Source organism: Crocuta crocuta, unplaced genomic scaffold (genome assembly GCF_008692635.1).
Source record: "Crocuta crocuta isolate KB4526 unplaced genomic scaffold, BGI_CrCroc_1.0 scaffold229, whole genome shotgun sequence".
In the NCBI taxonomy this organism is placed as follows: domain Eukaryota; kingdom Metazoa; phylum Chordata; class Mammalia; order Carnivora; family Hyaenidae; genus Crocuta; species Crocuta crocuta.
The window spans coordinates 4,883,119-4,953,477 of NW_027536464.1; the positions used below are offsets into that span (position 1 = coordinate 4,883,119).

The following is a 70,359-nucleotide window of genomic DNA, read 5'->3' on the forward strand; positions in this document are numbered from 1 at the left end:
TATGGCTAGAGGGTCGTGGTGAGATGAACTTGTGGCGTGTGCTGGGGCTGGGGGAGGGTACTAGCACATTTAAGAGCTTCTTCTCAAACACCAGGAAAGTGAGCCCCTCCACCTTCCAACCCTTGTCCACACTTCGGGGGGCAAGGCCTTCCTAGGGCCAAGACCAGACTGCAGGCCCACCACGGACATCGTGATTCTCCAGCTGAAGATTATGTCAGCTCCACCCCCTACAGTATCCCCACTGCCCACCTAGTGCCTGGCAGAGATCAGGTTGTCAGTGGACATTAATTAAATGTATGAATGACTTTCAGGACAAATTAACAAATGCATGGATAGTTAGGAAGGAGATCCCCCAAACGCAGCACCCACAGGAAGGGAATGGATGCTGAGAACTCTGTTACCTGGCTGCTCTGCCGGAGAAGGAGGCTTCTCCCTGTGGCCTTCTAGCCCTTCTTCCCCATAGCCCTCTGAGGAATCCTTTGGCCGGCTGCTGCCCCCTTGCTCTGGCAGCCTCGGTGCCCTGGCCCTGCTGGGCACCGGCAGCTCCTGGGCCAGGTAGAAAAGCCCTGTCTCCTGGAAAAGCTGGCCAGGTGAAGGCCCTGGAGGGTCCCCATAGGCGTGGTCAGAGTGAGCCCCAAACATGCCCTTGGCAGCAGTTGTGCTGAAGAGGGCAGAAGGTTCTGCCTTGCGTAGGGGGCCGACATTGACCATCCCCGGCGAGCTCTCTGAGCCCCGGGAACCATCGCGGGAGCCAAACTGTGGGGGAAATCGGAGATCCAGGTAAGAGCAGACGTCAGGGGCTCGGGGACAGGTGTTGGGGTGGGGCCGCTGTTTAAGGCTCACCTGATGAAACAGGTAGGGCTGCAGCAGGGCAGGTTCATAGCTCAAGGCAGGGTGGGGGGCCTGCGGGGGCAGCAGCAGATGCTCCAAGAGAGGGGGCAGCAGTTCAGCCTGCAGAGAGGACAGCGGAGAGCCCACCCCAGCTCCACCCCCACCCACTGGAGGTTGGGGAAGCCGGTGCTGGGCAGCAGGCGTGGAGCCAGTAGGGATGCCCTGTAAAAGCAGCTCCCCAGCAGGACCGGGTCTCCGGGGCACCAAGCCAGATCTAGGGAAGAAAGCAAAGTGTATGTGTGTGTGTTGGTTGCATGGGCAAGGGGGGACAGAGCCTACGGGAGACAGAGATGGTGGGACTGGGCCAGAAATGCTCAGCAGTTTACAGTAAGCCTGACCTCTTAAAAAAAATGAGTAGCCTCAGGGAAAGAGAGAGTGGCATGGGGAAGGACCAGAGGGCCAAGCCTGGGCACAGGTCATTGCCTCCCTGGTAAGCATGTCTGCGTCGCTGAAACACAGTGGCAGAGATTAGGGACGAGTGAGGCTAGGGATGGAGAAGGAGAGAACGGGTAAAGGGGAAGGCAGCCAGGTACCTCTCTAGATAAACTGGGGCTACAGTTTGCCTTGTTTCCCCTCTATTCATATCCCCACATCTGGCTTTCAAACACTCAGTACTGGGTCCCCCGACTCTGCCCCCCACTCCCACCCCACTCTGCCCTTTTCATCCTGGTGTCATCACTTGAGCCCCGTGGCCCATTTACTTTCCTCTGCTTTGCAGGGTCTGAACAATGCCTTCAGAGGCCCTAGCCACAAAAAGATGATGGTCTCTCCACATATAATCCCACATAGTAATGAAATAGAACATTAAACAACTTCAGTATGTGATAAAACTCTTATTTGTCTTATGCTGGCTCCTTTGAGGCTTCTTTTAAATTATGAAATGTCCAAGTTTTTCAAAATACATTTTGCTGTCTTACTGGATCCCTGGGGATGAGCTCAGCTCCTGTGGAGCATGTAACCATGCCAGGTGACCACTCCTGAACCTCTCTGACCTGTGCCTTAGGCTGCTGACCTTGGTGGTCACTTCCCTCCCCCTTCCCTCCATCCATCAGGAAGACCACAGGCCCACCAGCCTTCCTGTGCTAGAGCTGTTGCGAAAGGATGCCTACCTGTCCCTTGGACGGGGCTCTGGGAGGCGAAGCCTGGGGATGCGCTCCATCTCCTGGGAGATCACATACTGGGTGAGGTCATCGTGCCAGGACAATCCTGCCAGGGGACACGATAGGGTGAGGTTGGCTCAGGACAGTCTGAGGGCCCAGTAACAGTAGAAAACAAAACCACACTCCCTACCCTGCAGCGCACTGAGTTTGGTAGAGCAGTGGGGCGGTGGTGGTGGCCAGGAGATCTGCTGGGTGACCTGAGCTGCCCTCTTCCCAGTCTCAGGTACAGATTTTGGAGTCAGACTGCCTCCAGTGAAACTAAGTTTAAATCCTCTGCCATTTACTCATTGTGTGACTTGGGGCAAACTGCCGAGCCTGTCTGAGTCTCAATTCTCTCTTCTGTAAAATGGGGGTTTATACCTCCTAAGATTGTGATAATTAAAATAACCCAGTGTAAAATGGTAAGAACAGTACCTGTCACATAGTGAACTTTAAACAGCTGCTCTTATTATTGTCATCATTATTATTTCTATTCTTATTTTTGTTGACCCTGAACCTTGCTTTTCTTTATTTGTAAGGTGGGAATAATACAAATTTCATGGGGGCTGTTGTGAAAATCAGGTGCAATCAGGGAAATGAACGTGCTTAGAAAACTCTAAAGCACTATACACATTTTAAACTTTCACCACCACCCCCACCTGCACCCCTACCCCCACCCCATCAATTATCTTGTGCTGATGCAGAACTCCTGTCTGACTCTTTCCTTTTATGAAACTGCTCTCAGGAAAGGTCTGTCACCTATTCTAAAGGTATAAACTCCCACCCTCCACCCCCATTCCTTCTTCCTTGCTTCCAAATTAATAGTCTGCTCTTAACTCATATTCTAGGATCTACTAGCATCCATACCTGCCTTCTTGCCTATGAACATTAGATAGCTTATCCTATTTAGGGCTAATTCCTCCATTTGAGCACTAGATTTCATCCCCTACTATCTACTCAAGAACATCTTCTCCTCATTTCCCCCCATTTCCTGTATGATCATTTTTCTGTTCTCTATTGGATTATTCACTTTCATATACAAACATGATGCAATTCCTTGCATCTTAAAAAGTTACTGCATGACCCCACATTCTTCTTCACCTGTCACTCCATTTCTTTCCTTTTCTTTGCATCAAGACTCCTTGAAAGTGTTATCTATGATGGCTGTATCCAATTCTTTTCCTCTCATTCCTTCTTAATCCACTCTATTCAGGATTTTATTACCACCTATTCTACCAAAACTATTTTCATCAAAATCACCAATGACTTCTGCATATCTAAAGCCAGTGGCCAGTTCTCATATCTCATCTTATTTAATCAGTTATCATTATCTGATACCATTGATCACTCCTCCCTCTGCAATACACTTCCACTTGGCTTCTAGGACACTAAACATTCTTGTTTTTCTTCCTACCTCATTGGTTCCCCTTTCTCTGTCTCCTTTGTTGGTTCCTCTCCTTGTCCTGGTCCTCGTAACATTATAATTCTCTAGGCCTCTTCTTCATATATGCTAAAGCCTTTAGTTATCTCATCTACCTCATGGGTTTAATTGTAACTTAGATCTCCACTCCAGAATCCTCCATCTCTCTTTCAAAATCCAATCTCATACTCTCAACATCCTACTGTACTTGAATGAACATCTTTTTTTTTTATTTTTTATTTATTTAAGAGAGAGAGAGAGCGAGAGTGGGGGGAAAGGGACAGAGGGAGACAGAGGGAGGGAGGGAGAGAGAGAGAGACAGACAGACAAAGAGAGAGAGAGACAGAGAGAGAGAATCCTTAGCATGCCCCACATGCAGCACAGAGCCTGACTTGGGGCTTGATCCCACAACCCTGGGATCATCACCGAGCCTAAATTAAGAGTCAGATGATCAACTGACTGAGCCCCCCAGGCGTCCCTTGAACGAACATCTTAAATTTCTCCCTGCAACACCTGATCCATGCCACATTCATCTCTTACATGAGTTATTGTGGTAGCTTTTAATGATCCCTCTGCTTCTACCTTAGACTCCCTTCCATCTATTCTCAACAGCAGCAAGCATGATCCTTTTAAAGTAGAGGTGAGATTATGTCTCCCTATACTCAAAACCTTGTGATAGGTTCTTCTTTCACTCAGAGTAAAGACAACATCTATACATTCTCTTCTAAGGCCCTGCAATGATCTGCATCCCTTCCCCCAATACCTATCTGACAGCATCTTTGACTTTCCCTTTCTATCACTCCTCTACAGCCACACCATAGAGATGTTTTCCATGATGCTCCTCAAACTCATGCTCCTGCTTTAGTAAATGCTTTTGTTCTAGCTGTCTGTACAGCTTGAAACACTGCTCCCAGATAACCTTCTGGAAAACACGTCCACTGCCTTGATGTCTTTGTCCAAATTTCATAGTCTCAATAAAGTCTACCTTGACCACCCAATTTGATACTGAAGCTTCCTACCCCACCATTTCTGACCTCTTTATGATACTGTAGAATCTGTAATTTTTTTTCATGGCACTTATCACCTTAAAACATACTATATGTGTTATAATTTATATATTGTATTCCCCCCTCACTTCCAAAATTTAAGCCCCAATAGACAGAGATCTTTGTCTGTTTTATTCCCTGATACATCATCCCAAGCACCTAAAACTAAGCTTATATAGTAAATCCTCAATAAATAGTTGTTGAATGAGTAAATTTTATGAGTGGAGTGTTCTCCTGGCTGAGGACTCCAGAATTCATGGTTCTGGAGCACTCAGAGAGTTCCAGGGAGTGGGCTGGCCCTAGAGAGATGGATGCCGGTCTTCCAGTGGCTCCTTCTAGAAGCCTCCTCTAGACTCCTCCAAAGAGTCTGAGTGTGAACAGCCCATCTCTATGGCTCCACCCCTACTCCTGTCTTGCTCCCTTCTCCAGCAAGATCTGGGAAGGTGAGGCTCCAGAAGTAAGTGTGGTAAGAATGTTTCATAAAGAGAAATCCTTGAGTCAGATGGACCCTCACTTCCCCACCCTTATATAACCAACTTCCAAGGTCTCTCCTTCAGTGCAGCTAGACCTCACCTTGGGACATGAGCTGTCGGAGCACACTTTGTAAGCGCTGGAGAACTGGGGAGGTGACTTGCAAAAGGGGCCGGGCTTGCCCCACTCCCACCTGGCATTGTCCAAACAAGCCATCTAAGAGCACAAAAGTGGTGTCAGCAGGGGGCTTGGACAAGAGGCCTTCCAAAGCCCAGGTTGCAAATGGGCATCGTCCTCTCCATCCCCTCTCTTGGCTTCAGAGAACTCTGCTCCTTCAGGCCATTCCCCCTTCTCCCCAAGACTCGTACTGCTTCCCCCCTCCAAATCCCCCCCATGCTTCTTTCTTGTTGTGTCCCCCATCTTGTAAATCCTATGCCTGAGCCTCACTCACCCTGAATACAGACTTCAAGGTGAGAGCAGAGTCTGCGGTCAAACAGACAGCCTGTAGAGGGAAAGGTGAGCTGCTCAGACACCCACACACATAGAATGGGAAGAGGATGAACAGGCTGGGAAAGGGGGAAGCAGACGGGGTCCATTCTTTCATTCTATGAAAGGATTTAAGCTGGGAGGAGAGTACGGGAAGAGGCCTAGAATTCTTAAGAGAAGGAAGCACAGGCTCTGGCTTTGGATTTTATGGATCTGAGAGTCTGGATACTTTCTCTAAAAACCTCAGTTTGCTTAACTGAGTGATGGGGAGAAGAAGCCTTCCAGGTGCATGGGGGTAGTAGAGGACCATATACTTCTCTCACAGAATTACTCTGGGGACATTTTTGGCCAAATTCTGAGAAGAAAGGGACTCTCCTCCTCAAATCTCCAAAAGCATCCTAACTCTAAGTTGGGACTCAGAAGTGATGGAAACCCTAGCACACCTTCCCCTCGTGTGGGAAATGGGAAAGGATGGGGTGTCTCTAGGGCAATGCTCCCCACACTGCTCCTGAGGTCAGCCGCCTCAGAGCCGCTGGCGCTGTCCACGGTGCTGAAGCCCTGAGCCTGGGGCCGCCGAGGGCTAGCCTGGAAGCAGTTATGGGGGAAGGAGGGGTGCTAGGGTCAGGAGTCTCCACAGACCTGACCCCTCCACAGTTCTAGACTTCATTTACCACCCTACCAACCCACAGTGCCACGGGAAGTACCTTGCACTGGCCTCCAAACCAGGTGGGGAAGGAGGGCGTCAGTGAGGCTGCGCCCCTTCCCCCACTCGCCCCACCACCCCACCCTCCCCCGGCCCATGAGTCAGCGCTGACTGTCTCTGTCCGCTCAGATGTGAGTCAGCATCGCCCTGGCTGTGGGGAGGGGGACAGGAAAGGACCCCTCTCTCTTCACCCTCTGTTGCCGCCTCCCCTAGCTGTCTTCCTCTTATTAGAGATCAGATGGCAGCAATCTGCCTCTCTGGACTTAAAGAGAAACCCTGGCCCCTCCTTCGGTCTGATCCTCTCCTGGGAGCTGGGACCCCGATGCTCTTGGCCCGGACTCCTACTGCCCGGACATCAGCGCTGCCTCTTCCTTCCCCTGTCCCCTACTCCCAATCCCTCAGCGCTAGTCACCACTTCTTTGGCGCCTCAGCGCGACTTGCTTCTCTCATGGTCTTGTAGCCCGTCTCTAAACCCTTCTGTCCATATGCACCCCCATTCCCCCTCCCAAACCTGCAATCTCTCCCTGAGCCTGCTTCTCTTAGGTCCCGCCCCCGTATTCCCAGCCCCACCTCCAGGCCTACGCCCCTTTCCTCTCAGACGCCCTCTCATCTTCCTCATCTCACAGCGCTTCCCCCTACCCTACCCAGACACCACATATTCTACCTGAGCTTCCTACCTTCTCCCCACCCCCCACCGAGTTNTGCTCAGCAGCAGGAGGCAGACGAGCACCCGGAGACCCCCGGATCCCCCGGGACCCCCAGGCCGCCGCGGGCGCCGCATCCTTCCGGGCTCCGCGCGCTCGCTCCCCCGCCACAACCGCAGCAAAGCTGGCCGGAGCCAGCCAGCCGGGCCGAGGCGGGGCTTGCCACTCCCCACCCACCTATGAGGCGGGGTCTATACGCCCCTCTCGCGGCAATTCCGCCAACCCTGGGCGGGTGGTGACGACATCTCCACCCCCGGCTCTTACGCTTAACTGCGTCAGACGTGGCGTAAGAGCTCTGCCTTAGAGGGGTGCCTACCCCATCCTGTGCCGGATAGTAGAAGCTTCACTAGAATTCCCACTTGGCCCCACCCCCTTTTGACCCATGCTTCTCCCCAAGGACTACCACCTCTATCACCCAGTCCCAGGGTTGGAGAAAAGGGTGAAGTTAGGTGGGGGCCAGGAAATACATATGAGTCGGTTAGTATAAATTCTAAAATGCGCATAAAAGTGAGTAGAATAGGTACTGTTATGCATCTTGATTAATGGAACTGATGTCATCCTTTAAAATTTTTTTTTAAATTTGTTTCTGGGAGAGAGAGGGAGAGAGATAGCGTGAGCGGGGGAGGGGCAGAGAGAGAGGGAGACAGAATCTGAAGCAGGCTCCAGGCTTTGGGCTAGTTGTCAGCACAGAGCCCGACGCGGGGCTCGAACCCACGAACCGTGAGGTCATGACCTGAGCCAAAGTCGGACGCTTAGCCGACTGAGCCACCCAGGTGCCCTTACTGATGTCATGATGTCCTCCTTAACAGCAGAGCTGGTTAAACGTGTGTGCCTGCATTCTAGTTCTAGCAATGGCATCTACTAGGAGTATAACTTTGGACAAGTTGTTTAACCTCTCTGCGCCCAAGTTTCCTGATCTGTAAAAAAGAGGTGCTAATAATTCCTACCTCACAAGGTGGTTGTGAGGATTACAAGAGTTAAACTCATGTGGATCGCTTAGAACAATGACTATACCGGCATCTACTAAAAACGTGATACATATTCGCTTTTGTTGTTAACCTTGACTGTCCTTTCTTTCTCCTTTCTTCTTTTCTTTCTCTACTTGCATAATATATCTCCCATCTGTCTACTTCTCCTTTCCTCCATAACTCACTACTTTATCTAAGTCACCATGCTGTTTCATCATGAATATTATTGTAATCATCTAACTAGCCTGTTGCTTTCACTCTTCTCGCCCAATAAGCTGGGGAGTGAGCTTTCTAAAGTTCAGATTTGATCACTTTATTCTCTTGCTTTTCAGGGAAAATTTTCCAAAATACAAGAAAATATAGTGGCGCATAGTAAATACTCATACACACATCATAACTAGACTTAACAGTTATTGCTATTTTGCCAAATGTGTTTCTTTTTAGTATTTGAGTCAATGATAGACATCATATTTCTCAGCATAAATAATTCATTATGCATCTCCAAGAAATAAGTATATTTCCTCACATAATCCAAATGCCTTTATGACATCTAACAGAACTTACGGTAATTCTCGAATATCATTTAATGCTCAATTTATATTCAATTCTCAAATTGTTTCCAAAAATGCCTTTTTCGATCTGTTTTGTTCAAATTAGGAGTCAAAGATGACCATTGCATTTGGATGTGTCTTTTAATTCTCTTTAAATTAACATAGACACGCTTCTCCCATTTTTGACATTGTTTTGTTGAACAGAGCAGGTTAATTTTTCTTTAAACTTCCAACCTTCTGAATTTGTCCAATTGTTTCCTCATGATAGATTTCCCTGTATTTCCCCTGTGTCTATCCTTTATATCCCCTGTATTTACTGTAAATGAGAAGTTATAGCTAATGTCTTGATTGGATAGGGTTAATTTTTAAAATGTTTTTTTGAATTTGTTTTGAGAGAGAAGCTGCGTGCAGGAAAGGGGCAGAGAGAGAGAAGGAGAGAGAGAATCCCAAGTAGACTTCATGCTGTCAGCATGGAGCCCTATTCGATGGTTCAAAATCATGAGATCATGACCTGAGCCAAAACCAAGACTGTATCACTTAACCAACTGAGCCACCCCAGGGGCCCCTACCCTGAAATACAATTCCACTGGAAATACAATTCCAAATGGAAATGGAGCATACATTCTTAATTTTGTTTTGGTTTACCAATTTGTAGCATAATGAATTTGAGTATAGCAGCTACCTCCAACAGTGACAAATTTTTAGGAAACATCCTGGGGTGCCTGGGTGGCTCAGTCAGTTAAGCATCCAACTTCGGCTCAGTTCATGATCTCACGATTTGTGGGTTTGAGCCCCGCATCGGGCTCTGTGCTGACAGCTAGTTCAGAGTCTGGAGCCTGTTTTGAATTCTGTGTCTCCCTCTCTTTCTGACCCTCCCCTGTTCATACTGTCTCTCTCTCTCAGAAATAAATAAAACATTTAAAAAATTAAAAAAAGGAAACATCCTAATGACTTTTCTTGTTTGAGCATTACTATGGGAAATATGGATTTTCATATATTCAGTGAACATTAATTAATTGCAGTAATTGTTCTTTTTTTATATTCAAATTGCCCCAGAATAAGTCAGTGAAAGCTTCTTTAAACTGGCTCTGCTGTCCTGTTGAAGCATCCCACTAATAACTTAAAGTTCTCTTGCTTTCTCTCATTCCAAGATGTACCAGGTTCATCTTTATTATTCCCTGCCCTAAACATGGAAGCAGTCATTCTTCAAAAGAGACTTGTTACCTTTTAGTAAGGACTGATTTTAGAGACCACAATCTGGGTGGGTTTTTTATGTTTGTTTGTTTAAAGATTAGGGGAGGGGCAGAGAGTGAGAGAGAGGGAGAGAGAGAATCCCAACCAAGCTCCATGCTGGGCGTGGACTCAGGGCTCAATATCACAACTGCAAGATCATGACCTGAGACGAAATCGAGAGTTGGACACTTAACCGACTGAGCCACCCAGGGTGGCTGGAGCTTGGAAGCCACCCAGGCTCCCCCACAACGTGGGTTTCAAGGGTGATAATGGAGGGGTGCCTGGGTGGCTCAGTCAATTAAGAGTCCAACTTCGGCTCAGGTCATGATCTCATGGTTTATGCTGACAGCTCAGAGCTTGGAGCCTGCTCAGATTCTGTGTCTCTGTCTCTCTCTCTGCCCCTCCCCTGCTTGCACTCTGTCTCTCTCAAAAATAAACAAACACTGAAAAAAAGGGTGATAATGGAAACTGAAGTGATATTGCTTTTAGGCCCTTTCAGTGCAAAGAACTAGAATATTAAGATACACACACACACACAAACACACACACACTGATATTTCCAATTTAAAAAAGTTTTTTTGAGAGAGAGAGAGAGAGAGAGAGAGAGAGAGAATCTCAAGGAGGCTCCACACTCTTCTCGGAGCCTGATGCAGGGCTCCATCCAATGACCCGGGGATCACGACCTGACCCAAAAGCCTCTCAACTGACTGAGCCACCCAGGCACCCAACCACTTAAAATTTAACTGTGATTTTTACCGCACTCTTGATTTTGTACTTGTATCTCTTTATTCGTACACTGAAAAGTTTGGTTTCTTATGACATTAATATAATCACTTATATGTGTCATCCTACAATATGCATACAATAATTTATAAGTAATAATATAAATATTACTTTGCTAACAAAACAATAAGAGCACCTAAGATATGTGGTAGTTTATTTTGTCCTTGGACTATAATCCCTCAGGGTAGACCATCAAAATACTGCTTCCTAAACTCATTTGAAATAGTTCTTTTGTTTGTGTAGTCATTTTTACCAATTTGGTATATAATTTGGTTTGTTTCAGTTTGTTTTCAATTTTAGGGTTTTTTAAAATTTATATGTAATTTTATTTTTTGAATATGTAAAATATTTACATTTTTCAACAATCAAAACTATATAATAAAACATACTCAGGGAATTCCCCACAACTTCCACAAATTCCTCCTCCCATCTTTATCACTTGACTCATTTATTTCTTTTTTAAAAACTTTGTAAATTGTGAAATAAAACAAACAGAAAAGTGCACAAAACCAAAATGAACAACTCAACAAATAATCACAAAGTGAACACTCATGTAACCCAGGTCAAGATGTAGAACATTTCTAGCACCCTGAAAACCTTATTGTGTTTCCCAGTCATTACATCTTCCAAAGGTAGCCATTATTTATTCGCCTTTTAACCATGTTTCTTTGCTTTTCCTTACAATTTTAACCTAAGAATCCATAGTTAGGTCATGAAACCGTAAAGAAAAGTAAAGATACATAGATTTTGGATTATCTTTGGTCTTGGGTTATCATTAATAGTGTGACTATGTATATCATTGTACATGTTTCCTGTTGCATATATGTGCCAGGGGGAGCAGACAGCCTGTAACAACCTCACAGGGAGGAAGCTGGGGAAAAAGAACCCTTATTCTCTCTCTCTCCTCATTCCCTCCCTCTGATCTCTCTGGGTATTCCCATTGTCCTAACCTAACCAGAATTCAGGGAAAGAGGGAGCTCATTGAAGTAGTCTCGATACAGGTTAGCCTCCTGAGACAGAAAATAGGGTGAAGCCAGGTAGAGAGTAGATCCTAGCAGCAAACTTTAGGTATCTGCTCACTTGATCCCCCTTTCTCTCTCTCCCTCCCCCTCTCTCTTTTTGAGAAATCATCTGTCAGTATAATTGTTACCCATTTTTGATTGTCAGTGGTTTTAATAGGCTGTGATTAGAGAGACATTTCTTTCCATTTATTCACCTCTAGATTCAAAGAGCTTCTTGAATACATGGCTTGATGTCTTTCATCAATTTTGAGGCATTCTCAGACATTATCATCTTAAATATTGATTCTACCCCATTTCCTTGTTCCCTTCCTTTTGGAACCCCAAATAAATGTATGTTAGACTGTCATGTAGTATCTTTTATGGTTCTACCATATCTTTTGTTTTTTTCCATTCTTTTGTCTCTCTATACTTTATTCTGGATATTTTCTTTTGAACTACAGTCCAGTTTATTAATTTTCTTTTTACATATGTACAGTCTGATTCTTTGAACCTGTCCAGAAACCACGGTACACTCAATCAAAGTAAATCTGAAGAGTTTAATGAAAGAACTACTTACAAAGGTATGGACAGGTAAAGAAATATAGACCTTTGTCAATTCACAGCCAGCCAGGGTGGGAGTCAGAAGAATGCATACCCTGAACTTTTTCCCTTTATGGCCTCTGATCTCTTGCCAATACCTTCTATTGGCCAAATCCAACCATAAGCCAGTGAGCAAGGACTTACTGTTGATGCAGTTCCACAACATAGACATCAACCTGGGGCCATACATCAAGGTGAAGAAAGATCATACATAAATCTGATGGGAAAATGAGGACTATCTAGCTTAATCCTAGCCTCCTGTCCTCCACTCTTGTCTTTTGTTTGATGAAAACCCTGTACTTTTATGACAAGTGACACACATCCCTTAATTCAGATGCACTTTCATATGAAACCTAAAACATAGTGCAATACCAGTGTTCCCAATACAAAGGAACAGGGAAGAGAAATGGGAAGAAAAAAGGAAACTTCTGTGTCAAGTTACCCTAAACACAGCTGCTACAATCCCTTCTTCTGTAGCTGACCCTGAGGTCTAAACTGACAGTTACAACTTTCTCATTCTCCCACCCATTTCATGGCTTTCTTACTGTGGTCAGCACCTTCACTGGATCAGATTTCACTGGCAGATTGAGCCAAATCTGTATTTCTGCAGGATCTGAGTCTCTGATGCTCCTGGCTTTGTTTGGTTTCTGCAGTTTTCTATTTAACCAGTACTACTGGGAAGAAGAATACAAAGAGCCCAAGTTAATTTCTTTGGCTCCAGTAATCACCTTGTTTTGCCCTCATCTTATAGCAGCAACTCAATTTCTCCCTTGCAATTGGAGTCAATCACTGTGCTAATCTAGTGATACCCATATCTGTCTATTGATTCAGTGGCATGAGGAACCCAAAGTGACTGGGTGGCATTCTCCAGTTCCAATTCAACTATGAGCATGACTATGGGAAAGTGCCTCTCTTGGGCACTAGGACCTGAAAACCCATCATTCAGGAGATGGTAAGCAAAGTTTCCTTCAGATATTTTGAGGTATAATAGTGAGGGGGCCATGCTTTTACCCACTAGTCCCAAAACTCTTGGGGATGGATAAAACAATCATTCCATAAGTTCACTAATGGTGAGTGAGTATTGTCAGAAGTATTGAGGACAGAAAGGGCAAATCCATATCCAGAATATAATTCACTGCCTTTTTTCTTTTTAAAAAATGTTTATTTTTGAGAGAGAGAGTATGTGTGCAAACAGGGGTGGGGAAAAGGGAGGAGGAGAGAGAGAGAGGGAGGGAGAGAATCCTAAGCAGGCTCCTCACTGTAAGCTCTGGGCCTGATGTGGGGCTCAAACCGATGAACCACGAGATCATGACCTGAGCTGAAATCAAGAGATGGACACTTAACCGACTGAGCACTCCACTCTTTCTTTCTTTCTTTCTTTCTTTCTTTCTTTCTTTCTTTCTTTCTTTCTTTCTTTCTTTCTTTCTTTCTCTCTCTTTCTCTTTCTCTCTTTCTCTTTCTTTCTTTCTTTCTTTCTTTCTTTTTCTTTCTTTCTTTCTTTCTTTCTTTCTCTCTTTCTCTCTTTCTCTCTTTCTCTCTTTCTCTCTTTCTCTTTCTTTCTTTCTTTCTTTCTTTCTTTCTTTCTTTCTTTCTTTCTTTCTCTCTTTCTCTCTTTCTCTCTTTCTCTCTTTCTCTCTTTCTCTTTCTTTCTTTCTTTCTTTCTTTCTTTCTTTCTTTCTTTCTTTCTTTCTTGACAGAAAGAGAGTGCAAATGGGGGAGAGGGGCAGAGGGAGGGAGAAAGAGAGAGAGGAGAGAGAGAGAGAGAGAATCTTAAGCATGCTTTACAACCCTGAGATCATCACCTGAGCTGAAATCAAGAGTCAAATACTCAACCGACTGAGCCACACAGGTGCCCTTTCACTGCCATTTTTCATGGTGAAAGTGATTCAAAATAAAAAGTTACCACCATATGTGCCATATTGGGGACTTAACATTATCCTTTGCTGTGAGCAAATTGGTATTCAGGAGTGGCTGTAACCATACCAGTCATGAGGAGGGAAATTCATGTCAGCAAGCCCATGCATAACCTCATTTCCTGCCCCTACATCCATTGATAATTGATATGTGGGCCCATTAAGAAAGCAACAGGGGGTCTGCGGAAAGAGAATGACTGATATGCACAGAATTGGTCATTTCATAACCTGTTTACTGACCAGCTTTTCTATAGTCTACGTCTTCTCATGGTTATTTACACAGGAAACCACGACAGTCTTCACACTGTTCCTCCCAAGTGAACCCTCTCAGACTTTCTTGTCACAGATTTTCATATCTTGTTCTATTCAAATCCCAGATCAGCCAACCAAACTGTTATTCACGAACACTGTTATAAGTATATATGAATACTTCAATTTTTTTCTTCTTCAGTTCCAAGTGGACCACCGGATCTCCCAACAAAACTTCCCGCAGGAAGGATTGCTCTTAACCAATGTAATTCACAGACGCTTCTGACTTGTGCTGTAATGTAGCACCCTTCCACTTCTAACTGTTGCCTCCATTTTTTGCAAATATCTATAAATTCGCTCCGTGGCTTCCTCCCACTCTGTTTGCCAGTCATAGAAAATTCCCCAGAAGGCTGTAATAAGGTTGTGGAAAAGGCAGTGAAGCAAGGAATCTGGGCTACCTTTTCATGTAACTTGTTTAATCCAGATCTTCTTGGGCCCAGTCATGTATAAATCCATTTCCATTTAACAGTAGAACACCATGATGAACCTCCAATTTTCTGGTTTACTGGATCAGATAATACCCAATGCATAATTACTGGTTGTCCCATGGCCAGGTGTTCAGTATTCCAGGGCCTGGTAGGAAACTAAGCTGCTTTTCAAATGGAGAATAGCTGATGACCTAAAAGAGCACAGCTTTCCTTTAAAATCCTAGGGATCTACACTATAATAATCTTACTGGGGCTTGCCAGAGGATTCATATGACATCTTCGTCTTCTGCAGATACTTCCAATGCTCCTGAGGCCACTGGTCGTAATTATCAAGTGAAAGGACTACTTGCATTGCCACTTGGAACTCCTGCAGAACATTCCCTTGCTTCAGACCATACAAAAGCCTGCTGGGTTAGAGTTGAAATGTGTTTTACGTTGCCTCAGATGCCAAAGAGGCCCATTCTTCCACAGAGTATTGTCTCTTTTTTATTGCAGTAGGTGTCCACTAATTTGTTTCACTTTAGAGAGGGCATCTCGACATGCCACAGACAACTGGACCCTAGAAACTTCACTAATGTGGCAGGACTCTGAACTTTCTTGAGGTTCTTCTTCCATGCATATGTCTTACGACATCTAGGGTTCATGCTACCTTCTGCTCATCATATCCGGTTACCACAATATCACCGAAATAATGGACCAGTATGATCTCCTGTTTCCTCTGACAGAGGGCTCCTCATGCTTTTTGTGTGGATTCATGGTTTTGAGGTTTTGAGGTTTTGAGGATGTTTGTAACCTGTAATGAGCACTGGCTTCAAGTCAGAATTAAGCGACAATCTTGTTTACATGACCAGCAACCCCAGCATTATGAAATATATTTGGGAACCAGTTGTCCTACAACTGGAGGGCTGTTGGATTTCTTTGAGTTTCTTTACCCAGTCTCTTCTTGTGGAATCAAAGCCGAAGAGTGTCCATGGAGTATTCTCACTGATCGTTCAATCACTTATGAGCTGGCATATTTAAACATCACTGGTTAACTCCCAATATCATGCTATAATCAAAGAAAATTTTAATTCACTTTTCTGCAGAATGAGGTAAAGAATAATAGTAGTACATATAGGGAAATATCCCAAGGGCTAGTGGGACTGGAAAAGTCAAGATTGCCTCAAATGAAAAGTGTGGGAACTCATCCACAAGTGTCTTTTGGGTATAGTTTTCCCCTTTTGGATCACATAAATTTTATCTTCTCTGTTAAGGGTGGGAATTAAGCTATAAATTCTAGATAGTGAGGAAACCTTACTGACCTTGGAATGGTGACTGTCTGAGAATTGCTCTGCCTATTAGAAGTTGCACCCTTGCCCATGGATATAATCTTTTACCAACTCATAAATGATATCATTAAATGAAGAACTTCCTCTGATTTCTGTATTTATGAACTCATTGGGTAGGGGGAGAAGGAACTTCTCTAGATTTTAAATTTATAATAAAGGCCTATTTAAATGGAACAACAACAACAACAAATAATAGACTGGCGTGATATTCTATGGGCTAACAAAGTAAAAAATATCTCTCCAAGCCACACTTTTGAAGAGAACAGACTTGGTATCGCCTTGTTTCTTCTTTCTTTCTTTTTTTTTAGAACATGTGACTACTAGAAAACTATATTTTTTTTGAAAAATTTAAATTACATATATAAATTCTATTTCTACTGGACAACACTGACTTAGGAAATTCTTACTTTTCCATTCTTATCAGAGAGAACAGCTGGAAGAAGTTGGCATTCACATGGCAGAGATAACAGTATATCCTAAAATGGTCTTACTTCAGCTGTAAGAGTTTATAGATATTCTTATTTTAATATATCAAATGTGCCATCTTTTGTTTTTTGCACTTTTGTTTCCTCCTTAAGAAATCTTTTTCAACCATTAGGGCATGAAGTTATTCTTGTACCATCTTCTAAATGCTTCATCTATAAAGTTTTGCAGAATAAGAATTCAGAGAAGTGAAATAAAACCACCAAAGGGCTTTAAGCTATGGAATAAATTTCATCATTTAATTATTCACAGGTGGCCTATAATCCACCTGGATTCTATTTGTGTTTACATTTTATGTAAAGTGATAAAGGTGAATTTTTCTTCTCTAAGGGTACTCAGTTGTTTCTGAACTATTTATTGAAAAGGTTACTTTCTCTCTGCAAGGCCACTTATTATAAATAAAGTGTCCACATTGTTGTGGACCTATTTCTGGGCTCTTTGTTTCACAGATCTACCCTGTCTATCCTCACATCAATACCGCACTTTCTTAATTACTATAGCTTCATACTGAGTATTGATAGCAGGGAGAGCAAATAATCCCATCTTCTTTTCAGAAACATATTTTCTCCTATTCAGTTTTTACATTTTTAACTTTGAGAGGTTCATAGTTATTATTTTTTATTATTGAAGTATAACATATCCAATAAAGCATATAAACTTATGTTTATATCTTTATGATTATCAGCATATGTACACATATTCTTAGATAAATTAAATCCTGATACCTGCCCATTTTCTTACACCTGTGAGTATCTAGTGAGTGTGAGAATATTTGAGAAGGATAAAGCTCTGCAAATAGGATATTTTGGTGTTCAGTTGGGCTGAACCTAGTTGGTCAGATTACCCACTCCCTTTTAAGGTTTTCAGGTATCAGGAGGAAACTGGCAGGAACCATCAAAATATTTTATGTGTGCACACTTTGGTTATACATTTCTCTGTTGATTCTTGGTAGCAGGGTGAGTGGGAGATGGTTGGCAAGGGTGGCAATGCTGGAGAGGGAGACCCTCATAAAAGAGCAGGGTTTAGGCCTGTCTGACATGGAAGGGTATGCAGCTAGACCACACAGAGCAGGCAGGTGTGGGTGGGGAAGGCTGCATTCCAGCTCTGGTCCACCCTCACTTTCTCCACTTCAGGAATGGTCATTGGAGGGAAGACAAGACAGTATTCCACCAGCACCAAGGAGCTGTCCTCTTTTTCACTGCCCCCTTCTTCTGGTCCACCCCTACTCTTCCATTTCAGGGGCTCTGGCCATGTCCAAACTCCACCCACCTTGCTCAAGACAAATCACAGAAAGAGTTTGCATGAAAGTCCACGTTAATGATCCAGATTTGGGTCATCCTAGAACTGCCGCTCTGGAGGGCAGAGGGCACTGGGGCAGATAGGCTTCGCATGAGGTCTCAATTAGCAACAAGGTTGTGGCACACAGTGGGGGGGTGGTCAAAGAAGCCCTAAAACAAGAACAAACAAAGGAATTGAATCAATATGTGGGAAGGTGGCCTCTTCCTCACCTACTCTCCCTCACAAAATGCTTCAATAACAGCCTGATTTGAGTAAGCTACAATGACTCAGCCCACCCATTGTCTGTCCTTTTGGCTCCCACAAAGAGTTCACTAGCTCTCTCATGCTTTTCCCCGGGGCTCTGGGCTTGGGAAGAATGGCAGCACCTTGTTTGCATTCACAGAAGCACCATGGCAACCATCCTTTGCAAGTGGATCTGTCACTTAGCTCTGGATGCCTTGACCCAGCAACCAATCCAGACTTAGGAAGACCAGCTGCTATCTGATGGNATTGTCTGTCCTTTTGGCTCCCACAGAGTTCACTAGCTCTCTCATGCTTTTCCCCCGGGGCTCTGGGCTTGGGAAGAATGGCAGCACCTTGTTTGCATTCACAGAAGCACCATGGCAACCATCCTTTGCAAGTGGATCTGTCACTTAGCTCTGGATGCCTTGACCCAGCAACCAATCCAGACTTAGGAAGACCAGCTGCTATCTGATGGAGTGGGGACTGGTTTCCTAGGAGAGCGTGAGGGGCTGGAAGCTCCCTGTGGTGCAGGCTCCTTGCAGGCTCTCAGTTTCTATGCTTGCTCTTCTCACGGTCTATACCCCAACATCACAAGAGTGTCCTTTTGAAATCATGTATCACATTATGATTGTTTAGGGCTTCCTTAAAACTTCCCAGTTCACTTGCCACTACATTTAGAGTAAAATCCAAATGGTTTACCATGATCCATGAGCCTCTGGATGGCCATTCTTGGGCCTACTTCTCCAACCTAATCTTCTGCCACTGACTTTTCCACCTGCTCCTTTAATGTGAATGGTATACTTGCCTCAGGGCATTTGTTAGTGCCCTCTGCCTGGGATCCTTTATAACTTCTTCTGGCTGCCACCTTCTTGTAATTTAGGTCTTAGTCAAAAAAAAAAAAAAAAAAAAAAAAAAAAAAACTTCNAAAAAAAAAAAAAAAAAAAAGACTTGTCAATGTAAAGGAGTTGGATGTTAAGAACAGCTCAATTCTCACTGCAGTCCCTGAGAGGAAGGGCAGGGGCTGGGCCCCTGTGAAAGGTCTGGGCATCAGGAGACCTGGGTCCAGTCTTGGCTTTGCCATGAACCTGCTATGTAGCTTTGAGTAAATCCCTTGACCAGCCTGGGCCTCAATGTCTCATCTATAAAGATATCTTGCTAGATGGGTGTTTTTAATCTGGGTTCTGAAGAGTTCAAGGATCTCAAGGAGATTAACTCAGAGCCTTGCCAAGGTGACTTGTCCAGGCCATAGGGTAGAGCAAGGAGGGGAAGTAGTGCTGAATGTGAAGGCCTCTGGGCTACCTCTCCCATTTATCCAAAGGAGTTTTGCTATCCCTTGATGTATGTAAAGAAGTATATGGAGAAAAAAAGGACTTTTTATTTATTTATTTTTAATTTGACAATTTTCGGGGTGCCTTCCTGGCTTAGTCAGTAGAGCATGCAACTCTTGATCTCATGTTCATGAGTTTGAGCTCTGCCTTGGGCATAGAACTCACTCTAAATAGATATATAGATAGATATAGATAGATAGATAGATAAACTTGGCAATTTTCAATGCCTATTTTATTATATTTATTTATTTTTGAGAGATGAGAGAGAGAGAGGAGAGAGAGAGGATCTGAAGCAGGTTCTGCGCTGACAGCAGTGAGCCCTACATGGGGCTTGAACTCATGAACTGTGNACAATTTTCGGGGTGCCTTCCTGGCTTAGTCAGTAGAGCATGCAACTCTTGATCTCATGTTCATGAGTTTGAGCTCTGCCTTGGGCATAGAACTCACTCTAAATAGATATATAGATAGATATAGATAGATAGATAGATAAACTTGGCAATTTTCAATGCCTATTTTATTATATTTATTTATTTTTGAGAGATGAGAGAGAGAGGAGAGAGAGAGGATCTGAAGCAGGTTCTGTGCTGACAGCAGTGAGCCCTACATGGGGCTTGAACTCATGAACTGTGAGATATGAGCTGAGTCAAATTCAGGCATCTAACTGACTAAGCCATTCAGGTGCCTCTCAATGCCTAGACTCAATGCCTATGCACAGTCCTATAGATCATTTTCTTCTTAGAGGCTTCCAGCATCTGCCTTCCCAACCTCTCATGCTGATACCCACAGATATTTTTGTGAGAGAGAAGGAGGCTGGGGGTACCTTTCAACTGGGAAAGGAAAGAACTTTTCTTCAGCTTATCTGTTCATACCTCAATATCCATTCTCTACTTCATAACTGCCTCCCTCATTTCAGCAGGTTCTTGGTGATTCCAAACTCCTGGGAAAAAGTCAATCCCTTACCTTGACAGGGTTGGCCACCTCTCGTTTCAGGGTATTCAAATCCTCTTTGGAGACGAAGCATTGATCCCTGTTCACTTTGGTCCTTGGGCTCTGGGAGAGGGGAAGCCAGAAGTCAAAAAGAAGGCAGAAAAGAATGACAGGGCTCCAGAAGGGAAAGGGTAGGATCCAAAGTCAGGGATTTAAAATGCTTGAGAAGACACATATGTCTTACTTTAGGGAGTAGGAGTCAAAATTTCTCCTCTTGCTTGCCCCTAGAAGAGACAGGGCTGACAGATGGAAGGTGGGTCTGCTAACATCCATCTCTCCATTTGCAGATACCACTAATGGCTAATGGAGCTGTTTTTTGTGGAGCCCAGACAAAACCTCCAGATCATTCTCATAGTCCTTCCAGCAGCTCTTACCTGCAACTTTAATAATATCTGTTCCCTCCCTCCTGTTTGTCTGCTAGACAGCATGGATCAACCACAGGCCTTTCATACCTTATCCCAATGGTTTTGGTGGGAAAGGTTGCCTGTCCATGCCTCAGACATGCATCTTGGGGTCAGAATCTGCTGATGTTCTCCATCTTCTGGGTCATCACATCCTGGGTGATGTCATTCTTCCAGAACAAACTTGCAGGGTGAAAGGAGGTGGCGAATTGACACCCAGGACACTGACTGGTCCACTCTAGGAACAAGAGTGAGATCAACAATCCCCCTCTCCCTCAAGTAGATAAATAATTACAGTTTGTGCAGAGAACTAAGTGAGCTGGTGTATGAAAGTTGCCTAGGGGTGCCTGGGTGGCTCAATTGCTTAAGTGGCCAACTTAGGCTCAGGTCATGATTTCACCAGTTTGTGAGTTCGAGCCCTACATCAGGCTCTTTGCTGCTAGTTCAGAGCTTGGAGCATGCTTCAGATTCTGTGTCTCCCTCACTCTCTGTCCCTCTCCCACTCACCCTCTGTCTCTCTCAAAAAAATAAATAAACATTAAAAAAAAATTTAAAGTTGCTTAGCATAGTGCCTGGTGTGCAATAAATTTTCAACTAGGATTATATACTGTTTGCTGGTTCATTTGATGCTATTTTGAGGATTAAAAGAGACTATGGATGTAAAGAGTGCTTAGAAAACTCTTAGGAAGTGATTCCCAAACTTTAGTGTGCATCGGAACTTCCTTGTTAAAACACTGCTGTTTCCCACCCCTAGAGTTTTTGATTCAGTAGATCTGGGGTGAAGCTCAAGAATTAGCATTTCTAACAAGTTATTTGGTGATGTTGATGGTCCTGGTCCTGGGATGCACTTTGAGAATCACTGCTCTAAGGCATTACACACATATTAGACAACAGCAGTAGTAGCAATAATATGAATTCAAGGAAGATTTCCTATCTGACTCCNCTGACCCAAAATCAAGAGCCAGATGCTTAACCAACTGAGCCACCCAGGTGCCCTATATTGTATTAGTTTTAAGAGGCTGCTCTAGAAATTATAGCAATCATCCTTAATTTATCACAACCACTTTAAGTTAATATTACTCCACATCACTTCTTACAACAATATAATTCATCTGTCCCTCCCACTGTATATTGTGATATATTTTATTTCTACGTATTTTGTAAACCACATGATACTTCTTAAATTTATTTTTTGCCTTAGTAAGTCAGTAGACTTTTTTTTTTAATGTTTATTTATTTTTGAGAGAGTGAGAGCGTGAGCAGGGGAGGGGCAGAGACAGAAGGAGACACAGAAACCGAAGCAGACTGCAGGCTCAGAGCTGTCAGCACAGAGCCCTATGCAGGGCTCAAACTCACACACCGTGAGATCATGACCTGAGCCAAAGTCAGACGCTCAACCCACTGACCCAGCCAGGCGCCCCAGTAAGTCAGTAGACTTTTAAAGTCATTAAGAAAAAAAGTAGCCTTATATTTATTCACATATTTACCATTTCTGGTTTGTCCTTTATTCCTTCTTTCAGANTGCAGAGAACTAAGTGAGCTGGTGTATGAAAGTTGCCTAGGGGTGCCTGGGTGGCTCAATTGCTTAAGTGGCCAACTTAGGCTCAGGTCATGATTTCACCAGTTTGTGAGTTCGAGCCCTACATCAGGCTCTTTGCTGCTAGTTCAGAGCTTGGAGCATGCTTCAGATTCTGTGTCTCCCTCACTCTCTGTCCCTCTCCCACTCACCCTCTGTCTCTCTCAAAAAAATAAATAAACATTAAAAAAAAATTTAAAGTTGCTTAGCATAGTGCCTGGTGTGCAATAAATTTTCAACTAGGATTATATACTGTTTGCTGGTTCATTTGATGCTATTTTGAGGATTAAAAGAGACTATGGATGTAAAGAGTGCTTAGAAAACTCTTAGGAAGTGATTCCCAAACTTTAGTGTGCATCGGAACTTCCTTGTTAAAACACTGCTGTTTCCCACCCCTAGAGTTTTTGATTCAGTAGATCTGGGGTGAAGCTCAAGAATTAGCATTTCTAACAAGTTATTTGGTGATGTTGATGGTCCTGGTCCTGGGATGCACTTTGAGAATCACTGCTCTAAGGCATTACACACATATTAGACAACAGCAGTAGTAGCAATAATATGAATTCAAGGAAGATTTCCTATCTGACTCTCCCCCATTCGTGAGATTCTGCTCTAAGGAAGCATCAGCCATCTGTCTCCAAGGGACTTTCCACTCCCTTTCATTCCTCCTCTCTACTTGTCATCCATTTGCTCTGCTTCCCACTCAGTCTGAGGGGTGTGTGTGTGTGTGTGCGCGCGTGCATGCGTGCGCACGCTTCTGGCTGAGAACTTAAGGATTCCTGGCTATGGAAAAACTCAGATAGCACTAGGGATTTGAATTCATCAGAAGGTGTTGGATGCTGGCTTCTTCTAGGGGCTTCTTCTAGAAGCCTCTGCTGGGTTTTTCCAGGGTGATCAAGGGCAAACAGTCCACCCATTCAATTTCACCCCCATTCTAGTCATACTCCCTTCTCCATGAGGTGAGCATAACAGGAAAGTTTCAAGTAGAGACATCTCGGAAAGAAACCCCATCCTCAGATCAAAGAGCCCCTCACTCCCCCCTCCCTCTTCTGATCAGGTCCCAGCCTCTCTTCCCAGCCTGTACTCACTTTGGGACACAAACTGCTGGAGTATAACTTGCAAGTGCTGGAAGACTGGAGAGGCAAATCCTTAGAGGGGCCAGAGCTGCCCCACTCCCACTTGGCCCTGACCATCTAAAGCAGAATGGTGGAATCAGCAAGGAGCTTGGCCAGAAGCCTTTCAAATCCCAGTTGATTAAAAGCAGCTTTCTTCCACTATCACCCCTGGGTTCCCTGGTCTCTGTCCCTCTCACCAGACCCCTTACTCCTTTCAAGTCCTCCTTCGTTTTTCCCTTTCCCTATTGCCACCTGCCCTGCTCTTCAGCACCTGCACATTATTCTCCCTTGATGCCATTTTCCAGGTAAGAACAAAGCTTACAAGCAAAGCAGCCTGTGGAGGATGAACTAAGAAGAGACTCAGAAAGCTACACACCTGGAATGGATAATCAGGTGAATAAGTGCTGCATGAGAAGGAGGTGAGCCGCATCTCAAAGAAGCCTTGAAATCCTGGTGGGGGTTAGAAGGGAGGCCTGGAATCCTTAGAGGAAGGAAGTCTTGGTATGTATAGGATTTCCTTGTCCAGAAAACCAGTTTATCTAACTGCTTAAGGGAAGGACAGGGTGTGGGGTGAGAACAATCCTTAATGCTTTAACACTTCTATTATTCCAGGTAGATGGGATAGAATTGGCAGAGAGTCCATTTTTTTATAAAATGGAATTACCATGAGTCATTATGGACAGGCATTAAGAAAAGGGGATTATTCTCCGGAATCAAATGGATCCTCATGCCAATTTCCTGGCTTTAGGAAGGAGTAGAACCTCCAGCAGCCTACTGAGAAAGAAAAAAGCTTCTTCTGGAAGGGGAGAGCCTTGTCTGAGGAATTGATCCCAGGGCTAATAAGAAAAGTGGTGACCTTGACACCCTCCGCCGGACCCACAGGGCCCGTGGTGCTGTCCGTGGTGCTGAGTGGGTGACCGAAGCCTGGCTTGGAAGAGGCGTCTCGGCGGCAAAGAGGGAGGGGGCAACCCTACAGCAACGTCCCCCTCCCCTCCCCCACTCCTGTCAACTTCCACCAGGCCTCCTCCCACAGTTCTTCACGGGTCCTCTGCATTGGCCTCTAAACCCAAGAATCGGGCGGGGAAAGTTGGCGTCAGACTAGGAGTTTGCGCCCTCTTCCCCACGCTCTTGGAGCTGGAATCTTCGAGTCTGCGCAGTCAGTCCCTGGCTGCTCAGACGTGAGTCGGCGGGGGTCTCCCTCCCCCTCCTCCCCGATGCCGCAGAGTGGAGGGAGAGGAAGGATGGACCCTTTCCCCCTCCATTCTCCTTTACCCCAGACTAGCCTTCTCCTTATCAGGAATCAGATCGCAGACGCCAGGCTCTGAGGGCTTATGATGGAACCCTGGCTCGTTCCTCGGCCCAGCTTTCTCTCTGGAGTCAGGACGCCGTGCCCGTGGGTCCGGGCTCCGATTGTCCAGAGATCCTTCCTATTCCTCAGCCCTGGGCATCTCTCTCCCTTGGTCCCTTGGTGCGGCTTGCTTACCCTGCGCCGGCATAGGCGGGGCTTACTTCCCTCTGCCCACTTGTTTCCCCTTCTCCTTCACAATCTTCCCCTGAGTTCGCTTCTCTTCGCTCCAGGTCCCACATGCGGAGCCCCACCCCAAGGCTGCGTCTCTTTCTGCGAGACGCTCTCTACGTTGATCTCTTTTCACGTCTCCAAACACATACTTCTCCTCCTAAGTTCCTAACCTTGAGACCCCTTGACCCGCTTCTCTCAGGATCGCTCTCTGGCCTGCCCTCCCCCAGCCCCTCCCCCAGGTTTCCTCCTGACCGTGGCCACTAATGTCGCAGCCCCCTGGGCGGCTGTTCAGCAGCAGGAAGCAGAGGAGCAGCGGGAGCCCCCTGGAACCCCTAGGCCACAGTTGGTGCTGCATCCTCCCGGGCTCAGCGCGATCGCTCCCCTCCTAAGTCGCAGAGAAAGTAGAGATAGCAGCAGGAGGGGCTAAATTGGACTGCAGCGTCCCACCCGCAGCGAGGGCTGGGTCTGCACAACCCTCCCTTGGCAGCATGGCCAATCGCGGGCCGGCCCCGTCCCTGCGGACGCGTGGCCAACTCCTCCTTTATTTTACCGCCGCCAGACCCAGCCTAACTCACCCCTAGCCTTTTTATATTAACCAGGTGCCAAGAACTATTGCTTCTACGTCTACTCCCAGCCCCAAAGTTGTAGAAACAAATTGCACGTTAAGATGTGGGTGGAAGTGTACCTTCCCCATAAGTTTGTTATGATGTTTAAATACGAACATCGAGTGGACAGTAAACACTCAATGTAATTAGTCTATTTTTATTATCCTTGGTGCTTACTTTATCCTCACCTCCTAAAAATCTTCAACATACTTGGGTTCAACCCGCAAAATATACAGCACATCCATCCACTTCTCTCCACATTCGCTGCCATTGCCTTGGTTCAAACCTCTGTACTCTAATAATTAACACGCGAACGGATCTCTGTTTTCCATTCTTTTAAAACATTTCTTTAAAATGTTTATTTTGGGGTCGCCTGGGTGGCTCAGTCGGTTAAGCCTCTGACTTGGGTTCAGGTCATGATCTCACGGTTGATTGGTGGGTTCCAGCCCTGTGTCGGGCTCTGTGCTGACAGCTCAGAGCCTGGAGCCTGTTTCAGATTCTGTGTCTCCCTCTCTCTCTGACCCTCCCTTGTTCACGCTGTCTCTGTCTCAGAAATAAAAAAAAAAAATTTTTTTAATTAAAATGTTTATTTGCTTTTGAAAGAGAGAGTTAGCAGAAGAGGGGAGGGGAATGGGCAGAGAGAAAGGGAGACACAGAATCTAAAGCAAGCTCGAGGCTCCTAGCTGTCAGTATAGAGCCTGAGGTGAGGCTCAAACTCAGGAACCATGAGATNGAAATAATAAAAAAAAATTTTTTTAATTAAAATGTTTATTTGCTTTTGAAAGAGAGAGTTAGCAGAAGAGGGGAGGGGAATGGGCAGAGAGAAAGGGAGACACAGAATCTAAAGCAAGCTCGAGGCTCCTAGCTGTCAGTATAGAGCCTGAGGTGAGGCTCAAACTCAGGAACCATGAGATCATGACCTGAGCCGAGGTTGGATGCTTAACTGACTGAGCCACCCAGGCGCCCCTCTTGCTTCCATTCTTGTTTAGTTCTAGGCTAGTGTGTGAGCTTTCTAAACCTAGACTGACATTTCAATATTTTTTCATTAAGCTCAACAAATTTATTATGAAAACTCTCAAATTGAGAGAAGAATCTAACGAATACTCATATATGTACCACCTAGACTTAACAATTATTAGGATTTTGTCAGAACTGGGGTGCCTGGGTGGCTCAGTTGGTTAAGCGTCCGATTTCAGCTCAGGTCATGATTTCACGGTTATGGATTCGAGCCCCCCATCGGGCTCTGTGCTGACAGCCAGCTCAGAGCCTAGTGCCTGTTTCAGATTCTGTGTCTCCCTCTCTCTCTGACCCTCCCCTGCTCACACTGTGTGTGTCTCTCTCTCTCAGAAATAAAGAACATTTTAAAAAATAAAAAAAAAGATTTTGTCAGAATCGCTTCTTTCTCTTGATGAAATATTTAGAAGTAATTTACAGGGGTGTCTGGGTGGCTCAGTTGGTTAAGCTTCAGACTCTTGATTTCAGCTGAAGTCATGATCTCAGTGTGCAAGGAATTCAGCCCAGCAACCAGCTCCATGATGATGGTGAGGAGCCTGCTTCGGATTCTCTCTCTCCCTCTCTTTCTGTCCCTCCTCACCTTGTGCACGTTCTCTCTCTCTCTCTCAAAATAAATAAATAAGCATTAAAAAATAAATAAAAACAAGTTACAGACATCATGACACTTCCCTCCTAAATAATTTAGTATGCATTTCTTAGAATTAATAGTTTCCTATATAACCACATCACCAGACATCTGTGGTAGGCTGAATAATGGCCCCTAAAGATATCCACATCAGAGTCCCTGGAGGCTGTGAATGTTACTTTATATGGTAAGAAGGACTTTGCAGTGTGATTAATCTTAGAAGGTGATTAACCTCAGATGAGATTATCCTTGGATTTTCCAGGTGTGCCCATATTACAAGAGTCTTTGTAAGAGAGAAGAGTCAGTAGTGGGAGATGTGACATTGAAAGAGGTTTGGAGAGATGTTAGGAAGAACCTACCAGCCAAGGAATGTCAACAGCCTCTAGAAGCTGAAAAAGGCAGGAAAATGGATTCTTCCTTTAAGACTCCAGAAGGAACACAGCCCTGTGGACATCTTGATTTTAATCTTCTGACTTCCAGACAGTGAGGTAACAAATTTGTGCAGTTATAAGCCACTAAGTTTGAGGTGATTTATTATAGCAGCAACTGGAAAGGAACGTAACAACTAAACATGTTTATAATTTCCTAATATTCACAGTTCCCTAGAACATTTAGATGCAACCCCTCTATCAGATAAATAGTTTGTGAATATTTTCTCCAACTCTGAGCATTTCATTTTACTTTTCTTATCATGTCTTTTGAAGAGCAAAATTTTTAATTTTGAGGAAGTGCAATTTATTAATTTTATCTTTTGTGGCAAATGTTATCTGTTTCTTAAAAATGTTTCACAATCCAAACTTAAAGATTTTTCTCCCTTTTTCTTTTAAAAAATTGGTTATGCTTCTTCATCAAGTCAATCAGAAAGCATTTCCTCCTTTGTTATTCTGTAAAAGAATTTGTACATGATTGATATTACTTCTTCAAGTGTTTGGGCTTGGAGTTTCTTGGTGAGAAAGTTTTATTGCAATTTGAATTTCTTCAGCTATTCAAGATATCCTATTTCTTTTCATATCTGTTTTGGAAACTTGAATTTTTCAAGAAATTTGTCTATAACATTGAAATTATCACATTTGTTAGCATAAAGAGCCTCTTAATGTTGCTCTGTTATCCTCTTACTAGTTACAGAATTTGAAGCAATTTCACTTTTTCAATTCTTGATTGTGGTCATTTGTATTTTTCCTCCCTTTTTCTTTATCAGTGTAGCTAGAGATTTATAAATTTTGCTGATCTTTTTAAAGAACTGATTTTTGGTTTTATTGGTTTTTCTCTGGAGTTTGCCCATGTTATTGAGTTCCATTCTTTATTATTATTTCTCTTTGTTTTCTTCGGGTATCATTTCCTTTCTCTTTCTAGCTTCCTGAGTTGATAGTTTATCATCATTGATTTACATGTAAAGCTACACATTTCCCTTTAAGCATTACTTTTTTTGTGTTTTAATTTTCAAGTTAATATTTTCTATTTTTTCACATAACTTTTTAGACTCATGGATCATTTGGAAGGATGTTGCAATTAGGTACTTTTTAGATTTTTTAATTTATATTTTATTTATTTATTAAAAAAATTTTTTTTAATGTTTTATTTATTTCTAGGAGAGAGAGAGCGAGACAGCATGAACAGGGGAGGGTCAGAGAGAGAGAGGGAGTCACAGACTGAAACAGGCTCCAGGCTCTGAGCTGGCAGTCAGCACAGAGCCCGTCGCAGGGCTTGAACCCACACACCGCGAGATCATGACCTAAGCGAAAGTCGGACGCTTAACCGACTAAGCCACCCAGGCGCCCCTATTTATTAAAAAAATTTTAATGTTCACATATTTTTGAGACAGACTGACAGACAGAGCATGAACAGGGGAGGGCCATAGAGAGGGAGACACAGAACCTGAAGTGGGCTACAGTCTCTGTGCTCTGAGGACAGAGCCCAATGCAGGGCTCAAACCCCTGAACCGTGAGATCATGACCCAAGTGGAAGTGGGATGCCCAGCTGACTGAGCTACCCACGTGTCCCTGTTTATTTATAGCTTAATTTCAATATGGTCTGAGAACCGGCTTTGTCTGACTTCAATAGTTTTGACTTTATTTTGTTTCACGGCTCAGCATATACTAGCTTGTTGAATATTACATGTACATGTGAAAAGAATATGTATTCTGCAGTTATTGGTTTAATGTTCTATGAATGTCAAGTAACTCATGTTGGTTAATGTTCATTTTTTTTTCATATCTGTGTTGATTTTTGTCTGCTTGATCTATCCATCATAACCAAAGATATTTGTGGAATTGTCCATCTTTCCTTTAGGTTCTATCAATTTTGCTTTGTTTGTTGAAACAGTTATTTGATGCATCTGCATTTAGGATTGTTATACCCTCTTGAAGAACTGAGCCTTTTACCATTACAAAATATCCCTTTCTATCTCTGGTAATACTGCTTATCTTAAGTCTACTTTTTCTGATACTGAGATAGGCACAACAGCTTTCTGTTGGTTAGCATGTTCATGGTCTATCTTTTTCCATTATTTTACTTTCAAGTTATCTCTGACATTATATTTAAAGTATATGTCTTATAAACAAGATAAAGTTTGATTGTTTTGTTTTTTTGTTTGTTTGTTTTTTTGTTTGGTTTGGTTTGGTTTGGTAAATCCAGACTGGCAGTCTCCACCTTTTAATTGGATTGTTTAGTTCCTTATATTTAATGTAATTATTTATGTTTGGGATTAGTTCTGCTACCTTGTTATTTGCTTTTTATTGGTCTTACTCATTTTCCATTGTTTCTCTTCTCCTTTATTTTGGAATAATCAAGTAATTTTTAGTATTCACCTTTATTGACTTTTTAGCTATACATCTTTATATTATATTGGGGTTTTTTTTTAGTTTATTTTGAGAGAGAGAAAGAGAGTGAGCAGGGGAGGGGCATAAAGAGAGGGGGAGAGAGAGAAACCCAAGCAGGCTCTGCACTTTCAGCACGGAGCGTGACGTGTAGCTTGAACTCACAAACTGTGAGATCATGACCTGACCCAAAATCAAGAGCCAGATGCTTAACCAACTGAGCCACCCAGGTGCCCTATATTGTATTAGTTTTAAGAGGCTGCTCTAGAAATTATAGCAATCATCCTTAATTTATCACAACCACTTTAAGTTAATATTACTCCACATCACTTCTTACAACAATATAATTCATCTGTCCCTCCCACTGTATATTGTGATATATTTTATTTCTACGTATTTTGTAAACCACATGATACTTCTTAAATTTATTTTTTGCCTTAGTAAGTCAGTAGACTTTTTTTTTTAATGTTTATTTATTTTTGAGAGAGTGAGAGCGTGAGCAGGGGAGGGGCAGAGACAGAAGGAGACACAGAAACCGAAGCAGACTGCAGGCTCAGAGCTGTCAGCACAGAGCCCTATGCAGGGCTCAAACTCACACACCGTGAGATCATGACCTGAGCCAAAGTCAGACGCTCAACCCACTGACCCAGCCAGGCGCCCCAGTAAGTCAGTAGACTTTTAAAGTCATTAAGAAAAAAAGTAGCCTTATATTTATTCACATATTTACCATTTCTGGTTTGTCCTTTATTCCTTCTTTCAGAGTCTAGGTTCTATGGGATCATTTTCTTTCAGTTTGAAGAGCTTCCTTTGGCATTTCTTGTGCAAGTCTGCAGACCATGACCTCTCATATTGTTTGTTTGTTTATTTGTTTGTCTGAAATATCTCCATTTCCCCTTCATTTAAAATGATGTTTCCACTATGTTTAGAATCACGGCATACCTTTTCTCCTTCAGCATTTAAAGATCCCATTCTACTGTCTTCTGGCTTCTATGATCTAAAAGACGACATTTATTTATATTATTGTCCCTCTGGGGAAAAAAATGTCTTTTCCCCCCACCCTGAGATCTATGGGGTTTGCTGAGCTTTATCTGTGGGTTGATGTATTTTATCAATATTGGAACATTTTTAGTCATCGTCTCTTCAAACTCTCTGTCTCCCATTATGTCTCCCCTCTCCTTCTGAAACCCCAGATACATACGTGTTACACTACTTGCTATTATCCTAAAAATCTTAGATGCTGTGTTCTGTTTTTGTTTTAATCTTTTTTTCTCTCAGTGATTTTGTTTGGATAATTTCTAGCGACTTGATCCTTACTTCTGCTTTATCCAGTCTGCTATTAAACTCAACCAATGAATTTTTCCATTGCAGAGGTTTTTTTTCATTTGTAGAATTTGAATTTTTTAATAATTTCTATTTCTTTGCTGAAGTTCCTTAATCATTTATCTTTTCTGGGAAATCATTTAAAATATTTATAATAGCTATTTTTCATCCCTTGTCCACTAACATCTGGCTTACCTTTGGACCTGCTTCTATTTATCATTTTCTCTTGATACAGTTTACATTTTCCAACTTCTTTGCCAACTAACATTTTGTTGTATACTGGATATTTTGGGTTAATGAATGGTAGAGATTCTGAATTATATTATCTTGTTTAAAAGGGTGTTGAGTTTGTTCTGGCAGGTAATTAAATTTTTGCCAGAGAAGCTGGAAGCCTAGTTAAGGCAGGAGCATTTTAGTTCTGCTCTTAATCCTGGGCTGTATCCCTTAGTCCTGTGACGTTGTACTTATACCTAGGGTTTGGTCCTTTGGGGATTTCACTGAAAACCCCAAGGTGTTTACTAAGACCTTCTAATTTTATGGGTTCTGAACCCCACACTTGGTCTCCTTAAAACACTGTGGCAGCTTCCAAAATCTGTGTTCAGATATTTGACTTTTCCACTAGTTTCCCTGAAATCTCATCATGAACATGTGCCATTTAAAAGGTAGTTAAGTATTTGAAGGAAACTTGTAAGTGGATTTGGGGGTTCGCCTCTCTGTAGCTCACTCATTTCCCAGATTTCTTCCTCATTTCCAGCTGCTCTGGCATTTGTGGGCTCCAACCTGTGTTTCTGAGGCCAGTCAGACTTCCACTCTCCTGCCCAGGCTCTATTTCCCCTTGTGCTGCAGGGAACCACAAAGTGTCCTAAGAAGGAAAGAATGTTAAATGTGGGACTCACCCGTGGACTTCCCTTTTTTCAAGGATTATATTCCCTCTAGTTTTTCTTGCTTTTCGTTGGTCTCCATGCTTTCAAATATTTATTTTTATATTTTGTCTCGAGTATGTATAGTCAATGTTCGAAAGAGACTAACACAAGCTATTTTGTCACACTGGGAACTGGAAGATTATCTGGTTATCATTGACTTGTGTTACACATGATATTTGAAAATTATTTACAGAAATAATTTGAGGCCTAAGAGCAAATGAGTATGAATCTGCTTTAAGAAATATAATGCTTTAGGAAAATGGAACATATTGGTCTTTAAGTGGGTTATACAGAGGTGGCTCTGCTTTTCTCCCTTCTAAGATTTCAAGCTACCAGAGAAATAGCTATCAAAATAATAACTTATGTATGCATTGATACTGCACCTCTTTTTGTTATTCATTGGAGGAGGCCTTAATGCTGAGAGTAATAATGTCAGAAGACCAAGCAGGTTCTCAGGCCTATTGGACCTGGAGTGTAAAGGGACAAAGTTCCTTTCCCCAGGGGAAAAATGCCATCAGAAAGTGAGGTGGGTGGGTGAGGAAAGACTGCTCTTTATGTGGTCCTACTCTGCCTTGGATTCATGTTATGAATGGTGCCTAGAAGGAGAAAGGGATCAGAAACCAGGCCACCATTTGCACCATCCCCACCATGAATATCTCCTCTATTCTGGCCCTACATATTTTACATCAGAGGCTCTGGTTGGAGTCCACAGAAAGAGTTTTGATAAAAATGCACTTTAAAAATCCAGAAATGGGCTGTCCTAGACCTGCCCTTCTAGATGCCAATGCAAAGGGCAGGGATGGGGATACCTTAATCAGCTACAAAGTTTTACTCAGAGAAGGAAGCGGTTTAAAAAGCTCTAAAGTGGAAGGAAACATGGGATATGGAATTCGTGTGGATATATGCTGGAGACATCCCCCATCTGCAACATAAAACATCTCTCCTTCTGCCACTGCCAATACATAATAGGCTCTAATAGCAGTCCTCATTTGGGCAAGTCCTAAGGCGCAGTGACTTAGCAGCTGCCTGACAGCTGGCCTCCTCTTGGGTCTAGTATCCGATCTCTTCCCTTCCTTGATTTCCCCATAGCTTTAGAGCTACTCAGGACCTTGACTTGGAGAAGAGTGGCAGATTCTTTATGCATACTTTAGCACCATGGCAACCAGTTGTCATTGTGGGGATTGGTCACTTAGTGCTGCTGATGTCACCACAGCAACCAATCCAGGCAGATGAAGCACAGTTGTCATGGTGACAGGAGGCAGAAGCTGTTTCCTTGGAGAGCATAAGGGTCTGGATTCCGCCTGACGTTCAGGCTGTCTCTGGGTAGAGTGCATGGCCAGCTAGAGGTACTCAGCAATGTGCAATTGCCCAGTCCAAGCTACCAGTATCCCCCTGGACAAGAACAATGGTTCCTAACAGGCCTGTCTTTTCCACTCTAGCCCTCCAACAATACATTATCCAGCAGCGGTAGGGTGGTCTTTTAAAGTTGTACATCACATCGTTCTGTTCATTCCTTAAAGTCCCTAGTGATTTTCTTCTGCCCTTTTTTAAAAAAAGTTTATCTATTTATTTATTTTTAGGTGGGGAAGGGCAAAGAGACAGGGAGAAAGAGAATCCCTGAAGGCTGAATCTGCCTTCAGTGAAGAATCCAACTTGAGACTCAGTCCCATGAACCATGAGATCATGACCTGAGCCAAAATCAAGAATTGGATGCTCAACCAACTGAGCCACCCAGGAGCCCCTCTTCTGCCCTTTGTATGAGATCTAGACTCTTTACTACTAGCTGAAAGGCCCCAAATGGTCAGTTCTAGGTGCTACTTCTCCAACAGTATTTCCTACCACTAGCTGTTCTGTTTGTTCCTCTAATGTGCTAGTTTAGAACTGAAAAATACAGTAACCAAAATAAAACACTTGCTGGATAGGCTCAATAACAGAATAGGAATACAGAAGAAAGTATCCGTTAACTTGAAGATGGACCAATAGAAGTGATCCAATCAGAACAACAGAGAGAAAAACATTGGAGAAAAAAGTAAGCAGAGCTTCAGAGACCTGTGGGACAATACTAAAGGCCTAATATTCATGTCATTGGAGCCCCAGAAGGAGAAGAGGAGAGAGGTAGTACATTAAAAATATTTGAAGAAATAATGGCTGAAAATGTCCCAAATTTGTCAAAAGCCACAAACCTATCCAGTAAGTCCAGTGAACTCCAAATGAAACCAATAACCAAAGGCTTAATGGGGCAGATAAGCACAGCTACAACTTTTTAGCCCAAATCCCCTTGCTCTCAGAATGCTACCTGCCACCATGGTTCTATGAGATAATACAAGGATATTCTGACACCATCATAACCAAGTGTTTGGTTTTGCAGGGACTCAAGGTTCCATCAAGAAGCTGGCCAGAGCCAGTCAGGACCAGCGGCCACGTCTTCGCAATGAAAGAGCAAAATGAAATTAACTGTCTCCTACTTAGTAACTTCCCGTATTACTTTTCTTTTTCAAGTTTTTATTTAAGTCCTAGCTAGTTAACATATAGTGAATATTAGTTCCATGTAGGATTTAGTGATTCATCACTTATATACAACACCCAGGACTCGTCACAAGTATCTTCTTTAATCCCCATCATCTATTTAAACCATCCCCCCTGCCTATCTACTCTCCAGTAACCTACAGTTTGTTTATTATAATTAAAAGTCTGTTTTCTGGTTTACCTCTGTCTGTTTCCACACCCCCTCCCCCACCCCATGTTCAACTGTTTTGATTCTTCAATTCTACATATGAGTGAAATCATATTGCATTTATCTTTCTCTGACTGACTTATTTCACTTAGCATAATACTCTCTAGCTTCCTTTATTTTTGAGTCATGAAGCTCCTCTTTCCTTTACCCAGACCCTTTTCTGCTTGCCTTTAAAAATCCCTGACTCTCCCCCTTTGATGAGGCAAATTTGAGTATGTCCTTCCATCTTGTAATTTGGCTGCCTCTTGAATAAGCTCTTGCTACAAACTTGATGTGATTGGCCTTTACCTGTGTCAGGCAGATGAACTGAGGTTTGTTTACACAAGCAAGATAAACTTGAAGAAATCCATGCCCTAATGCATCATAATCAAACTTCTAAAAACTAAAAACAAAGACAAAATCTTGAAAACAGCCAGAGAAAAACAACTTATCACTTATAGGGAACAATAATCCAAATGATTGTGGATTTTTCATTGTGAACTATGGGGACCAGAGGAAACAGAATAAATTTTTATTTAATTAATTTATTTTTTTAAATGTTTCTTTTTTAAAATTTATTTCTGAGAGAGAGAGAGACAGCATGAGCAGGGGAGGGNGCGAGATCATGACCTAAGCGAAAGTCAGACGCTTAACCGACTAAGCCACGCAGGCGCCCTGGAATAACATTTTAAAAGTGGTGAAGGAAAAGAGCTGTCAACCCAGTATTCTATTACCAGCAAAATATACTTTAGGAATGAAGGTGAAACAAAGATAGAGAAAAACTAATTTGTAGCCTGCAGACCTGCTCTAAAAGAATTGCTAACGGAAATTCTTCAGATAAAAGGGAAATGATTTCAGAAGGAAACCCAGAACATCAAGCATGGAGACAGTAATAGAAATGGGAACTATTTGGGTAAATAGTATAGTCTATTCTTCCCTTTTTGAATTACTTACAATATGTTTGATGGTTCAAAGCAAAAGTTGTAACACTGTCTGAGAGAGTTTCAAATGTCTGTAGATGTAATTGATTCTAATTGATGACTGCAACATAAAAGCGGGAGAGGAAAGGAAGAGATGCTAGTAAGATTTCTGCATTAGGCTCAAAATAAGCAGACCGTGAAAAGTTAAATGTGTATACTCAGATCCTTAGAGCAACCGCTTAAAAAGCATAGAAAGATAATGAAAAATACAATTGCTACATTAAAATAGAATACTGAAAAGTGTTTCAATAACCCCAAACAAGGAAGAAAAGGATGCACGCAATTATGGAGGCTGAGAAATCCCATGGTTTGCTGTCTGCAGAGAACCGGGAAAGCTCGTGGTGTAATTTAGTCTGAGTCCCAAGGCTTGAGAACCAGGTGAGCTGATGATATAAATTCCAATCTGAGTCCAAATGCCTGAAAATCAGGAGCCCTGAGGTCTAGGGGCAGGAGAAGACATATGTCCCAGCTCAAGTAGAGAGCAGAGTCACCCTCCCTCCACCTTTTTGTTCTGTTTGGGCCCTCAGTGGGTTGGATGATGCCCGCCCTCATTAATGAGGTCATCTTCTTTACTCAATCTACTAATTCAGATGCTGTTCTCATTCAGAGGCATCCTCACAGACGCACTCTGATATGATGTTTTACCATCTATATAGGCACCCCTTCACCCAGTCAAATTAACCACCACAATGGGCAACTGGGAATGGACCCTGCTGGGACCCCTGAGGATCTGTGTAGAACTTGTCTCTACCCCACCAGGGATGGGTCTGCAGGAATATATATCCTCTAAACTCAATCCTTAACTGCCTCTGGGGATGTTAATTCCCAGACATCTCAGAGCTGTCTTGCGCACAGGTAGGCAAGTTTCCATAGCACTCCAGAATACCCGTGAGACAAGAAATAGAGTCCTACCTTGAGATGGGAAGCTGTCAGCATGTACAGCCCCTGCGGCCACAGGTAAACTCAGAGGTGAGGCAGGGGATATGAAGCAGGGCATTTGCATGGTTTGCCACACAGGTGTTCAATAAATATCTATTGCAGGAATATGTTATATGTATGACTTACTTCTCTGACTAAGCTTCAGTTGCCTTGAGGCAGGAACCATGTATTGTGGCAGCCAGACACAGTGAATGTATTATGAGAAAAAGTAGGGTAGGTGGTAGGGGTCAATCTAGCTAATAAAAACTAGGTATAGGGACAACTGGGTATCTTAGTATGTTAAGTATCTGACTTCAGTTCAGGTCGTGATCTCACGGTTCGTGCGTTCAAGCCCCACACACTGGGCTTTGTGCTGACGGCATGGAGCCTGCTTGGCATTCTCTCTCTCTCTCTCTCTCTCTCTGCCCCTCCCTGCTCATGTTGTCTGTCTTTCACTCTCAAAATAAATAAATAAACTTAAAAAAAAACTAAGCATAGATAAATATGTTGAGTATTATGTTTAGCTATGTCCTTAGACACACAGATGCAGGGGATAGGACATGCATTGGCAGCATGATTAAGCCTGTATTGCCAGAGGAGGGTGTCTTAATTTCCTGCGTTCTATAAGTAGGTAGGTCCTATGGTCTGAATGTTTGTGCCCCCCCCCAATTAATATGTTGAAATCCTAACCCTCAAGGTGATAAGAAAGTATTTGGAAGTGGGGTCTTCGTGAAGTGATTAGGTCATTAGGATGGATCTCTCATGAATGGGATTCGTACCCTTATAAAAGAAATCCCAGACAGATCTGTCCCTCTTCCACCACGTGGGTACACAGTGAAAAGACGCCGTCTATGAACCAGGAAGCAGGTCCTCACCAGACACCGATTCTGCCAGCACCTCATTGGCTTCCCAGCTTCTAGAACTGAGAGGGGCACCTGGGTGGCTGAGTGTCCGACTTCGGCTCAGGTCACGATCTCGCGCTTCGTGAGTTTGAGCCCCTCATCAGGTTTTCTGCTGCAATGAGAGAGAGAAAAGTTAAATGTTTATACTCAGATCCCCAGAGCAATAGCTTAAAAAGTACAGAAAGATAATAAAAAACACAACTGATACATTAAAACAGAATAATGAAAAGTGTTTCAATAACCCCAAATAAGGAAGGAAAGGATGCACACAATTATGGAGGCTGAGAGATACCTAGAATTCCAGAGGTATTTTTGAAATCTTAACCCTCAAGGGGTTAAGGAAATAAATACATATATACAATTTATTATTAAATAATGAATAATATTTATTATTTATTAATAAACAAACACTTAAAAATTAAAACTGAGTCATAAATTTCTGTTGTTGATAAACCATCCAGTTTACAATATTTTGTTCACCACTCAGTTTCTAGTATAGTATTTTGTTACAGCAGCCTGAACAGACTAAGACAGTAGGGTTGACACTTTCCCATGTGCTCCCATTTGTGAGGATCAAATGAGATAAGTGTTTTGAGAAATATAAAGCTTGAGGCATGAGATGTCTGGAGTTTGGTTGGCTTGAGCAACGGCGACTGGTCCCCCTCTCCCAAGGGCAACGTGACCACAGGTATCAGAACGTTAAATGTGCAAAGCATTTAGTCACAGAATTCTGTGGGGTTCTTGGGTCTGGGGCTGACATAACTGCTCTGTAGGGGCCTCAAAGCTCAGAGGGCACCATGAACCTCAAAGACAGATCAAGGTCTCAAGCTTTGCAGACCCAAGGTCTTGGAAGGAAGACTTTCCTTCCACAAGTGAAAAGGAGACCAAGATGTTGCATTTGAAGGCTGTGGGTGGGGATGGCTGACCCTCCAGCTGTGATTCCATCTTGCCTTTCATCTGCCTTAGAAATGATCTGTAGGGGGAGGAAAGGATCAGAACTCAGGCATTGGGCACAACTAGGGCTGTGCTGTCTGAGCCCCACACCCCAACTTTTCCTATGTTCTGATCTTAGCTCTCTCACCTCCAAGACTCCAGTCAGGTCCAAACCCTACCCATCTTGCCTCCAGACAAGTCTGTAGAAAGAGTTTGCTTGAAAATCAAATTTTCAATCCAAATTTGGGTCAGCCTGAAATTGCCCTTCTTCTTCTTTTTAAAGTGTATTTATTTTGAGAGAGAGAGAGAAAGCATGAGCAGGGCAAGGGCAGAGAGAAAGAAAGAGAGAGAGAATCCCATGCAGGCTCTACACTGTCAGCGCAAAGCCCAACATGGGGTCGAACTCATAAACCCGTGAGATCATGTCCTAAACTGAAACTAAGAGTTGGATGCTTAACCGACTGAGCCACTCAGGCGCCCCCTGAAATTGCCCTTCTTGAGAGCACCAGGCAGGTGTGGGGGATGGGAGGCTTCCCCTTAGGTTTAATCAGCTGACTTGTGACTCAGACTAGAGAATGGTTCAATGACATCCTAAAATGGGAAGAAACAAGGAATTTTCAATGAGTACACTGACTTCCACTGCACCCCTCCCCACCAAATTCGGAGCAAGTCTCCATAGCAGTCTTGATGTGAATAAGCCTTGAGACAAGGGACTCAGGCACTGTCAGACTACAGGCCTTTCCCCAGCCCTTATCTCTCATTCTATCTCTTTCCAGGGATTTTCCACTAGACACAGGGCTGGTTGGTCCCCTGAGCCTGAAGAGAATGGCAGCTTCTTGTTTGCACACTTGACAGAGCCATGGCAACCGGTCCCCATCACAGGGTCAGTCACAGGACCAGTGATGTGGTCCAGCAACCAATCCAAGCTAAGGAGGCTTGGCTGCCATGGTGACAGAGATGGGGACCAGTTTTTTTGAAAGAGGCAAAAGGCTAGAGCACTTCTGAGGTGCAGGCTGACTCCGGATGCAGTCCAGCTAAGAGGTTCCCAGCAATGCTGCCCCGATCTTCGTCTAAGGTACCAGCAGATCCCACCTGGACAACTCAGTAGCCCTGGACGGTTCTACTTTGTTCTTCTCTTGTCCATTTCATAATCCATTTTCCAGCAGCATCACTATATCCTTAAAGAATGTTAATCATATCACCTTTCCCTTGCTGATGATTTCCCACTACACTTTGAACAAAACCCAAACCCGTCTTATAGACCCACGTAGTCCTTGGGCCCATTCTGCTGCCAAAAGCCTTTCTGTTTGTTTTCCTAAGAAGCCAGGCAACCTCACCTGAGGGCAATTGTATTTGTAATTTTCTCTGCCTTGGGGATTCTTCCTCCAGATCTTCCTCTGGCTGCTTCCAGGGTGTCCTTTAGGTCAAAGTTCTAATGTCACCTCCTCGAGCTATCCCTAGTGTGGAAAAGTCTGATGTGTCGAGCAGCCCAACCTCTATAGGGGCCCTGGAGAGGAAGGGTGGGGCTGGGGTGGGGGAAGGTTGGGTCGGGAGACTGGGTCTGGCCCTGGCATTCAGTTTCTCAGCTGGAAAGATGGATGGATAACTAAGAGGTGGGTAGTTTTCTACCTGGGCCCCAGAGAGCTCAAGGGCCCAAGGGGATGCCCAGGAGCCTTCCCAAGTGCCTTCCTTCATGCCACCGAGAAGAGCAAGGGGGAGGCTGAATGTGAGGGGTTCTGGGCACTCCTCTCCCACTTAAGGATAGTAGCTTTATATTTATGTATATATGTGAGTGTATAAATATACCTGTTTGTGTGTGTGTGTGTGTATGTGTGTGTGTGTGTGTATACAGAAATAGAAAGAAACGTATATAGATATATGGGTGTGGATGGATGAGCAAGGTGAGAATTTAGGGTCATATCATACTCAAGATTTTCTTAGAAAAACAGGGAGCCCATATATTTTTTAAGTTGTGAAACCTCTCAAGTAGATTTCTGCAGGCCCTTCAAGCTCTGTGCCTGTGTTTGATCTTACAGAGCGAGGGTGGGCTGCAGGACCCCAGCCCCTTGCATCCCCCAGCTGCTGCAATCTGTGAAAAGCCGTCTGTGAGAGAGAAAGTGGGGGCGCCCTCCAGTGGGCAAAGGGAGAATTTCCCCTCAATCCGGCAGCCACTGGCATTTTTCATATATTGTCTTAATCCACACAGCAACACCAGAGGGGTTGTCTTTATTACCGTTCCCATTTTACAGATGTGGAAGAAGGGACTTGAAGAGCCTAGGTAATGTGTCTGAGGTCGCAGCTGGGCAGTGGCAGAGTGAAGATTGGGCTGTCTCTGTTCTCTTCCATCCTCCAGGCCCTCTCTTCCAGAAGGTTCTCCATCAGGCTCAGTGAAATCATTTTTTACCAACCAACGTCTATCCCCTCTTCATCCCGTCTCCCTCTGTAAACAGGCTCTTGGTGGGCTCAGTGTTTCTGGACAAGGCCCGGCCCTCACCTGCAGCGAGGCCTTGCTGTGGTTGGTCGTCTCTTGGCAAAAACATTTCAGACTTCAAGCATTGTTCCTTGTTCACCTTGCTCACCGGTCTCTGAGGGGAAGGAAGCCAGGAGTCAAGGGTGAAGAGAAAACAGCGGAAAAAGCCCAGAGGAAAAGAGATGGGATCTAAATGAAGAATTTCAAAACCCCCGAGGGACTCTCACCTTAGGGAACAACAATTAAAGTTTCCTTTTGCACTTCCGCCTAGAAGGCGAAGACTAAGCCAGGGATACCCCAGAGTAGCCATGTGTCTCAATTCCCTCCCTTTGCAGACATGACTAAGGCATCATGGGATTGCTTCTGGCTGAAACCAGACAGGTGCTCTTTTCATTCTATTCACTGGACCTTTTTTTTTTTTTAATTTTTTTTAAATGTTTTATTTATTTCTAGGAGAGAGACAGCATGTGCAGGGGAGGGTCAGAGAGAGAGGGAGTCACAGACTCTGAAACAGGCTCCAGGCTCTGAGCTGGCAGTCAGCACAGAGCCCGACGTGGGGCTCGAACCCACGAACCGTGAGATCATGACCTAAGCGAAAGTCGGACGCTTAACCAACTAAGCCACCCAGGCGCCCCTATTCACTGGACTTCTGACAGCTCCCACCGGCAGCCCTGACACTCCTTCCCTTCCCAGTTGCTCTACCAGACATGTGCAGTGTGGGCAGACCACTGGCCTCACACACCTCAGCATAGTGGTTTTGGTGGGAAAGGCCGCCTACCCATCCCTCACGTAGGACTCCGAGGCGTGGAGCCTGGGCATGTGCTCCATCTTCTGGGGCTTTACATCTTGAGTGACATCATCCTTCCAGAACAGTCCTGCAGAAAGAAAGGGAGGAGTGTGAGTTGACACTTGGGACAATCGGGTTGGCCTACCCCAGAAACCAGAGTGCGATTGGAACTTGTGCTTTCCCTGAAGTACACCAGGGCCACAGGGCATTGGAGGGATCCAGAGACCGGCTGGTGTGCAGGGGTTTGCCTTCTGCCCCCCTCAGCACTGGAATCCCTGTTCTTACCGGTTCTGTGACCCTGGGAAGCTTAATTAAATTGGCCGAGCTTCAGTTTTCTCAGCCACGAAATGATGAACCATTGTTGAATTACAGGAGGTAATCCACGTAAGTTTCTTAGCACAGCGGTTGGTGGGCAATAAGTAGCCAAATGTGAATTTAACGATGGTGCTGTTATGAGGACCAAATGGAAGCTGAGGACACATACAGTGTTTTTAAAACTCTAAGGCATGGCTCGCACATCATACACTATGACCATCAAGAGCAGTCATTCGAACTCTAAGCAGATCTCCCTTCTGAACTCTGCAAGCATGAAACCCCGCTTTCAAGGAGGAGCAGACACGCTTCCCCAAAGAATCCCCTCCCAGTCTGCACCCCTATCTGTCATGCTTCTATTGGCCATACATTCTGAGCTGCCTACTCCCCCAATTCAGAGTCTGGAATATGTGTCTGGGAGGGAAAGGTTCTGACTGGGATCCCTGTGATTCCTGGCTCTGAGCACTCAGCACAGGGTGGGGGGCATAGGGCTAGTCCCAAGGTGACCGATGCAGACCTCCTCCAAGGACTTCTAATCGCTTTTACTGTGCTCCTCTAAAGAAGGCAAGTGAGGGGCGCTGGCCGGCTTGGTCGGTTGAGTGTCTGACTTCGGCTCAGGTCATGATCTCACAGTTCGGTTTGTGAGTTGGAGCCCGACATCGGTCAGGCAGGACCCAATGCACCGACATCTGTCAGCACAGAGCCTGCTTCAGATCCTCTGTCCAACCCTTCTGCCCCTCCCCGCTCGTGTGCTCTCTCTCTCTCTCTCAAAAATACCAAATATATATATATTTTTTTAAATAAAGAAGGCAAGTGAGAACAGCTTCCCCATGAAGGCTGGGAGATCACCCCCCCCGTCCTGCTCAGGGTCTGAGCAGGTGAGGCTCCAGAGGTGAGGATGAAGAGAAAGTTTCAGGCAGAGAAATTTGTGGAAGGTGCTTTTAATGTCTGCGATCCCACAGCCAAGCTTCTCTCTTCCAGCTCTTCTGGTCTCACCTTGAGGTACGAGCCACCGAAGCACACCTTGCCAGTATCGGAAGACCAGGTTGACGACTTCTTGCTGGGACCTGGCTGGCTGCATGCCCACCTGGGGCTGTCCCTCTAAGGGCACAAAATGGCATTAGCAGGGCCCTTGGCCAAAAGCCTTCAAGAGGGTCTGGTAGCAGAGAAGCAGAACCAGCCACCACCGTCATGCTGGGATCCCTCCCCCTTCCCAGTTACGGACTCTCCCCCATCACCACCCTTTCTTCTTTACCCTCTGGGTCTCACTCACCCTTAGTACAGGCTTCCAGGTAAGAGCAGAGTCTTTGGGCAAAGAGACAACCTGTGGATGGACAGGTGAGCAGAGCCTCAGGGGGCTACAAAAATTGAATGGACAGACAGGCAGACAGGGTAGGGATGGGGGGGAAGAAGTTCGGCTGCTTCCTGGGTGGAGAGCTGGAAAGAGTTCCAGAATCCTTGAACGACTGAAGCCTGGGAGCTGGGTTCAGACTGTTGGGCCTGGGGATCCCAGGTTCTTATCCTGAAAGCCACAGTATACCCAGCTACACAATTCGGGGCGTAACTTTTCTACCATAGGGGCCCTCCTCAGTCCAGATAGATGGGAGGTCTGGGGGGTGGGGAGTGGAGGGAAAATCCAGAATATGAAAGGGTTCAGGCATCTGCACAGGGCCTGAGGCCCCTCCGCGCCCCTTCAGCACTCTGCAGAGCCCCAGGCCGCAGAAAGGCCAAGTTCAAGGACTCACGGAGGACACGTGGAGCGGGAGGGCCACGACTGTGGGGAAGGCTAGGCTGCTCCCGCAGCCGTCCCAACCGGCTTCCCCAGGCAGGAGGGTAGACCCAGGCCTCCTCTGGAGGTCGAGGCTGGATGCCTGTGGCTCGGCTCCTTCCGCCTACCCCTCAGCTCTGGATACCTGCACCTTGACCCTCCACGTGCTTTTTTCCCCGTGGCTTCGTGGCCTCGATCTGTCCCCTCTGGTCGGGGATCCCCACCATTCCTCCTGCTGCACCCCTAATCTCCCCTGGGGCCCACTTCGCTTCCATCCTACCTCCTACCTCCACCTTCCGATTTTTAACCCCTACCCCCACCCCGCGGCTTGCACGACGGCCTCTGACTTTCCCCACCCCGCAAGGTTCCCCCAGCTTCGTGCACCAACCGCTCCCACAATCCCCACTTCCCGGCCCTTCCCCCAGCTTTCCTCCTGACCGTGGGGACTAACGGCGTCCCAGCCCCCGGGGCAGCTGCTCAACAGCAGGAAGCAAAGAATCAGACGCATCCCCGCAGGTCCCCGGGCCCCCCCGCGCGCGCCGCGCCGGCTCCACCGCGCCAATCGCGGCGGCCAAGGCCAGACCCCAGCGGCAGCTGCGAGCGCCCCACTCCGGCAGCGGCCGGTGACAAGGCCCCCATCCCCTGCTCTTCCGGGTCTTGGCGACAGAGTCCTGCTATTAATAGTGGGCTGCTCCTGAATATAGTTGACCGTCGCTCTAGAATCCCCTCCACACACCCCCATTCTCCCATCCCCCATCCCCAGAAGCTTAACCTCCATCTCCTTATCTCCAGGTATTAAAGATGTGGGGAGGGGGAAAGGGGGTGCTGGATATCCTGCGTAGGTGTGACTCTGTAAACAGACCCCTGGGCGTAGTTCTTGAGAAGTAGGGTCCCCGACGTGAGTACTCCTGGGGTCAAATGCAAGCATGGGCAGGTAGCCCTTTAACTTCTCTGGGCTCCAGTTCATCTCTAACAGGAGGATCATAATAGGATCTGGCTCACAGTCTTCCTAGAAGGATGAATTAGTTTCATACTCCGTGAAGCATTTAGAAGTATGATCGGACTGGCACATAGTAAGCACTCAGTTAACATTAGCCATGACTGTTCTCCCATCCTGCCTTTTTGTCATTGCCCCAGGCCACCGCCATTGTCCAGGCCACCATCATCTCTTACCTGCTACTTAGTTGCATCTCATCTGGTTGCTTGGAATAACTGATAAACTGGGGTGTGTTCCAGGAGCCCAGAATGGCGTCTGGTACCCTCACTTGCAGGTGCTCAATAAATATATGCTTGAATATATGTTGTTCCACTCTTGCCTCCCAATGATCTCTTTTCTAAGCACCCGGAGGAGCTTTCTAAAATAGAAATTGAAGGATGCTTCTCCATTGCTTCCCCTTCTTCCACGGCTTTCCTCTACACTTTAACTACTGAACCACCTATAAGGTGCACATGACTCAGCCCCACCTTCCTATCCATCCTATTTTCTTCTCTCCTCTTCCTCTCCGTGTTCCAGCCACACCAGCTTCCTTTCCATTCGTGAACCCCTGAGCTGTTCTTGCAGCCTGTTTCCTCCTCTCCCTGCCCTTATGGTCGCCTCTTTGTTTTGCTATAAACCCCGCCCTTTCAGAGATGTTTCTTCTCCCTACGCATCATGACTGCCTCGCTTTCCTCACAACGCCTACCTCTACTTATAATGACTTGTTCCTTTGCTTACCTGTTTATTTTTTTAAGTTTACGTTTTTATTTATTTATTTAAACATTTTTTATAATGTTTTATTTATTTCTGAGAGATAGAGAGAGACAGCATGAGCAGGGGAGGGTCAGAGAGAGAGGGAGATACAGAATCCAAAACAGGCTCCAGGCTCTGAGCTGACTGTCAGCACAGAGCCCGACGCGGGGCTTGAACCCACAAACTGTGAGATCATGACCTGAGCCGAAGTCGGACGCTTAACCGACTGAGCCACCCAGGTGCCCCCGTTTCTATTTATTTTTGAGAGAGACAAGACAGTGTGAGCAGAGGAGGGGCAGAGAGAGAGATTGAGAGAATCCCAAGCAGCCTCTGTGCTGTCAGCACAGAGCCTGACCTGGGGCTTGAACTCAGAAAACCGTGAGATCATGACCAGAGCCCAAACCAAGAGTTGGATGCTTAACCAACTGAGCCACCCAGGTGCCCCTCCTTGTTTGTTTCTGCCTCTTCACTGGAGTAGTGTCAGTTGCTGGGGAAGGGCAGGGGACATGTCTGTTTCATTTACTGTCACACCCTCAGTGTCTAGCTCCAGACCTATGCTCAATACATATTTGTTGAACAAATGAAAGAGACTCTGGGTCCAGAGACAAGTATGAAACCCCTCTGCCTCAGTGTTCTCATCTGTTAGATGGGCATCCTATGAGGGAGACCGTGAGAATGAAATGGTGAGGATGAATGAAAATAGTGTCATGCTATACAAACACAGTGGGAGTTGAATTCTGCTCCACCTTAGCTTCAGCCTCCCTGGGATTCTCAGATCACAGCCCAAGCCCCATGGGTGGGTGGGTGGAAGACCTTGAAACCCAGAAGGACAGATCTGGTAGAGTATCAGGAGCAGAACGCAGGAGTTCTGCTTCACAGCTCATCAGGGAGATGGGGTGAGAGAGCCCAGCTAGTCCCAGAGCACAGAAGCTGCCCACCCTGATGCGGAGAGAGGGAGCCCCAAGGCAGCCTCACCAAAACCAGACTAAAGCTGGACTCAGCCTTGGAGTCCTCCCAGCGGCTTTTGTCTGTGGGTTACTTTGGGGGGCAGGGAGGCAATGAGTGAGGAGGCGTGGGCTTCCATTACTGTGCCTCCTCTTGGATAGGAAGGAGATATTATCGGTGTGTTGAGGTCTGCAAGACCTGGGCCACAACCCTTTGTCAGGCAGCAGGGTCTTCCCTCAAGGACATGATCATCCCTGGTGAGAATCTCCTGGAAAATGAGGCTGTGCAATGAAGGAGCAAAGGAAGGGAGGTCTCCAGTCCCTGGAAGCTGAGTTCTGTGAAGAGCAGCGCCCCCTGGGGGAAGCAAGGGGAGTCTGGCCAGGGAAGGGCCGATTCTCCTGGAAAACTGGACCCACCTCGTCTATTCTCTGCCCAGGACCAATCCTGAGCTTCTCAGGTGTATTAGGCAAGAAGAGGGCATTTCTTTACATCTAATAACCTGATCATCTTAGAGGCAACCGCTCTTTCAGTTTAAAATGCACTTAATGCCAACTTTTGTGTTTGGAGGGCTTTCGGAATTTTTCCTCACTTTTTAATGAGTGTAATTACTTGATGATTGTGAAAAGTGATACAGATAAGCAAAAGTGGTTAAGATATAAAGGTGCAACTCAACAGATTATTAGAGTGTGAAGAACCATGTCATACTCTCCAGGCAACAGAACACTGCCAGTACCCCCCAGAAACACCTCCTTGTGCTTTCCAGATTACAGCCCTCCTTCTCCCCAAAGTTAATCACTCTCCTGACTTTGTGAGCATAACTCCCTTCCTTATCATTGTCGTTGTGCAACGTGAGCAAGCACACATTTCTAAAGACTCGTGTTTAGAAATGTAATTATATGGTTTACTAACTTTGTAAGGCTCCTGCAACCAATCACAAGCTTGGTGGCTTAAAACAAAAAGGTATTCTCTCTGGGCACCTGGGTGGCTTAGTCGCTTAAGCATCCAACTTTTTTTTTAATGTTTATTTATTTACTTTTGAAAGAGAGAGAGAGACAGAGAGAGAGACAGAGAGAGAGAGAGAGCAAGCAGGGGAGGGGCAGAGAGAGAGGGAGAATCCAAAGCAGGCTCTAAGCTCTGAGCTGTCAACACAGAGCCTGACATGGGGCTTGAACTCACAAACCTCAAGATCATGACCTGAGCCAAAGTCGGATGCTTAACCAACTGAGCCACCTAGGTGCCCCAAGCATCTGACTTTTGACCTCAGCTCAAGTCATGATCTCACAGTTCGTGAGTTCAAGCCCCACGTCAGGATCTGCGTTGGCAATGCAGAGCTTCTTTGGGATTCTCTCTCTCTCAAAATAAATAAACTTTAAAAAGTGTTATCAGAATGTATTCTGTCACACTTCTGGAGGCCAGAAGTCCAAAATCAAGGTGTTGGCAGGGCAGTGCTCCCTCCAAAGGCTCTAGGGAGTATCCTTGTTTGCTCTCCTAGCTTCTGGGGACTCCTGGCATTCTTTGGCTTGTGACAGCATCTCTGCCTCCACCTTTGTGTCTCTGTGTGTCCACATCTCCCTCTCTTTTCTCTTATAAAGACACCAATCATTGGATTTAGAGCCCACCTGAAATCTGGGATGATTTCATCTTGAGATCTTAAACTAATGACAGTTTTAAGACCCTTTTTCCAAATTAGGACACATTCTAAGGGTCCGGGGATGCAGCAGTTTTGGGGATATGCTATTCAAGTCACTATATCACAATATATGTTATTTTGTGCTAACTGCTTTTGTTCAACATGATATTTTATTTCTTAAAGTAATGTCGATGCCGAATGTGGGGCTCGAACTCATGACCCCGAGATCAAGAGTCGCATACTCTACTGACTGAGCCAGCCAGGTGCCCCAACATTATATTTTAAAGACTGGCCTATATCATCTTTTAATAAATGTTTACTTATTTTGGGGAGACAGAGAGCAGGGGAGGGGCAAAGAGAGAGGGGGACAGAGGATCCAAAGCTGGATCTGTGCTGACAGCAGAGAGCCCAATGCAGAGCTCAAAGTCACAAGCAGTGGGGTCATGACCTGAGCAAAGTTGCAAGCTTAACTGACTGTGCCACCCAGACACCCCAACTTACCCATGTCACTGAATGAAACAGTACTGTATTAATTTTCATTGCCTCATAGTCTTCCATTGTGTGATAATGTTACATGACAATTCAGAGTAGGGCGTACTATAAAGCCAAGGGACCTCTAGCTCCGGGGGTCTTTGTCTTCACAGACCCCTTCCAAGGCTCTGGGAGGAGACTTAGCAATGTGTTCACATGATCAAATATTTGTATATGATTTACAGAAGTAACTTGTTATACTATTCACATTCTCATTATACCCTTTTCTTGCCTGATCGTCCTGGATAGAAGCTCTAGTATAATCTTGACTAAAATTGGTGAGAGTTGATGTCCTTGTCTTATTTCTGATCCTTAGGCGGATAGCTTTCAGTCTTTCACCACTGAGTATGACGTTTACCTGTGGGTTTTTCATGGATACCCTTTATCAGGGTAAGGAGGTTCCCTTCTATTTCTGGGTGTTAAATATTACTTTTTTTTTTTTATCATGAAACGATGTTGGGTTTCGTCAAATGCTTTTTCTGCATGCATCTATTGAAATGATCATGTGATTCTTGCCCTTTATTCTATTAAAAAAATTTTTTTTTTTTTTATCATGAAACGATGTTGGGTTTCGTCAAATGCTTTTTCTGCATGCATCTATTGAAATGATCATGTGATTCTTGCCCTTTATTCTATTAATATGGCATATTATGTTGATTGGTTTTCATAAGTTGAACCAAGCCTGCCTTCCTGGGATAAGTCCCACTGTGTCATGATAAATAATCCTTTTTACTTGTTGCTGGGTTCAGTTTGCTATTCTGTTGAGAATTTTTGCATCTATATTCATAACAAGTGAATTTCTTTCCTTTTCTTTTCATGTGATGTCTTTGTCTGGTGTTGATGTCAAGGTAATAACTGATGTTCTCTTTTACTTTTTAGAAGAGTTTGTGAAGAGTTGGTGTTAATTCTTCCTTCAATGTCTTCATTCTTATATTTGCTTTCATACTAAATTTTTTATTTGTAATTTTGTATTCTTCTACTTAAAGAGGGTCTCCAAATTGTATGTTTCAACCCCCCACAAAACTGGGATCTCTCCCAGAGTCTACTGTATTGTGTATGGACCCTTGGGTTGTTTCCGGTTCGGGAATCTTGTGAACAGTTGCTTGAATGTTCTTGCACATCTCCTGGTGCACATGCAGGTGCTTTTGATGCCAGCAGGCTAGGTCCAGGGACCCAAAAGGGTCCCCGCAGGACCAGCCAAGAGGGTCCCTGGCTGTGTGCAGGATAGAAATCAAATGCAAGCCAGCAGGAGGTGAAAGCAGAATTCATTGAAGGTAGAGAGAGAGTGTAGCTACAAAATGTCTGGGAGACTCAGTAAGGAAAGGAGAGAGAGATTCACCTTTGCTTGGGATCTGGGGTTTTTATTGAGGATTGAGGTCTGGAGTATGTGTCCCCTCGGGTATCCAGGAAATGGTTAGACAAAGACAAGGGCCCAGGTGTTCTTAGTGTTGAGACGTCTACTGTTGGTGGTCTGGAATACACATATGATAGCTTCCTCCGGTCATTTTTTTTTTTTAATGTTTTATTTATTTCTAGGAGAGAGACAGCATGAGTAGGGGAGGGTCAGAGAGAGAGGGAGTCACAGACTCTGAAACAGGCTCCAGGCTCTGAGCTGGCAGTCAGCACAGAGCCCGACGCGGGGCTCGAACCCATGAACCGTGAGATCATGACCTAAGCGAAAGTCGGACGCTTAACCAACTAAGCCACCCAGGCGCCCCTCCTCCGGTCATTTTCATCTGGCCCTTCCTCAGGTGTTATCTAAAGAAATCATCAACTCTGTCCGTTCCAAGGAGGACACATGGTTTTTGCACTATAAGGCATAAAGTGGGTGTGCAGCCTTACCAAGAATAGAAGCAGGAAAAGCAGATTTCTATGGAGCCCTTTGACTTCCCAATCTCACTTTTACTGAGGGCATCTACTGGAGTAAAATAGCAGGGCCAGTGAGGCTAATGCCAAACTAATGTCCTGAACTGTTGTCAACTCACATTCCCACTAACATTGTTGCAACAGTTCCCGTGGCTCCACATCCTCACCAACACTTGGTATTGTCAGATTTTATTTTTTATTTATTTTATTTTATTTTTTAAATATTTTTTTATTTATTTCTAGGAGAGAGAGAGAGAGAGACAGCGTGAGCAGGGGAGGGTCAGAGAGAGAGGGAGACACAGACTCTGAAATAGGCTCCAGGCTCTGAGCCGGCAGTCAGCACAGAGCCCGACGCGGGGCTCGAACCCACGAACCGCGAGATCATGACCTAAGCGAAAGTCGGACGCTTAACCGACTAAGCCACCTAGGCGCCCCTATTGTCAGATTTTTAAATGTTGTCTGTCCTAACAGGTGTGTGGCAGGGTCTTATCACGGTTTTTATTTACGTTAGATTAAACCGTATGAAATTGCCATTTTGTCCGTCAAAGCGGTCAAACACAGTTTCGTGATTTGGCCAAAGCCTTCTGATGACTGACGAAGCAGAGCATGTTTTCATATATTTAATGGCCGTTTAGAATCTCCTCTTTTATGAAGTGCCTGTTTAAGTAATTTGCCCATTCCTTTAGACGTCTGACTTTTCTTATTGACTCTAGGTCTTATATACTCTGAATATGAGCTCCATGTCAATTACATGGGTTACAAATAAGCCTTCTAATCCTCTTAGAGAGGTCTTAATTTCAATGAGGGCAGATATGTCAATACTTTCCTCTACGTTTAGTGTTCTTTGTATCCTACTTAAATCTTTCCCTAACCAAGGTCGCATTCTCCTCTAATATTTTCTAAAAGCTTTATTATCTTGCCATCTACATTTAGATGTAAAATCCATTTGCAATTGATTTTGTGTGTTTGTGGGAGGCAGGGCTCCAACTTAATTTTTCCATATGGATATCCAATTTTCATAGCACAATTTATTGAAAAGATCATCTGAATTGCCCCTTCCCTCACAAATCCAGTAATAGCTATTCACTTGTCTCTATAGGTTCTATTGGTCAGTGGACCCTTGAAACAATAATATACTCTCTTAATCACTACGGTTTTGCCATCAGCTTTGGTAACTGATAAGGTGATTGTCTTCTTCAAGCGTGTTAGCAATTTCCATATATATTATAGAATCAACTTGTCAACTTCCACAGAGTAAGAAAAGCAGGGAGGAGCAAACCTGTTGACATTATTATCAGGATTGCACTGAATCTATCAATTTCGAGGATAACCAATATTTTTAAAATATTGAGTTTCGCATCCACAAATAACACCTATCTTGCAAATTGTTTGGACCTCCTGTCATATAATTCTTTTCTGTAGAACTCTTGCATACTTTTTATATTTTATTCATAGGTACTGGATTATTACGCTTTGTAGAAGTTGTTCTTTTAAAATTTTCATTTTCACACTATTCATTGCTGGCCTAAAGACATAGAATTAATTTCTGTGTATTGATTTCTGAGCCAGCTACCTTGATAAACTCTCTTATTAATTCAAATAATACAGCTTTTGGAATGTCTATGTTACAGATCATAACAAAAGGAAGTTTACTCCTCCCCTTTCAGTGCTTCTTTTATCCTTTGTCTCACCATATCACCCAAGCTAAGGACTAACAGTACAAGGTCGACTAGAAATAGAAAACCACGGGGGCGCCTGGGTGGCTCAGTCCATTGGGCATCTGACTTCGGCTCAGGTCATGATCTCAAGGTTCGTGGGTTTGAGCCCCGCGTCGGGCTCTATGCTGACATCCAGCTCAGAGCCTGGACTGTTTCAGATTCTGTGTCTCCCTCTCCCTCTGACCCTCCCCTTCTCATGCGTCTCTCTCTCTCTCTCAGATATAAATAAAACATTAAAAAAAAAATTAGAAAACCAGGCATCCTTGTTTTACTGTCCCTCTCCAAGGGATACTGTTTAGGCTCCCCCACCAGCAGACCTGAGACCAGGATCCAAGTGCAAGGAGTTTATTTGGGAAGTGAAGGTAAACACTCGTAGGGGTGTGGGGATGTGAGATGAGGGAGGGAGGGTGGCCTGTAAAAGAGTGTGTTTTCAGGCTTAATTCTGGAGCTTGATTCTGCCGCAAAGTCAGGGAGCCAGTGTAAACTACCCACATCTGAGTGATCTCCCAGGATATGAGGGAGCTGGAGTTTTCTTCTAATATTGGCCTTCTGGTTGGAGCTGTTCTGGGGTGGGGAAAATTCGTTCCTAAGTGTCACGCGTGGGAAGCTGTAGTCGAGCAGCCAAAGCCAGCCCCCAGGCAAAGTGTAGCTATGGGCAGTTGGACATCGGGCCAAGTCTACTGAAGCGATCAAAGTGAAGGACAGATGTGGGTTAGTATAGGTGTCTTCTACCAACACCTCTGTGTTTTACAGGACAAACAGCATTGGCAGTCCCCATGGAAGAGCAGCAACTGCCTAAGTCAAGATCTCTCCACACGTCCTCCAAAAGTCACCCAGTTCAACCAAAGGAAGGAAGGAAATAAAAATACTCATATCTCGGGGCGCCTGGGTGACCCAGTCAGTTAAGCGTCCGACTCTTGATTCAGGTCATGATCTGTTTCTGGAGTCCAAGCTCCATGTGGGGCTCTGCAAGACAGCATGGAGCCTGCTTAGGTTCTCCCTGCCCCTCCCCTGCTCACGCTCTGTCTCTCTCAAAAAAAATTTAACAAGACTACTCGTATTTCGTGGTTACAGCACTTCGAGAAAATACTACAGGCTTTGGTGATAAAGTGCTGCCACCTGGTCTCTGCTGTTCTGAGCGCCTATCATCACAGCAGCACGAGGGAGCTCAGCTCCAAAGCAGCGTTCTCCCGTGAGCCCAGCCTCCGAAGGCCTGGGCTCCTCAGCCAGCGAGAGGCTCGTAAGGGGGACAGTGCTGCATGCCAGCGTCTGTCACCAGCACACTTTGCACTAACGAATAAGACTGCTGGTGCTTAGGAAAAAAGCCACAAAGCAGGCAAACCGTAAGACAAAGAAGGGGAATGAACAAATACAAGAAAAGGAGCAGGGGAAGGAGGAGGAGGGCATGGAGAAGGAGGAAGAGGAAGTAAAAGAGGAAAAAAGGAAAGAGGAAAAAAGAAGCGATAAACGACAGGGAGAAATTATTAACCAGAGGAAAAACACTGAATAATAAGAGATTGTTTATAAAAGTTCGTAAGCGACTGAGAAGGGCAGGCAGCGGGGCTGCCCAGGGCACCTCTGGGGTCTCATGCAGAGCATGGAGCCCTCACAGCACGGAGATGGGCTCCTGGACTATTCTGGTAATGGAAGAGCATTGAGGCCACTTCCCAGAAGGGAGAACTAGGGTTGGGAGAAGGGACCTTCCAACTGTGGACCCACCTACCCGTCACCCACTTTGCGCATGGGCTTAAGGAAAAGAGATTTGAGATCAGGCCTCCATCAGCTCCCAGGAGCTGCGGCCTCCCCTCCTCCCCCCTCCCTTCCCCTCTGGTTCCAGAGGTTCAAGCCAGGTTCAACCCCCACCCCTCCAGTCTCCAAATGAGCACAATAGAATGCGTCTGAGTGAAAAATTCACTTTAATCGTCTGGCGTCAGCTCAGCTGACAACTTCTCAAGTGCAGGAGAAGTCTTTCCAAGAGGCCTCAATCCACTAGGAGGTTACGGCTCAGAGAAGGGAACAGCTCGAAGAAGCCCTAAAATGGAGAGTAACACGGGATCTGGGATCAGTGCAGACCAGACGGGAGGCCCCGCTCCCGCCCACACAGGCCCAGCCAGACACAGGTCCTTCGCCCACACGTGACAAGCCCCATCTTCCCATCTCTCGTCCCCACTCTATCCTGAGGGCTGACTGGGGCCCCTGCATCTTAAGAAGAACGGGACCCTTCCTTTCCTACGTGGTAGCCTGTTGCCCCGGCAACCGGCCCAGGCACCAGAGAAGGCGCCCAGCCGCCATGGTGATGGGCGAGGTGGGAGTCACCTTGAAGAGGGTGAGGGTCTGGAGGACTCCTGTGGTGCAGGCGGTCTCCCGGATGGAGTGCATGGCCAGCTGGGGGCTGCCTAAATCCAGCACCCGCAGCCCCAGCCGAGAAGCCAAGATAGGTCCAATGGTGCTCCCGCAGGGAGAGTCATTCCGGACCATGAGATCCTAGGGACGGGAGGACAGGTTCACAGACAACATGTGGCGTCTGCTCATTAAGCCCAGGCAGGAAGGACTGCCAGGAACCTGGCGGAGGGCCCACTTCTGCTCCCTCAGAAAGCAGATGTGACCAGAACGAAAATAGCCTACGTTACAGGGCAGGCCCAAAGGACAGTATGTCCTGAATGGGCCCTACTCCCTCCATCTGAACTACGGCCACCCTAATTCCAGCGACACCCACCTTCCCTTCCATTAAGATTCCATTCTCCACATAGCAGGCAGGGGCATTAAAAAAAAAATGTGCTCTTTATATCAACCTCTTGATTAGCATACACTCTCTCCCTATTCCCATATACACACAATGAACAATCGCGCCGCAGTCTTAGTGTTTTTAGAAATACTGCTATTGGCACTCTGAATTTCTTTATATGCTGATAAAATTAAATTAAATAAGAAGGGGCACCTGGGTGGTTCAGTCGGTTAAACATCCGACTTTGGCTCAGATCACGATCTCATGGTTTGTGAGTTCGAGCCCCCACAACGGGCTATCTGCTGTCAGAGCCCGTTTCTGATCCTCTGTCCCCACTCTTCTCCCTGCCCCTTTCCGGCTCACACCTTCTCTCTATCTCTCAAAAATAAACAAACATTTAAAAAAATAAAGAAGTAAATAAGAAAATCGTAACATGGTGTTCAAAATGAAGATTTTTAGCATACGGGAAAACAATTATAAAATCAGATAAATTAAGAAGTAACTATTACTTTTTACCTAAGTATAGTATTAATTCATGGTTTTCAAAAAATATGTATGTTCTTCTAACTATGTCTACAGAAATGACCCCAAAGCATCCCCCGCTCCCCAATAATAAAGGACACTCATGGCGTCAGACCCCGGTCTCTAAAATCATCATCCACATTTGGGAAATAAACAGGATGGGCCTGCAATGTCTTGTTGTACAGAAAGCAAGAAAACTTTCAAGAGTCCTGTCAAAGGACACATGTCAGTAGGCTTCCCATTGGCCAAAGTTATGATAATCTGAGGATGAAAGTAAACGGCTACAGTGCCTCAGGTCACACCGAACCAATGAAACTGATTTAATGACAGTCAGAAAACGAAAAGGAATAAAGGCCCCTTATCTGTCACCATGTAAAGTGGCTATGAACACCCTTCGCCTTGAAAACTGATTAGGAAAAGGAAAGAATTAGCATTTACCCTGTCTTCCCAGCAGACACCCTATATCATGATAGCCAAACAGCCCTAGTTGATGGGGAGAAAGTTCTGCTTCCCAGAATAGCAGCTAAGCTATGCAGAAGGGATGCCACGGAGAAGGGATGAATGGGGGAATGGATTTAGTGATTTCGGCAACGATTCCTGACCGGTGTCAAAACCATCCTATGTCTGGTTGCTAGGGAATGCATCACTTGCACGGGCTCCGGTTCAGCCAAAGGAGGAAAACCCCCGCACGATGGAGGGGAAGGAGGGCACCCCAACGCATTGCTCAATCTTATCATCACTAAGGGCGGAGTGCCCGGATGATACACGTATGATGCAACATGAGGGACACACCAGTCATGACCTCTTGTGGCCAAAAAGATTTCATCTATTAAGGCTTTAGGAATGAATTCCCATTTACAGGAAATGGAGGACCTGCAGACATCAGCTGACCACCATCAAGAGGAAGCAATTAGACAAATCCAGACAGCGAGACATCCTATGATGATGAGCCTTGTTTCTTCAACAAGTCACTATTTTACCTTTTTAAGTCAATGTCATTTTAAAAGGGGGGTGGTGCGGGCTGCACTACGTCATAAAACACTTAAGTGGCGTAATAACCAGATGTAATGTGGTCCTGAACTGGATACTAAGGTGGTACACATGTCTATAAAGGATATCTTGGGGAGGGGCGCCAGGGTGGCTCAGTGGGTTAAGTGTCTGACTTCCGCTTAGGTCATGATCTCATGGTTCATGAGTTTGAACCCTGTATGGGGCTCTGCACTGACAGTGTGGAGCCTGCTTGGATTCTCTCTCTCTCTCTCTCTGACCCTCCCCACTTAAGCTCCCTCTCCCTCTCTCAAAATAAAGAATATTTTGGGGATAACTAGGGAAAACTGATCTGGGGGTGCCTGGCTGATTCAGTTGGTAGAGCATGCGACTCTTGATCTTGGGGTTGTGAATTTATTTCTTATTTAGTTAAAATTTTTTAGCGTTTTTTATTTATTTTTGAGAGACAGAGACAGAGTGTGAGCAGGGGAGGGGCAGAGAGCGAGACAGAATCTGAAGCAGGCTCCAAACCCACAAACCGTGAGATCATGATCTGAGCTGAGGTCAGATGCTTAACTGACTGAATCACCCAGACGCCCCTTGGGGTCGTGAATTTAAGCACATTGGGTGTAAAGCGTACTTTAAAAAAAATGATCTATGCGTTAGATACAAATTTACTAAAACAAAATTTTGCTGAAATGAAAAGGTAGAGAATATGGAATGAAGAGGGAAAAAAAATATATCCACTATGATTCCATTTTGTAAAAAAATATATATATATAGGTTAAGTATATGCATAGAAAAAAATCTGGAAGAATATACACAAATCTCTGCAGATTAATATTTTGTTTCTTTTTGGGGCGCCTGGGTGGCTTAGTCAGTTAAGCGTCCGACTTTCGCTTAGGTCATGATCTCGCGGTTCGTGGGTNTATTGTTTCTTTTTGTATTTCCTAATTTTCTGAAGTACACATGTCCTGCTTCTGCTGTAAGTTATTAAAGAAAATTCCTCCAATGTCGTCTCACTGTGTGAGAAGAAAATGCAAACCCCCTTCCATGGCCTAGGAGGCCCCGCGACTGGCCTGGGCAGGCTTCTCTCCCCATAACTCCTGCTCTTCCCCCGGCAGCTCTACCACTCGGGCTCTGTCTCCTCCTGACAGACCAAGCTCACCCCTGTCCCTCCCTTTCCCCCCTGACCCCAGGGCCTTTGCACTCATTCCCTTTGGCTGGGATGCTCTTCCTGCAGACTTACCCATAGCTGCCTCTTTTAGTAGTTAAGTCTCAGCTCAAAGTGTCACCTCCTCAGAGAGGCCTCCCTGAGAGTGGAACTACTGGGGTCTACAGGGGACAGGGTGGGGCTGTGCAGCAGAGAGCACCCTGAGCCGGAAGACAGGATGCCAGGGTCTTAGTCCTGAGTCACCAGGACCTGCTTACTGCTTGTCACTGGACCACCTGGGCTCCAGTCCCTTAAATCTCTGCCTCTACCTATTTCTGTCAAGATGGGCCACTGCCAAGACAAGAATGGAAACAAACGGTTGGAGTTCGTTCGTTGTTTCCCCAGCCTTGAACTTGCCTTCTGGCAGTCCCCAGGGTGTGTCAGAGAGACACAGGGGGCCGGATGGGAAAAAGGTAGAACTGACCCACCCACTGCGTGCCTCGGGCACTCTCTACCTTTGGCTCTGACAGAAATCCAGCAGAAGAGGCATTGTTATTCAGTCCCATTTCACAGGTGTGGAAACTGAGACTCCGAGAAAGGGAGACTAGCCCACAGTCGCAGGGCTAGCCCTGCAGCAGAGCCAGCACTGAGCCCAGCTCTGCCTACATCCCAAACCCACTCTTCTCACTCAACTGGAAGCCCGTCCGCTACAGGCTGGCTACCAGGCCTCCCTTCACCGGGGGCCCATCTGCTTACGCCCCCCGACCCCACTCCCTCCATCACGTCTTCCCAGGCAGGGCCCGGCCTCACCTGCAGGGGCACCCCGACACTGCTGGCCACCTCTCGGATCAGGGCCTCTGAAACCGCGTTCGAGGCGTAGCGCTGTTTGCTGTTCACCTTGATCACAGGGCCCTGGAGAGAGGGACACCAGGAGGCGAGGGTGAGCCACACAGGGGTGACGGGCCCAGAACCAGCCCGGGCTCCGAGTCCCTGAGGAGAAACAGGAGTCCCTCACCTTGTGGAACAAGGGCCGGTGGTTCTCCTCATGCTTGTCCCTGCAAGAGGCAGACTGAGGGCCAGGGATGGCAACCAGGGAGTGGCCCTGGCAACACCACTACCTCCCCCACGGACACCTCACTGATGCATCCCAGCACCCCCTCCCACCCAGCCCCGCAGGGCCCGAGCGGCATGTCTGTGTTCCAGGCAGCAACACAGGGAAAGGAATTTACGGACAAGAGTCTATGCAACATGCCTGGGTGGGACATTACATGACTTTGACCAACTTGGGCCTCGGAGCAGCCAAAAGGAAGCCGCCACTGACCTTCCCGCCAGAACGGGGAAGGAGGGGAAGGGGAGAGGCGGGGCCCAGCGGACTCACAGGTAGTTGGGGTGCACGGCGTGGGCCATGTCTGCGCTGATCATGTAGGACTTGGGGATGGCCTCCTCGAAGGCCGTCAGGTGCTGGGATGAGGCCGAGATCCGGCGCAGCACCAGCTCTGTCAGCAGTGACTGTGCCCCCTGGGCGCTCTCAGACCCCACCTGGTGAGAGCAGAGGCTGGCTCTGGGCTCCGGCGGCCCGAGGTAGAGGCCAAGGAGAGGGGCCCAACAGCCAGACAGGCCCGGGACCCGACGGACTCAGTGGGTGAGGACTGTGGGATGTTGTCAGCAACTTCCCCAACACTGTACCACGGAAGACCTGAGGGTGGGCCGGGGCCGAACTAACCCCGAGTTATCTCCGGGGCAGCAACAGCACTTTCTGTGGGCTTCCTACACTGCCCCCCATCTTCCTCCCCTGACCCTCACATCTGTGGCTCAGCTCAGATGCCCTCTCACACCAGCCAATCTTCTTTTATGCACATGACAGAGACTGCTGACTACCCACGCTATCCGTACAACAGAACACCCAAACTGTAGCTAAGCAGACGACTACCCAGGTAGACAGGACATTCCCAGCTTCCCTTGCAGCTAAAGGTGGCCATGCCAGGTTCTATGAACACGGGCAGAGAGGAACACCACCCTTGGGTAAAGACGCGATGGCAGGGGCCAGAACAGCCACCCCAGATCCCTAGACGGAAACCAAGTGCTCAGCATGGCAGAGCCCTGTCCTGAACTGCTAACTCTGACCAGTGCAGTTATGCAAGGGAGAACAACCCATCTGCTCAGGCTCTGGGGCGCTGTCGAAGACCGCACCCAACACAGGCATGCAGAGTGGGGGCTGCCATGTACGGAGCCCTGGGACGAATGGATGAAAGGGCAGGGTCCCTGTCCCCGGGGCACTCATCATGTGGCACACATAGAGACAGGGGAGGCATGGGCTCACTACTGAAAGCAGACAGATGCTGAGCCAGGGGGACCAAGTGCTAAGAGAGCACAGGCAATATCTTCCCATCTTTGTGGCTTCCAGAATAGCACTGGCTTATGGTGGGTGCCTGGTGCGAGCTGGCTGCGGGAAGCTTCGGAGGGGACCCTCCCCAGAACCCTCTATGTACCTCTTCGTTGTCATAGAGAGCAATCATGCGCACGTGGGGCTCCGAGGCCAGAGAGGCAGGGGCTGCGCACGAGTCGATCAAAGCCTGTTTGGGCATTGCGGGGAGGGCAGTTATCAAGAGCATCCTTAACCTTCGGTAACCCTTCCCCCCAATGCCTCAGAGGTTCACACTCTCCGCCTGCCTTCTGTGGTCACAGCCGGAGGAAAGTGGCTGGGGCTTTCAGGGCTTTCGTCTCTTAGGGCACCGCCCAGCATGCAGGAGACCTTTTCAACAGGCCTGGGAGAACCACCTTTTTGGGTGTTCTCCTACCCTACCTCCCTATGCCAAGGGCAGGAGGATGAGCAAGCTGGAGGGGAAGAGTGGAGAATCCTGGAAAGTCGAAAGACCCACACAGAGCATGTAAACTTAATTGGCCTCAGCAAAAGGATCGAGGTCCAAAGAGGCGACCAAGTGACCAGGACGCGATCGAGGGGATCCAGCTGGCTGGCTGCATAAATGAATACAGGTGCCAGGTCTGGCTCTGGTCTCAGTTACAGCCCAAAGCCTGTCTCCAAGAATAGGATGCGGAGGGAGGGAGAGGTATGAAAAGGGGCGGGGCAGGAGGAAAGAAAGAAATAGAACTGACGGGGGGTGCCTGGGTGGCTCATTCAGCTAAGCGTCCGACTTTGGCTCAGGTCATGATCTCACGGTTCGTGGGTTCAAGCCCCGCGTTGGGCCCTGTGCTGACAGCTCAGAGCCTGGAGCCTGTTTTGGATTGTGTCTCCTATCTCTCTGCCCCTCCCCCGCTCATGCTCTGTCTCTCTCTGTCTCAGAAATAAATAAACTATTAAAAAAAAAAAAAGAAATAGAACTGACAGGCGCCTGGGGGGCTCAGTTGTTAAGCAATCTGAGTCTGGCTCAGGTCATGGTCTCACAGTTTGTGAGTTTGAGTCCCGCATCGGGTAAGCCCTGCTTCTCTCTCTGTCTCTCTGCTCCTTGTGGGAGTCTCTTTCTCTCTCTCTGCTCCTTGCTCATTTGTGCCTTCTTTCTCTCTCTCAAAAAAGAAAACAGAACTAAGTAGGGTAGAAAAGTGGGGACAGCAAGGTGACTGAGGAAGAAAGACCCCAAGGCACAGAGAGAAGCCTGGGTGGGCATCGGCCTGGAGGGCAGGGGGAACAGAGGACGTTGCCGGACGAGATGCTAAGGCCTCTCCTGGGGAGCAGAGACTAACATAAAGGAAAAGCAGCCAGAGCTGGGCTAGGAGGAGACGCCACGGTGACCTTGCCGGCCTCTCAGCCCTCCCCTGGTCCGCCCAGCAACAGCAGACTGAGGGGGTGGCCAGCGGCCCTCTCATGACCTGTTGGGGCCTGAGGCAGTCCCCTGGTCACTGCTCCTCCGGGTGGTGCGTGCTGCCCGGGCCGCGCCACCGCCGCCGCTCACCTGCAGGGCACAGAAGCAGCTATGCAGGTTGTCCAGCCGGGGGGCAAAGATAAACTCCTCATAGGCACCACCCAGGACCTAGAAACACAGGACAGTCAGCCCGCCCTTCAACCCCTTGCCCCAACTCACCTGCTTCTTCCTGCTCCCCAAGGCCTGGGTGTGAGCGAGCCCCCCCTCCCCGGCTCTGCGCGCAGCCCCTCCCTGCCCCCCGGGCCTCAGGCACTGCGACCCTGCTGTGTAGAGCTGAGGGGACCATGGGGACCGGGGACCGGGCCGGGCGGGAGCTGAGGACGGGAGGGTGATGGTCTGTAGTTCCTACCGGTTCCTGTGGGCCTGGAAAAGGGAGAAGCTGAATGGCCACAAGAAGAGCCAAGGAAAGACACAAGAGACCAGGCCAGGAACAGTGCACGTTCAAACAGGCCCGAACATACAGAGACTTCACAGTCTCCTACTGTGGGCAACTTGGACGAACAGGAGGGCAGGCTCCAGGGAGGGGGGGACAGGGCGGGGCACATCCAGGCCTTCGGCCCTCAAAGGTGCAGGATCAAGGAACAAGTGACTGCCTATAGCAGACACTCCTAAGGAGTGTGTCGAAGGGCTGATTTCCGGGTCCTGTTGAGAACCACTGGCCGGAAGGCAGAGCGGCATGTGACTACTGGGAAGAACAGGGATGAGATGGGAGGAGCCGGCGGACTGGCCGCGGGCGGCGGGTGCTTCAGGGCACACGCGGGCGGGCTAGGACCCCAGAGGGCCCCACCCACGAGTTCCTGCACCCATCCCTTACCGCGGGCTGGGTGTCAGCAAGGCAGAGCTCCATCTCCAAGATGTCCTCGGGGCTCAGGCCCAGATGGGCGCAGAGAAGGGACATGAGGACCGAGTGGTGCCGGTCATCCTGCAGGGCAGAAGGGTGTTGGAAGGGCTGCTCTTCCCCTCCTCCCCCTTCTCAGGGAGTCAGCCCCTGCCCCACTCCTCCCCATGAGCAGGGGGCTCTTACTGCAGAATTGAGAGGCCCAGGCTCAGGAGTCCCCTTCTCCAGCTCCTCCTGGACGGCTGTGGCAAGAATGGGGACTCTGTGCGGAGACACAAGAGGGACGGGTGGAGAGAGAGAAAGGCATGGAGCCCCTGAGCCCCAGCATCTCCCAATGGGAACTGCCCTTGCCCCCCGATTCCCAGCTTGCTTTCCAAGTGCAGAGCAACGAGGGCCCTCAGACAGCATCAACTGGGTCCCAGCGGGAGAATCTGGCTGTGGCCACCATTAGGTAGTGGTGTCCCAGTTCCCACCAGGCCCCTCCCCTCCCCTGGTGCCACATCCACCCCTCCAGGTCACCACAGCCCTTGCACCAGACTCACAAGTGCATCTCCATGTTGGGCCCAAAGTTCTCGTTGATATTTCGCTGCAGATGGATGGCCAAGTGCGGGATGCGGAGAATGGGCCGGTCCACGTGCACCAGCCGCTGCTCCAGGCGGCCTGAGGTAGGGCACTGTGGCCCCCCGGGCCAGGTCAGCCCAGGGCACGTCCCAGCCATGGCTGGTTAAAACCCCCACTTCACCCAGACTGACTAACACGGTCCTCAGACCAGACTGCCCTATCTCCCCTTCCCTGGGAGGCTCTCCACAGGCACCCTAAGGGAAGGTCCCACCCAGTCAATCAGGCAGCCGAAGGTAAGAACTTCCCAGGTCCAACCCCAGTTCCCACCTTGACAATGACTCGTCCAGCCAAGGTCAGGTCCCGGTCAAACCAGGTGCTCCAGATCCCACCACCATAGGTTTCCACACCAACCTGCTGGAATCCCACCTGGCTGCGGCGGGACCGCCGTTTCACCTGCGTGTGAAGGTGGGGACAAGAATTGAGAGAAGGCTGAACGACATGATTTGGTAATGAGACAGACTGATCGAGAGCTAAGTAACACAGAATGAATATCGCTGCAGAGAAGGGCCCAAAGTGTGGAGGAAGGGGACGACAAGTCTCCCCCGCTGCAGGAATAGAGCCCCCAATCTGTACCTCTCCACTTGCTTTTGCCCTGTACTCCCCGATGGCACCCCGCTGCCCTTGCAGCCCCAGTTCCTCACCCGGAGGCAGGGGCTGTCCGTGTGCGCCCCAATGAGGCTGAAACCATTGCCAGGAACATACTGGCCTCCCACAGCAAAAGCGATGATGGTGGAGGAGTTCCTGGTCAGGAAGTACTGTGGGGGGAGGGGGGATTTGCAGAGATTGAGTTGCATTAGCTAGTCAGCTGGCACAAAGGACTTTGCGCCGCAGCCTAGGAACATGCTTCTCTGCCCCCACCCCACCCCACCCTAAGTACCTTGCTCTCTGGCTTGATATCCCAGCTCTCAGTCTCTTTGAGTTCATGGAAGCCAGCCTGGAGGAGGCGGCTGCGGCACTCGGCCACAGCTGTAGAGAAGGAGGGCTTTCACAGCAGTGGAAGCGGGTAAGGGGGCACACCGGCCCCCACCCTCCTCCCCTGTCCTGGTCACTTACCGTGGAAAGGAGAAGGGCTCCGGTTCACGAACTTGAGGAGTTCTCGGGCCGCGGCCTGCACCGCCTCTTTGCGGGCCCTGCCGGTCATGGCCACCTAGGGGAGGGGAGGTGCTCAGACTCCTACGAGGTTTGGGACCCTAGATTTATATTATCCAGGCCCCAGAAACCACCTCCTTCCCCAGCCCCATTCTCCCTAAGTGACCGCTGCGAGGTTCAGACCTCTGCTTCCGCCCCTTTCGTTACGGAAAGACACAGATCCCGGGCCAAACCTCTCAGCTGAAAGCTCCTGCCCTCCAGCCAAACTATCACAACCCAAAGGGCGCTCCCCTCCCAGCTCCTCCCAGACGGCCCGCCCCCAATCCGAGCTTTAGTCCGGTTCCCCAAACCCTACCCCACACGTGCCTGCCCCGCGGGGAAGTCCCTGTCGGTTTCGAGCTCTCAGCTCCCAAACGGGCCCCTAACTCTGGGCGGGCCTGCACCAGGGAGCCAAAAGCCTATTCTCTGGGGAACACTCCCACCTCCCCTCGACCCTTACAGTCTACAGCAGGCCACCCTTTTCCAACCCCAGGAAGATCCGGTCACGGAGGCCGGGCTTTCGGTTTCGCTTTGGGTCGGGCACGGCCCTCAGCCCAGCGCGATGCTGACCTTAGTCCCGAGCGGGATCGGAGGGGATCTAAGTTGGAGCTGGGCGGGTCGGGGACACGTACCTGCATGACCCAACGCGTGGGCCCGNTTTGCTCCGCCCCGCGAGAGGCCGCGCCGCCAGCCCCGCCCCGCCGTCCGCGGTAGGCGCGGGGGCCCTCTGCTGGCCGGGAGGTGGTAGAGCAGCCTCGTTCCTCGTCCCAGGTCCCAGGTCAGAGAGTCTGAGAAAAAACTTGGCCGCTGCCGGCTCACCTGGTCCGACGAGTACTGTACAAAGTGCTCTCTCTCTCCGCAGGCACCCTTGTGATAATAAAAGCAACATAGCTAGTGTTCATGGAGCGCTCACAAGAAGCTTTAGCTTTCCGCCAAAGCTCAACCTGTTACCTTGTTTAATCTTCACAACTGCTTTAGCAACTTTATACTTTTAGTGTCCCTATTTTACACATGAACGAAACGAAATACGGAGCAAGTGACCTGTCCAGGGCAGTCGATGGCAGAGATGGGGTTTGAGCTCAGTTAATTTGATTTCAGGGGTCTGGAACAAGCCACTCTCAAATCTTTTCTCGGTCTTTTTCTATGCACCTTGATAAGTGTAATGTTAAACGCACGGCAAGTCCCTGAGGTGCAGAGAAGTTAATGACTTGCCTAAGATCACACAACTGTTTGGATGGATCTAGAATGGCTCATACCTCCACTCTTTCCACTTTTTAAAAAAAAATTTTTATTTATATCCGAGAGAGAGAGAGAGAGCGCGCGAGCGTGAGCAGGGGAGGGTCGGAGAGAGAGATACAGAATCTGAAACAGGCTCCAGGCTCTGAGCTGGCTGTCAGCATATAGCCTGACGCGGGTCTCGAACCCACGAACCTCGAGATCATGACCTGAGCCGAAGTAGGGCCCTTGACCGACTGAGCCACCCAAGCGCCCCTCTTTCCGCTTCTTAAAGGGACAAAATAAACTGCATATGTTTTTGGAGGCAATCCCAACTTTCACATGTCAAGAGTGATAAGCCACAATTTAAAAAACCAGGGTACCCACCTAGTCATAGATTCTGATCAGGACTGTTGGTGGCCCCTAGGCACAAAACAGGGCCCAGCACTTAGAAGTATTAACAGTCCAAGGATTACAGGTCAGCAATCTGCCCTTTATATACTGGGGTAAGAATGGGGCCGGAGAGTCCCTGCAGCCCTCAATTCACAGAAGTTGGTATTGCTGGGGGAGGGGGAGCTCAAGAATATACAGGTAATGGGGTAAGTTCATGGCATTCTCTGTTTATTGAAATGTCATCATGTATAGTTTCCGTGCTAAGAGTGTCATGGAGAGAACATTCTTTTCCTCTGAGAGCCAGAGGCTGGTTAGTGGGGGACACAATTCACCGACAGTGACGGGAACTGAAACCGGTACAATATATAAGGGAAGGAAATTTAACGTAAAAAATTTTAATGCTCTTCTGAGCACACACACACACACACACAAAGTACATGCTAATGTGAGAAATTTAAATATCATTAAAATGGGGAACTTAGAAAGTCCAAGTAAACATTTTGATAAATTGAACATCCAATCTTGATAAAAAAAAAAAATGAAATCCTCCAATCTTGATAAAAAAAAAACCAAAATGAAATCCTCTTAAGAAACCAGAAAGGGTGGGGGGGCACCTGGATGGCTCAGTTGGTTGAGCATCTGACTTCCGTTCAGGTCTTTATCTCCCAGTTTGTGAGTTCGAGCCTGGCCTCGGGCTCTAAGCTGACTTCAGAGCCTGAAGGCTGGTTTGGATTCTGGGATTTCTGTGTCTCCCTCTCTCTCTGCCCCTTCCCTGCTTGTGCTCTCTCTCTCTCGCTCTCTCAAAAATAAATAAGCATTAAAAATTAAAAAAAAAAGAAAGAAACCAGAAAGAGGAAGGATAAAGACTATCTGCCATAAATCTACAATAGAAATTAGTAGGGAAATACAGAAATGCTCCTATTCAAGTCAGAAGTACGACACTGGTGAGCTATTACTGCTGGTAGTCAATGTGGACGTGCCGTGATAGCCAGCGCCACAAAGCAAAATAAACAACTATAGGTGTGCCTGAGTGGCTCAGTTGGTTAAGCATCCCACCTCGGCTCAGGTTGTGATCTCACAGTTCGTGGGTTCGAGCCCCACGTTGGGCTCTGTGCTGACAGCTCAGAGCCTGGAGCCTGCTTTGGATTCTGTGTCTCCTTCTCTCTCTGCCTCTCCCCTGCTTGTGCTCTGTTGCTCTCTGTCTCTCAAAAATAAAAAATAAATGTTAATAAATGATAAACTATATATATGGAAAAGTAAAATTTCTCATTATTTATAGATTATTTGATTGCCTAGAACCTCCAAGAAAATAAACTGACAAACTATTTGAACTGGTAGGAGGAGTGACCTGATTTTAAAAATCATCAGCTTTGCTGTGCAATAATCCACTAGAAAATATACCAGTAAAAGGGTCCTATTTACAAGAACCGGATATACTATTAAATTCCTAAGAATGAGACTGACACTCAGTCTCGCTGTAATCTGGGAAATGCAAGCTAAAAATGAATTTTGATTAGTCAGATTAGCAAAAAGGAAAAGAATTGGTAAGATCAAGTGTTGGAGAAGACTTGGGGTAATGCATGCCTTTATACCCAATTTCTGTGTGTAAACTCTCCCAGTGGCTGGTTCCAAGCTGCCAATCTGAACTGAATGTGGAGTTAGGAAGAGATGCACAAAAGCAGGGCATTGTATAGATTTGTACCATACAGATATAATGGACATAAATAACCTCAAGAGCATAGATTGAAGGGTGCCTGGCTCAGAGCATTCGACTCTTGATCTTGGGGTTGTGAGTTCAAGCCCCATGTTGGGTGTAGAGATTACTTACATAAATAAATAAGTAAACTTTTAAAAAGAGCATGGATTGATAATAAAATAGCTAGGAAGGTGGCGATTTTTGAGTATTATATGTTTGTAATATTATTTATTAAAAGCTTGCATAATTGAATTTTTTAATGATTTCTATGTTTAGCGGCAGGATCGCAAAATTCCTGGACATTTGACAATCATTTCTCATGAGCTGATCCAAGTCAGCTCTAGCATACTACTTCTCTCAGACTCTACATCTTTGTTCCTCACAGTGTGATTTGTTGATCAGAAGCATCTACAATACTAGGGAACTTTCTAGAAATGCAGAATGACAGGATTTACCCTCAAACTATCAAATCATAATCTGCATGTTAACAAGATCCTTAGATAATCTGATTGTGAGTTCAAGTTTGAGACACAGTGTTTTAGACCGCTGTGTGGTAGTAAAAAAGCAATGAGGTCAATCTTCATGTATTATCATAGAAAAAATTTCCAAATATACTGAATGCAAAAAAGCAATTTCCAGAACAACACTTACAGGACAAGAGCATTTAGGTAAAAGTCACATAATGAGCTAAATGTCTAGATTTTATATACATATATATGTAAGTGCATGGAAACAAGTTTGGAAGCAGAATGGAATGGCATTGTTTATGAAGTGGGAGGGTCTGGGGGGGGACCTTAACGATCCAAAAAAAGTTTCTGAGAATCATTCTTGCCCTCAGCCTGCTGAGAAAATCCTCCCCACCAGTCTGTAGATGATGATTACAATGCTACCATCGTTCATTTCTGTTTGGCTGAACAATTTTTATCTTACTTTATTATTTTTTTAATGTTTATTTTTGAGAGAGAGACAGAGACAGAGCTCGAGCAGGGGAGGAGCAGAGAGAATGGGGGACACAGAATCTGAAGCAGGCTCCGACAGATGACAGACAGTTGACAGATAGCTAACAGCGCAGAGCCTGACCCAGGCTCAAACCCATGAACAAAGAGGTCATGACCTGATCCCAAGTCAGAGGCTTAACCGACTGAGCCATCCAGGTGCCCTCTAAACAACTTTTTTTTTTTTTAATGTTTTATTTATTTCTAGGAGAGAGAGAGAGAGACAGCGTGAGCAGGGGAGGGTCATAGAGAGAGGGAGACATAGAATCCGAAACAGGCTCCAGGCTCTGAGCTGGCAGTCAGCACAGAGCCCGACGCGGGGCTCGAACCCACAAACCACGAGATCATGACCCAAGCGAAAGTCGGACGCTTAACCGACTAAGCCACCCAGGCGCCCCTCTAAACAACTTTTAAAGAGCAAATACCTGGAAGTTACCATAGTAATTGGTTACACACACTTCAGTGTGCATTCATTGGTTATACGTGTCCTTTCTGACCCCTCTATTTGTGAGAGAAGCTCTCTTAGTAGTAGTTTGTCACATACTTGTTAAGACTGCTTTGAGATACAGAAGACCAAAGCAATGCTGTAAGGAAGAGAAGGCATGGTGTGTGTGTGTGTGTGTGTGTGTGTGTGTATGTGTATTGTCCCTGTCTGCTAAAATGATCTTGATTTCCTGATGTTAAGACAACCCTGGGCGTCTCATTGATATTTTGGTTGTTTAAATGCACGAATAATTCGCTTTTGGGCATAATGATAGGAGCATATATAGGACACAGCACAATATGTCCTCTCACAGTGTTGTTGGAAGGACATTTTCGTTTCCATCACATGTCATCTGCTCAAGTTCTGTTTTCCATGCAAAACTCAACTGATTAAGAACTACAAGTCCCAGGATGCCTTGAGGTGGGTAGCTTCGGTAAGATTGTAATTTTCAACCGATTATGTTCTAGGAGGGAGGCTTTAATAAGTAGTTTAAATGGTTAAAAAGAATGCAGCACCTTTATAGATACTGGTAGGGAACAATTTCCAGGATATACTAAGGGAAAAAACAAGGTGCAGAATAGCAGTTATGGTATCTTCTGTTTGTGTACACACACACACACACACACACACATTCTTATATGTTTAAAAGTAGTCACAAGAAAATAGTGACTCTGGGAAGGAGAAATTTTGGCTAAGGGTTTGTAGGAGAAATGTTTCTCTTTTCCTATAAACCCTTTTGTATGCTTTGAATTTTTTTCTACATATACATATTACCTACTTTTAAAATGAAATAAGTAAATTTAAAAACAGGTGGAAAGGGGCACCTGGGTGGCTTAGTCGGTTAAGCGTCCGACTTTCGCTTAGATCATGATCTCGCGGTTCGTGGGTTCAGGCCCCGCGTCGGGCTCTGTGCTGACTGCCAGCTCAGAGCCTGGAGCCTGTTTCAGTCTGTGACTGCCTCTCTCTCTGACCCTCTCCTGCTCAAGCTGTCTCTCTCTCTCTCTCTCCTAGAAATAAATAAAAACCTTAAAAAATTTAAAATAAAATAAAATAAAATAAAAACAGGTGGAAAGATGATCTTTAAGTACTTTTTGTGACCATAATCTTTTCTTCTGTACCCTTATTGAGTTAGTGAGCAATTTGTTGGTTAACATTTTTAACACTAAAACTGTCAGTTTAAAAATGCCCATGTAGGGGTGCCTGGGTGGCTCAGTCGGTTGAGCGTCCAACTTTGCCTCAGGTAATGATCTCACGGTTCATGGGTTCAAGCCTCGAGTTGGGCTCTGTGCTGACAGCTAGCTCAGAGCCTGGAGACTGC

At 46.2% G+C, this 70,359-nt stretch overlaps 3 protein-coding genes and 1 long non-coding RNA gene across 15 annotated transcripts in view; all 4 read right to left on the reverse strand.

The window, feature by feature from the left end:
* PTPRN (protein tyrosine phosphatase receptor type N) overlaps window positions 1-5,464 on the reverse strand; it is a 17,278-nt gene extending 11,814 nt beyond the window's left edge. For both annotated transcript variants that reach the window (XM_077748650.1, XM_077748649.1), the window contains exons 1-5: window positions 5,419-5,464; window positions 5,070-5,183; window positions 2,001-2,097; window positions 844-1,105; window positions 402-756 (exon numbers count right to left, since the gene is read on the reverse strand). In XM_077748650.1, coding sequence (XP_077604776.1) covers window positions 402-756; window positions 844-1,105; window positions 2,001-2,097; window positions 5,070-5,079 — 724 coding nt within the window. In that variant the 5' untranslated portion in view covers window positions 5,080-5,183; window positions 5,419-5,464. The remainder of the gene's footprint in view (window positions 1-401; window positions 757-843; window positions 1,106-2,000; window positions 2,098-5,069; window positions 5,184-5,418) is intronic.
* A 13,346-nt stretch (window positions 5,465-18,810) lies between these two features.
* RESP18 (regulated endocrine specific protein 18) lies at window positions 18,811-25,271 on the reverse strand. Its single transcript, XM_077748537.1, is given in 5 exon segments — window positions 18,811-18,860; window positions 20,267-20,361; window positions 20,756-20,877; window positions 23,352-23,460; window positions 25,154-25,271. Coding segments are annotated over 5 exon segments (435 nt in total). The 5' UTR covers window positions 25,257-25,271; the 3' UTR covers window positions 18,811-18,854.
* A 15,585-nt stretch (window positions 25,272-40,856) lies between these two features.
* LOC144218699 (uncharacterized) lies at window positions 40,857-44,473 on the reverse strand. Of its 4 annotated transcripts, XR_013331236.1 has the most exons (6): window positions 43,965-44,233; window positions 43,493-43,543; window positions 43,216-43,320; window positions 42,193-42,377; window positions 41,863-41,995; window positions 40,857-41,235 (listed from the first exon to the last, which is right to left on the reverse strand). It is a non-coding gene; the product is annotated as an uncharacterized LOC144218699 (long non-coding RNA). The 4 variants fall into 4 exon arrangements; XR_013331235.1 differs by lacking the exons at window positions 42,193-42,377; window positions 43,965-44,233 and adding an exon at window positions 44,426-44,473; XR_013331234.1 differs by lacking the exons at window positions 42,193-42,377; window positions 43,965-44,233 and adding an exon at window positions 44,268-44,329.
* Window positions 44,474-54,303: 9,830 nt separating this feature from the next.
* The window catches only part of DNPEP (aspartyl aminopeptidase), a 20,117-nt gene continuing 4,061 nt past the window's right edge, over window positions 54,304-70,359 (reverse strand). The window contains exons 1-16 of one of the 8 annotated variants that reach the window (XM_077748542.1): window positions 66,923-66,937; window positions 65,078-65,125; window positions 64,184-64,277; window positions 64,008-64,096; window positions 63,772-63,885; window positions 63,398-63,523; window positions 63,052-63,182; window positions 62,696-62,771; window positions 62,486-62,593; window positions 61,702-61,779; window positions 60,283-60,366; window positions 59,172-59,332; window positions 58,809-58,848; window positions 58,604-58,705; window positions 54,723-54,890; window positions 54,304-54,438 (exon numbers count right to left, since the gene is read on the reverse strand). In XM_077748542.1, coding sequence (XP_077604668.1) covers window positions 54,388-54,438; window positions 54,723-54,890; window positions 58,604-58,705; window positions 58,809-58,848; window positions 59,172-59,332; window positions 60,283-60,366; window positions 61,702-61,779; window positions 62,486-62,593; window positions 62,696-62,771; window positions 63,052-63,182; window positions 63,398-63,523; window positions 63,772-63,885; window positions 64,008-64,096; window positions 64,184-64,271 — 1,416 coding nt within the window. In that variant the 5' untranslated portion in view covers window positions 64,272-64,277; window positions 65,078-65,125; window positions 66,923-66,937 and the 3' untranslated portion in view covers window positions 54,304-54,387. The other 7 variants (XM_077748538.1, XM_077748539.1, XM_077748541.1 and 4 more) reach the window with 7 other exon arrangements.